General features: G+C 33.7%; 1 protein-coding gene across 4 annotated transcripts; it reads right to left on the bottom strand.

The window, feature by feature from the left end:
• Positions 1-16176: 16176 nt before the first annotated feature.
• Positions 16177-50803, bottom strand: LOC142337888 (uncharacterized). 4 transcript variants are annotated; one of them, XM_075387504.1, is made up of 6 exons: positions 50671-50803; positions 28564-28780; positions 22248-22411; positions 19338-19631; positions 18155-18264; positions 16177-16419 (listed from the first exon to the last, which is right to left on the bottom strand). In XM_075387504.1, exons 2-6 carry the CDS (start codon positions 28740-28742, stop codon positions 16309-16311), a joined length of 858 nt encoding a protein of 285 aa, XP_075243619.1. In that variant the 5' UTR covers positions 28743-28780; positions 50671-50803; the 3' UTR covers positions 16177-16308. The 4 variants fall into 4 exon arrangements, with proteins under 4 accessions (XP_075243619.1, XP_075243621.1, XP_075243620.1 ...); XM_075387506.1 differs by lacking the exon at positions 50671-50803 and adding an exon at positions 50378-50600; XM_075387505.1 differs by lacking the exon at positions 50671-50803 and adding an exon at positions 50408-50599.
• Between the last annotated feature and the right edge of the window lie 656 nt (positions 50804-51459).

Consider the following 51459-nt stretch of genomic DNA (forward strand, 5'->3'; position numbering starts at 1 on the left):
CTTTGTTGTTTTTTTTTGTTTTTGCTCACTTATTTACATAGTCTTTGAAAACTTAATACCCCTTGTCATTTCGAAAACATCTTACAATGTAGCAGCCCTTGTTCATCTTTGGTTTTTTTCTTGGGTAATCTGGATCATTTGGCTAATGAGTTTAATTGGACGTTTTGGTTTTCCAATACAAGTTCATTCTATTATTGTAAAAAATTTAATTAGATAAAAATTTATTGGAATTTTATTAGGGAAAAGTCACCAAAAATGAAGCAAGGTGGAGAATTTTTACTTTTAAACAGAGAAAATCCTGATTCGAAGTAAAGACAAAAATCTTTCCCCGGCGGGCGTTCTGATGCGTCGCACCCCATGTTTCCAGCAACAAAAACAGAGACGTTTTGACAGATACTATCTGAGTGGCATCAATTCTTGCTTTTCTTTGGTTTCTGGAGCGATAATGGAAAACAGCTGAATCAATGCAGCTCGAAATTCAGTTTGATATCGGCGCTGTGCAGACCTAGAACTACTGTTTTATAAATCATTTATTCTCAGCTAAAACTCCATCTGGGTAACAAAAAAACTTTTGGACAAAACTTTATTTCAGTCATCTGTAAAAAACAAAAAGAATCTTCAAAACCATCTCCTTAGAAGCAGAAAGTGTCGCTGTTTAGGTTGAAAAGATTAATCTCGAGGAAATTTGTCTATAAACAGAACTTGACCGCATTATCTCCCTCTTAACTGTCATTCCAAATTTCGTGCCCGAGAGGATTGAAAATCCTAAATCCAATAATTTTTGACTCCTATTATGATTGGTTTAGTTTCACAAATAAGTGTGTTAAAAGTTTTTAACTAAATGATAGCAACAAGGAAACGATTCCATGACTCAAGTTAGTGCTAATGACAGATATCACTTATTAAGAAGTTTCCGATGTTCAGCGATGACAAAACATAATTTTAAACACGCATTAACCAATTTTTGCGAGACGGAATGTAAATTTTCATCTAAATATTCAAAATCTTTACTAATATTGTCAGTGTTAATATTTTACACGCTTAAGCTTACATAGATCTCTAGTGTTTTGTTTTGTGTTTTGCCCACTTATTTACATAGCCTTTGCAAACTTAATACCCTTGTCCTTTCGAAAACTTAGCAGCCCTTGTTCATCTTCAGTCTTCTCCTTGGGTTATCTGGGTCAGTTGGCTCATGAGTTTAGTTGGAGGTTTTTGTCACTGAAAACAAGTTCACTTTAATATCCAATGAACTTACTTAGATTAAAAAAATAGGTGAAGCAGTGAGATTTAATGGTGACGACAAATTTTAATCTTAAATTTTATATATCGCATAAGAAACTATCAGACACAATTTAGCTTTTATCTGTTTCGAAGATTTTAGTGGCTAACGCATTTGAACAAAATGTACTAAGGAGCTTCAAAAGGGTTGCCTTTTTTGTTTTGAGAAATTCTGTTTGATTCACAGGTAATTAGCTGGATCAGATCTAATTTTTACCGAATCCACTCGAATTATTGAAAGCTTGGTGTCAAGTTTTTTTTTGAAGTATTCTCGATCAGTTTTTGTTCGATGAAAATGAAAACTAATGACGTTGAAATCTTATTTGCCAAGAATATGCCAAATTCAACTTTCACAAAACGCTGAACCGATTTTTTAAATCCTCAAAAATTTAAGTTCTTATATCTCTAATAAAGATCCATTCTGTTGATTTTTTGCTTGAACACCACAAATGAAAGAGCTAATTTTTTTGACAAGAAAAAACTTGAAGAAATGGGTTCTCAAAAGATTACTCTTTGACATCTATTTAGTTGGAATGTTTTACTTTCGTTAGAATTACTTTTGTTCAAAGCTTGTTTGTCCTGGCTTCTAATTGCTGGAGAGGAGAAAATAAAAATTTCAGCGGCCAAAAATTTAATATGGACATAACATACAGATAAATTTATATTTATATATATATATATATATATATATATATATATATATATATGTTTACAATTTTTCGCTCATGCAAAGTTTAAAAAGAAAAACTTTTGATTGAATAACAATCCTTCAATAACCACGTTATCATTTATTCAGATTTGATTTTTTGTGTATGAGCTCAAAAAATCCATTGCCAATGCAAAACCACTATACTTTGGTGAACAATCAGTTTTCTAAGCTTTGTTTGCTTAGAACAATTCAACAATAATCACTCTAATCGAGCGATTTTGATCAAAATCTTATCTCGAACAAGTAGTTGTTTCTAACAAAGGAAAGCATAATAATAAGATAAATTATCTCAGTTCTTTCTTGCATCAAAGGGAGTGCAATAGTCTGAAAATGGACACATTACTGTATTCATCAGTCAATGCCACAAACTTCGTATTCATTTTAATTTTAAAAATTTGTAATAAGTTTTATACCAATTAATTAGAGTTATCACCTTTGGATAGTTTTTTTAATTAGCGAAAAAAATTTAGCAACTAAAGACTGTTGACATTTTGAGGACCAATCCTTCTTTTCTATTACCATTAAAATAAAATTAGTATTGAGTTTCGCATTGAGTTTTTAAGTAAATCATTTTTTTAAGACTCACAAATTGAACTAAAATTCAGCAAAACTTTACCTATTGGATTTCAACCAAGTTAAAATTTAATCCATTAGATTTGTAATTTATTATCCTTGTCATTCCGAAAATATTTTTGGACACAAATCGATAAAAGTGATTAACTCTCCCAAAAATTTTAGCTGTTAATTTGATTGAATGAAACCAATATTTGACGTGCCTCTCATTTTAGTTTGGCTTTTTGTGGCACGGCTAACTAAGACCAAAAATAGAAATCTCGAGAGAATCTATGAAGTAGCAAGCTCGTGATAATTCCTGTCATTTAAATTCTTTAATTTGATATTGGTTTGATGATTTTTGAATTATCTCATTTTATTTTGTGACTCAATGATAAAAAACTTCTTCAATCCCCATTCATTATTTTAAAACGACACAACAGAAATCAGGGTACCCGATACTATGAACACATGGAGCCAACTCTGTTTCTTTCCACTTTTCCTCTTTTCAAAGAGGAAACATTCAAAATCCTTGTGACTTTCTTCACTCAGTTACGTTTATGTTTGATAATCATTGAGATTCGTATAAACTCTTAGAACTTTGTGTTCAATTTATTTCCTTCAGTCATCTGTAAAAACCAGCAATTGTTTGAAGCCGTCTTCTCGCGTAGCAACAAATGTCAATTTTAGGTTGAAAAACTTGATCTTCAGGAAATCTGTTGTAAACAGAATTGGAACTCACTATCTACCTCTCAACTGCTAAATCAAGAAGAAAAAAGACAAAATCGCCTTGAGCTCAAAAAGACGAAAACTCAAACAAACAATTACTTGTGCAAACTTGTGATTTTTTTTTTCACTCACTTACGCTTAAGTTTGATAGCTAATAAAGATCATATTAACTCCTGGAAATGGAACTGAAAGAACCATGATAACAGTATGCATGTTAAAAATTTAGCAGCTTCAAAATCATTATTACGCAAAAAAAATTCAGTGCAAAGATTCCTATTTGCTTTTGACTTATAATTTAAAATTATACAAAAAAACTAAACTGCCAATAAGTTCCTAAATTTTGTGGAATCTTAGTGAAATTTTTGTGGAAGCCAAAAAATGAAGCAAGTGTCACCAAAAATGAAGCAAGTTGGAGAATTTTTACTTTTAAAGTGAGCAAATCTTGATTCAATTTAAAGACAAAAATCTTTCCCCGGCAGACGTTCTCATGCAACGCACCTCATGGTTTCGGCAACAAATAGAGTGTCGTTTTGACAGATAATATCTGAGTGAAATCAATTCTTTCTTTTCTTTGGATTCTAGAGTGATAATGGAAGACAGCTGAATCAACGCAGCTGGAAAATCAACTTGATATCCGCGCTGTGCAGACCTAGAAGTCCTGTTTTATATCTATTTTAAGCTCAGCTAAAACTTCATCTTGTTAAAAAAATGGACATTTCTATTTCTGTCATCTGTAAAAACAAACAGAATTTTCAAACCATCTCTTTGTCGCTGCTTAGGGTGAAAGTTTAATCCTGAGGAAAATTGTTATAAACAGAACTTGACCTAATTATCTCCCTCTTAACTGCCATCCCAAACTTTTGCGCCCAAAAAGATTAAATATCCTAAAATTACTATTTTGCGACTCGTATTATGATTGGTTTAGTTTTACAAAAGAGGGGTTGGAATGTTTTTGTTGGAACTGAACGATAGCAAAAATGAAACGATGCCATGATTCAGTTTAGTGCTAATGACATATAACACTTACTAAGAACGTTCCAATGTTCAGGGATGACAAATCATACTTTTAAAAACTAAGCACCGGATTTTTGAGAGACGTATTAATTTTTATTTAAACCTTGATTGTCCTGGCTTCTATTTGCTGCAGAGGAATAAATGATAATTTCAGTGTCCATATATTAAATAAGGACATTATATACAAATCATTTTATATATATATATATATATATATATATATATATATATATCCACACACACACACACACACACATATATATATATATATATATATATATATATATATATATATATATATATACTTATATATATATATATATATATATATATATATATATATTAATATATATATATATATATATATATATATATATATATGATTAAAAATTTTCCAAATTTTTGCTCATTCACAGTTAAAAAGACAAAATTTTGATTGAAAAACAATCCTTCAGAAACAACGTTATGATTCTTTCAGATTTCATTTTTTGTGTATCAGTTCTAAATTTTTCAGTAGACATTCATTTTTTCTAAGCATTGTTAGGTTTAGAACAATCCAACAATAGTCACTCTATTCGAGCACTTTTGATCAATATGTTATCTCGAACAAGTAGTTGTTTCAAATAAAGGAATACATATTGAAAAAAATAAACTGTCCTCAATTCTTCTTTGCGTGAAAGTGGTTGCAATAGTCTCAAAAGGGACTAATTACTGTTTTCACCAGCTAACGCCACAAACTTCGGGTTCATTTTAATTTTAAAAATTTGTACCGTGTATAATATCAAATAGTTTAAGTTATCACCTGTGAAATTTTAGCAGATTTAGTGAAGACCTAGAGAAGATTTAGCGAACAAAAATTTAGCAATTAAAGACTGTTGTCATTTTGAGGAGTGGGTCTTTCTTTTCTAATATCAATAAAAATAAAATTAATAAATGATTCAGTTTGCTGGATTACCAAAAACTTTGAAACTAGTAATCCATCTGTTCACTGTTCATTTCAAAAAAATGTCAAGTTTGGTGCATCAATTTTTCCCTGAAATTGCCACACTTACATCAATCTCAAGCTCTACGGGTACAGAACATGCTCCAAATCCAAACTTTTTTAGCTGTCGGTTCTGCATTTACGCGCTGTTTAGCATTGAGTTAAAGCAAATCATTTAAAAAAAAAAAACTCACGAGTTGCACAAAGAATTAGCAGAAGTTTTCCTATCGTATATGAATCAAGTTAACATTTAATTGATTATAATCGTAAATTAAAATTCCTGTCTTTTCAAAAATAATTTTAGACACTAATTGATATAAGTGGTTAACTCACCCAAAACCCCAAAACCATTTAAGCTGTTATTTGATTGAGTGAAATCAATCTTTGACGTGCCTCTCAGTTTTGTCTGTCTTTTTGTGGCAGGGCTAATTAAGAACAAAAATAGAAATCTCGAGAGAATCTATGAAGTAGCAAGCTCGTGATAATTCCTGTCATTTAAATTCTTTAATTTGATATTGGTTTGATGATTTTTGAATTATCTCATTTTATTTTGTGACTCAATGATAAAAAAACTTCTTCAATCCCCATTCATTATTTTTAAACGACACAACAAAAATCAGGGTACCCGATACTAGGAACACATGGAGCCAACTCTGTTTCTTTCCACTTTTCCTCTTTTCAAAGAAGAAACATTCAAAATCGTTGTGACTTTCTTCACTCAGTTTACGTTTTATGTTTGATAATCCTTGAGATTCATATAAACTCTTAGATTTTTTAGGTTCAATTTAATTCTTTCAGTCATCTGTAAAAACCAACAAGTGTTTGAAGCCGTCTTTTTGGGTAGTAACAAATGTTAATTTTTAGGTCGAAAAAAATTGATCTTAAGGCAATCTGTTGTAAACAGAATTGGAACTCACTATCTACCTCTCAACTGCTAAATCAAAAAGACAAAAAAGACAAAAAGACAAAATCCCTTTGAGCTCAAAAAAGACAAAAACACAAACAAACAATTACTTGTGCAAACTCATGATTTTTTTTCACTCAGTTACGCTTAAGTCTGATAACTAATAAAGATCATTATAACTCCTGGAAACGGAACTGGAAGAACCATGATAACAGTATGCATGTTAAAAAAGATTTGCAGCTTCAAAATCATTACTACGCAAAAAAAAAACTAGCGCAAAGATTCTTATTTGTCATTAACATATAATTAAAAAATATTTAAAAAAAATTAACCTGTCAATAAGTTCATAAATTTACTGGAAATTAATTAAGGGATGTGTCACCAAAAATAAAGCAAGTTGGAGAAATTTTTAATTTTAAAGTAAGCATATCATGATTCAAAGAAAAGACAAAAATCTTGCCCCTGCAGACGTTCTCATGCAACCCACCCCGGATTTTCGTCAACAACAACAGAGACGTTTTGACAGATACTATCTGAGTGACATCAATTCTTACGCTTATTTTTGGATTCTTGAAGTAATAATGGAAGCCAGCAGAATCAACGCAGCTAGAAAATCAACTTGATATCCGCGCTGTGCAGACCTAGAATTCCTGTTTTATATCTAATTTAAGCTCAGCTAAAACTTCATCTTGTTAAAAAAAATGGACATTTCTATTTCTGTCATCTGTAAAAACAAAAAGAATTTTCAAAGCCATCTCTTTGAAAGCATAAAAGTGTCGCTGTTAAGGGTGAAAAATTTAAGATTGAGGAAATCTCTTATAAACAGAACTTGACCTCATTATCTCTCTTTTAACTGCCGTCCCAAAATTTTTGTGCCCAAAAAGATTAAAAAATCCTAAAAACCTCTACTTTGTGACTCCTATTGTGATTGGTTTAATTTTACAAAAGAGGAGTTGGAAGTTTTAGTTGGAACTAAATGATAGCAGATAGCAACAATGAAACGATGCCATGACTCAGGTTAGTGCTAATGACATACAACACTTATTAGGAACGTTCCGATGTTCAAGGATGACAAAACATACTTTTGTGAAAACGCAACACCGGATTTTTTGAGAGACGGAATGTAAATTTTTAATCTAATCAATTTTTCAAAGATTTTACTAACAATGTCAGTCTTTTAATATTTTGCACGCTTAAGTTTACTTTGATCTTTAAATTTTTTTTGATTCACTTAATTACATACCCTTTGAAAACTTAATACCCTTGTCATTTGGAAAATAATTTGAAGAGTATTCGAGAACCCTAATTTTTTCGGCTGTTAATTTCATTGAGTCAGAACAATTCCTGATCTGCATTTAATTGTTGTTAGTTTTTTGTGACAGAGCTAATTAGGAAGACATATCAAGAGAGAATCTTAAAAAGTATCGAGTTTTCGATGTTTCCGATGTTTCAATGCACATATAATTTCAGTGTGAACGAAAAACCACCAAGCTATGGTTCTTCTGGCATTTTTCCGAACAAGGTGACGTTCAATCATTTCCGTAATTATCACTGTAATTTTAGTTCAAAATCAAATCTCGAGCAAGTTATTTCGAGCAAATAATTTCACATTGAAAAGAGGAAGCTTTTCTCAATTTTTCAGCGCATAGAAGTGAGTTCAACGGTCACAAAGTGGAACTTTAATTTATTAATCAACCCACGCCACGAAATTCACGTTTATTTTCATTTTAAAAGTTTATACAACGGGTAGTAAATCAGTAAATAACAATAGAAAGGACCAAATTATTACAGTTAAACATTTTTTTTTGGCTGTACTTTTTTTACGAAACAGAATTCATAACTATCAAGTAATCAAAGTTATCCCAATTAAAAAATTTTTAAGTTATTACGTTTTTGTCTGACTGTGTCAACTACATTAACAATGGCACTGCTCAATCCACTTTTATGGTTCTCAGAACAATTATGGAAAATAAAGAAACTGAAAATGTTGACAGAAGGACCACTGATTTTTCTTTTCTATTTGAGGAAAAAATTAATAAAGTTAATTCTAACTTGATTATCAGAAACTTGGAAACTAGTAATCTATCTGTTCACTTTTTTTGGTCACAAAAATTGGAGTTTGGAGAAAAAAATATCATCTAAACTTGACACAATAAGACCAAACTCGAGCTCTCCGGGTTCAGAACACGCTCTGAGACACTTTAAATCCATCGGTTCTCCATTTTGGGGATCTTTGGCATTGTTTTGAGGCAAACCATTTTGTTTTTATACTCAATTATATAATTGTGCGCAATCATAAATTGTTTTTTAAATATACACCAAAAATCACGGAAACCTCACTTTTGGTGTATGAAGCAAGTAAAAATTAGTCAAAATTTGTTACCCTCGTCATTTTGAAAAACATTTTTGACACTAATTGAGATAAGTCGATATCTCACCCGAGTTTTATAAGCTGTTAGTTTGATTGAGTGCAAAAATTGTCCGACATGCCTCTCGTTTTTGTTTGTCTTTTTATGACAGCTGCAATAAAGGAAAAATATATAAGAAGGAGAATCCTAAAAAAAGCAAGTTTTCGATATTTCCTGTCAAATAGTTTCTTTCAGTTGCTGTTGAATTGTTGGTAATTAAAGCAAATCATTTTCATTTTCTACTGAACGATAGCAATTTTTGCAATAATTCATTATTTTAAAAAGACCAAAATCAGGAAAACCTATGTTACGAACACTTGGAGCCAACATTGTTTCATTCCTCTTTTCTGTGAAAAAAAAATGCAGTTGATTTTTTTCACTCAATTACGTTTGAATTTTATGACCACTAAGGGTCAAATTCATTCTTGAAAATGAAACTAAAAAACTATGGAAACTTATTAAAGAAGTGTCACCAAAAAAAAGGGCAAATTTTTTGGAAAAGTTGGAGATTCTCCCCGTACCCAACTCCAAGTGCGTTTCAGTACTGGGCCAGTATAAATACAATTTCTCATCATTACTGAACCATAGACTGACTGATTCATGTCACTTTTTTGACTTGTCAGACTTGCATTCAGTCTGATTTTACAATGGTCAGACTTGGGGGAAAAAATTTAAAAAAAAATAAGTTCCGTACGTAGACTGAACCCACAATCTTTCTCTCCCTAGCCCTTTGCCCTCCTTTTTCCGCCACCACGACTGGTGAAATTTAATCCTTTGCGCCGTTAATATACGCTTGAAAGAAGCGCATTTCAAGCGATAAAGTGAGCAATATATAATACATGGGAGACTTGCGTTTACAATTGCCCAGTACTGATTTACACTTGGAGTTCGGTACGGGTTTATATTTAAAGTGAGCAAATCTTGATTCAAAGTAAAGTCAAAAATCTTTCCGTGGCAAACATTTTCAGGCAACGCATCCCATGTTTCCGGCACCAACAACAACAGAGACGTTTTTACAGTTACTAACTGAGTGACAGACATCAGTTCTCACTTTTTGTGGCACTTCCTTAAGAAGTTTTCTAGTTTCAATTCCAGGAATTCCAGAGTGATAATGAAAACCAGCTGAATCAACGCAGCTACAGCTCAGCTAGAAATTCAACTTAACATTCGCGCAGTGCATCTAGAACCGGTGTTTTACCATTTGAGCTCAGCTAATATTTCCTTTTGATGACAAAAAATTGAACAAATTATCAGGCATCAGCAGAAACCAACAGCTTTTTTAAAGCTGTCTTTTGGCGTAACTGAAAGTTGTTCACTTTTAGTTTGGTGAAAACTGATGCTGAGGCAGTCTGGTATAAGCAGAAATAGAACTCATTATCTCCCTCTCAGCTTTCAAATTGTCATAATTCTTTGGTTCTAAGTTTTGATTAGAGATAGTGACTTCTACGCTGGCTCGATGGCAGCATACAGTTACAATTAGTCCCATTTGGTCGAGTCCATAATTGGGCTAACAAGAGGCCCAAAAGGCAAACAGTGCTAAGTCCACTAACTTGTTAATCATATTATAATAAGTTTAGTTTTACAAAAGGGAGAGTTCGAAAGTTTTTAATTTAAAAAAAAAACAACAATGAAACGATCTCTTAGTTTAATGATAAAGCATAGAAAATTTCTTAAGAACGTTCCAATTTTTAAGGATGACAAAAACATAAATTAAACACCGCATCTAGATAGTTTTTCAAAAGTGTCACTAACAAAGTCTTACTATCGATTTTTTGCCTGCTTCAGTTTTAATTGATGCTAAATTTGTTTTACTTTGCACGTATTTTTATATAATTTGATACCTTGTTTTTTCAAAAATTTATTCGACACTTATTTAGAAAAGTATATATCTCACTTGAATTTCTTTCACCTGATAATTTGATTACGTGAAATCAATGTCTGACGTGTCATTTATTTTTATTTGTGTTTTTGTTACAGAGATAATTAGGAAGGAAATTCATGAAAATTTTAAAATGTAGCGTTTTTGATATTTCCAAAGCTGATCATAAAATGTCTTTCATTTGATATTAAAATGCTGGTATTTCAAGAAAAACTTACTGATCAACAAATTATTCATAACAAAACTCTGAAAGAAACGTCTGGAGATTCTCAAGAATAAAAGATTCTCAAGATTCTCAATCCCCGAACCAATACAGCTTTAAATTTAGTCCAATTTGTGGCGTCCCTTATCTCATTTTCAGACCAATCTAATGCTCTATCATTAAAAAAGGAGAAGAAAATTACTGTTGTCTTGTATCACTGCTAAATTGTGCGGCGGCAGCCGTTGGCCTCGCTTCTAATGAGAAGAGTATCTTATACTCTATAGAGACTTCTAAAAAGAGGCAATATACTGCACGATCACTGCCTGAGAAAGATTAAATTTAAATTTCAGGTTGTGTTTTAGGTAGAGAGGATTCATGGGTCAATTGCACTAAGGCTAGTCAAAATATTGTTGTACTGAATTATATTAATTATATCAGACTATGTGTTAAGTTAATAAAGAATCTTTTATGCGAGATGAGAACAAATTTCGCAAACCAAGTTAGAACGAAGTTAAAAATGCACGAGTTTAATTTTATTTAAAGAGAATGCTCTCTGGGACAACCATTTATACTAATGGTCCCGACTATACAACCTAAATGATGGGGTTAAACTGCGGAACCACATATATAATTTGTGAGCTTAACTTCTGGTTCTAGTCTCGGCAGTTACCTAGCACCTAGTGTCACCAAAAGTGAGGCAAGTTTGAGATTCTTTATATTTAAAGTGAGCAAATCTTGGTGCTCATTGTCATCACAGCAATACAAACTTTTCAAAATTGTTAAATGCAAAATTAAATTGTGCTAAACATCATCTCAAATAAACCAAGAACGAAGGGGTAGAGTTAATAGAATCAGCTAATTGACAAAGATTAAAATAGCAAAAAAATAAATGAGTCTAAGTTACTTTGTAAATTCGATAGAAATTAAGAGATGTCAGACAGTGAGATTGGACATTCCTCTAATCTAATTTTCATGCAAAAATACTTTTTTTACATAGAAAGTTCTTTAATAAGAAATTGTCAGAAAATAATATTAGTTTCCTGTCCTCCGAACCCTGTTAGTCTTAATGCTGGATAGCTATACCCGGGTCGAGAAAAAAATGAAAAAATATGTAAGATAAGCGGTGAAAAGTTAGTTTTTTCACCGCAAATTTTGTACATAATTTTGTGGTGAAATTCGGTGAATGCGGTGAAATTATCTAAGTTCACCGCTAGACTAAGTGGTGATCTTACAAAAATTCACCACAATTCACCGCTAAAATATGTAATTTCACCGCCCTTACAAGGGTCCGAAGCTCTCACCTTCTGCATGTCATCCACTTCTTCTTCCTCTGCGCCATCTCTCACTAAGTTTTATTATTTTTTGTTTGAATATAAATCGAAATCACTCTACTTTCTGCAAAACATGCCGGGTGAATTTTTGTAAGATTTGCATTTTTAGCGGCGAAATTACATATTTTAGCGCAGTAATGTGGTGAATTTTTGTAAGTTCACCGCTTACTCTAGTGGAGAAATTACATAAATTCACTGCTTAGAAAAAAGTGTCAAAAAGATGTAAGATTAGGGGGTAGTTTTAGAGGGAAGGCAAATCATACAATTCCTCCCACACTCACCATTAATTTCATTGCATTCTTTGCTGATCTCAAACATCTTTAACAATTTTTTCTAAGCGGTGAATTTATGTAAGTTCACCACTAAGTTGAGCGGTGAATTTATGTAATTTCACCGCATTCACCGCTTATCTTACATAATTTGGACACTTTCTTCGAAGCGGTGAAATTATGTAGTTTCACCAATAAATTCAGCGGTGAAATTATGTAATTTCAGCGCTACCAGGCGATAAAACTTTTTTTCACCGCATTCACCGCCTGATTTATGTAATTTCACAGCATTCACCGCTTTTCTTACAAAAATTTCCGCATTGACCGCTTATCTCACATAATTTTGCGTTGAATGGCGGTGACACCTCGACCCGGGTAATGGTATAAACAGTTGTAACGATCCGACTTCGTGCTTGCATTCTCAGAACAGATACTACTCAGTAATTGAAGTCTTCACGTCTTAAAGCACAAAGTATTAATTCTCAATAGCACAAAACTCTTTCTGTTAACGAGTGTAGCGGATTATATATATATATATATATATATATATATATATATGTATATATATACATATATATATATATATATATATATATATATATATATATATATATATATATATATATATATATATATATATAAGCTTCTAAGCTTGCATACTGTAGGACAGCTTAAATCGCTTCAGTTGGACTCAACGAACATTTAGTTACAATTGATATTCATACATTACCCAAAAAATTTTTTTTCTATTAGAACATTTCTACGAAAAATTTGATTGGCTGTCGATTGCAGCCGCTATGGACTAATTTTTGTTCTATTTTCTTTTAAATTTTCGGAAAAAGGTTCAAGAATCAGAGCTATTCTTTTCATATATCGAAATGAAGAAGACCGAATAGTAAGAATACTTGGAGCCAACATTGTTCCTTTCTTAATTTTTTGGAAAGAAACAATGATTTGTGCTCTTTTCGACCAATTGATACAAAAAAGGAAGAACAACTGAGTTTCAATTTACTGAACTGCAAAAACAAGTGTTAAAATTTGCAGCATTAACTTCCCTTAAAAAGTTTTGAGCTAAATAATTTTGCAGATACCTAAAAGTTATAAGAAAAGTAACTTTTCAGTAAGTTCAGAAACTTAATTTACTTGCACGCTATAGTCATTTCCATAGCTGGCAATTGACCCCAATGACTTTGCTGACCGCGAGCTTGATTTCTTCAGGCAAGTTGTCATTGTCTAGGGGTTTTTGATTTGATACTGGCGACTAGGACATAGATAAATGGTTTATTTGCTTTTGCTTTTTTCAATTTATGATGTAAATAAATGGTATATGGAAAAAATTTAAGCAGTGAAAAATACTTCTCAAGTGTCTCAACTTCAACAGTGTTGCAAAAGTCTGCTGTTTCCGCGAAATAATCTGTCTTCATGACTGTAATTTTTTTATCAATATGATTGACATAAATAATAATATGTTTTTCCTTTGGTACAACGTTTTTCTCTTGGTATTCAGGCAAGCACAATGATGAGAACACGTAAAATGCTTAACGGGGTTAAATATATCTTCAAATTTGGGTCACAAAATTGTTTCCATTTCTGTTACTTCGTTCTGTGAGAGTGCTTGCTGTGCTTTTTTCCAGTTTTAACCTTCATCATAAAACTTTCCTGAAGGTTATCGAAGTTTAATTGCACTGAAAATCTGAGATACAAACAAACCAGTAAGTATAAGTGCCATTGTTAACAGACGAACCTTGTAAAAATGTTCTAACCCACCAACGAAATTTTTTGGACTAGCAGACAGTGAGTGGGAGCAAACAACCTAAATAAATAAGATTGTGTCAGAATGGTTGTTCCAACATATTGACTGTTCTCTTATGATGAATCCAGTTCTCTTCTGAAAAAAATCTTCAAATTTTCAGACAACGACTTCCGACTTCAAAATTCCAGCAAATTAAATAGTTTCCATTCAACGTTTTCACAAAAAGACAAAACATAAAGCCGATCATGTGATCAACAAAAGTTTTTGCGATCAAACGAGTTAAAGTGTATGAGCAACCAAGGCTTTTCTGAAAATGTTCGTCAATAAATTCTGACGCATTGTAAGTAATCGGAAGATTTAACAAAAATTAAAGATCTGTACAGCGAGGAATTGTCCACAGCAATAAGGCTTTCATAGGTTCTTAATTTTCAGAGCAGTTTCCAAGTTATTTTCTGGGTTCAAAAAATTCAGAAACCGTTTACTATTTTCTGGATAGTCTTCCATTTGATAATAAATTTCATGAATGTTTTCAAGTCTACCTTTGCAATAGTTGTCATGCCGATTCTCAAATGAAAATTTGAATTAAGGAAAAAAGTTTCTTTATAAATTTGAAAAACATCAAGTTATTAAAATGGCTTTTTCAAAAAATATTTTAATCTTTAATTTATTAGAGACATTGTCATAGAAAATATCAAGTCAAAAGTGACTTTTGAGTGTTCTTTTATAGCGCAAAATCCATTTAAAACCATTTTCAGATCAAACTTTTTCCTCCGCGCATTCTTATAGTTCAAAATCCATTCCAGGTCATTTAAGAATTCGAAAAAATGAAAAATGTTTAAACAAAGTTTTGTAAATTTCCAGTGTTTGAGGCTTCTGGTGTCCAAGAGACCATTTTTACATTTTTTTCTACCAATGAGCCATAATCAGAATCTAGGAGCTAAGTTATCTTTAATTTCTGCAGTAAACTTTACAGCCGGAAGCGGCAATTTGACTGTAGGGAAGGGGTTTGAACATTACCACCCTACAAGATGTTTAGTCGACCAAAATCCCGATTTCTTTCGAAATGGAAACTTGTCCACGTTTCAGCAGTCGGTGTGGCGCCTAGAGTCTAAAGCAGACTAATGAAACTCGAACAAGTCTTCATTTCAAGAGAAATCAGGATTTTGGTCGACTTGAGGTTTTTTAGGGAGGTCCGCAAATACCTATTCTACTGATATTTTAAACCGTAGTCCAATGAAAATAAATTTATATCTAATTTATGCTTGGATTTAAGCTATAAGAATTCAAATAGTATTAGCTCCTTCTTTCTTTGAGTGTTCAAAAACAAAAAGCAAGAATTACTTCTAATCTTTTTATTTTTTGCCTCCAGTATATGATCGTCTGCGATCACACAATGGGTCGCACAGAACTTTGCCGATACGAAATAATTTCTTATTTATTTTTGTTTTTCTTGATGAGGTTTAATAGATGTGATAGCTCTCTCATGTTGATCTCTTAGAAAACTTTTCCAAAGGATCAATAATGTGTTGAAAAAGTTGTTTTTCCGGAAAGAAAGGTGAACACTTTTGTACATTCCAAAATATAAGTTAAAATTAAATACCATAAATCAGTACGCTCAAACCTAGGAATCTTAAATGTTGAAAAAAGTCTAAAGACCATGGAAATGCCCCATTTTTACAGCCAGTTACCTGCGTCAACTAGGGTACTAACAAAACATTTTCGCAAAAGTGTGTGGCAAGCAAATCTGTTTTGAATTGACTATTTCAAATAAATAATAAAAGAATGTCTGACCAGAATCCCAAATGCCAAATCTTTTGGTGTTCATGTATTTTGGAGAGCTTTTAACAATCTGGGAGTGTGATACAGGACATGAAGTCAAATCATCAAGTCGAGCTTTGATTCTAAACATGCATACCACGATAAGACGAACCGTTGGGTGGCCAGGTGTGGGGATACCATATGAAAAGACTAATAAAGTCGAGGTAAGGGGAGGGCAATTTCCCTACCTTAATTATATGGTCAAGACGACCACCAACGTCGACCCAAAGTCGTTTCATACCCGATATCGATCGACCACGGTCCTCTAATAAGTCGAACCTTTCAACTAGAGAAGCTAAGAGTTATTTAATGTGAAATATTTTAAAAATTCATTTTGAAAACGGCAGGGCAATAACAGACTTAAATTTGCGACAATGAATCATTGAAGACGCTAATGATCTTTGATTAACAGCACAAGTAGATATCAGAGTTTGACAATAAGCTGAAGTGGTCTTGGATTGTTTACTTTTGTTTGTTTGTTTAATGTCCTTTCTTCATTTTGATAGTGTCTCGTTTCTCCTCCGCCTTTATGTAGTGAGGAAATTGGTGGGATATTTCATTGGCACTTTCCAGTGATTTCTTCACGTGACCCTGAAAAATGGATGAAGTGCATTTTCATTGAAAGCGAGATCCGGTTAGAATCTGTTTATAAGAAGAAATTTGATCGTTAACAATTTCACAAGAAGTATTGACATAGTTTAAGATCTGACAAGTGTCTTATAAGAACTCCTACTTTTATATGATCTTATAAGCATTTTTTAGATATTTCATCAAATATTAGTTTATTGAAAAATCCCGCAAAATCAGTCCAGAATCCATCAAGTTATGTGCGTCAATAGCACACAAAAGTTATTGATTATGAGGGAATTAAAACCAACAATTTCGCTTTATTTTGAACTGCTCAGAAGTTGAGAATCGCTTTTCTAGTCTCCATGTAAGTTTTTTTATGATACGGTTCAAAATATGAAAGCTGCTTGAAAATAAAGGACCAAATTTACATTTTACTAAAATTGTAACAAACCAACTGTGGTATTAGCTAACCTAATATACTGCTAGAGAATTTGAGCTTCGAGGCCTCGAACCTACTATCCCCAGAACCGCGTTCAGGCATGCTACCGTTGCACCACAGCTCTGCTTAAGTGGCAACTTTATTGCCGTGATATACCACAAGCTGGGTTATTACAAAACTTACTAAAAGATAACCCGAAACCCTTGTCGAATATTATCATCTATTAATTTTTACACCCTATATAATTGTAATGTCTACAATACCATCGCTTAATAGACTATATGCAGACCATTATCAGCGCGAAAAAGTAAATCAGTTTTTTTATGCAGCCTAATACAGAAAACAAATTTTGTTTAATGACAAAAACAGACAGCCAGAGACAAAACAATCGTAAATTGAAAAAAGTCACAGAAAAAACAGTACCAGACAAAATAGTCCGAAAAAACCGACAAAACTGTTGTCTGGTACTTTTTTGTCCGGACACGTACAATGCCCAATGCCAAAATACCCAAGTGTCATTATACCCAATGCACTTATACCCAATTTACTCCTTTGATCTTTTCGTTCAATTATACGATTACAAATTAGCATTCAGTATTACAAGTATGTTTTATCATAATATCAAGCTGATAATTTAACGTCAAGTTTGGTCGTGATAGTTTCATATCCAGTTCCACAGGCCAACGAGGCATAACCATGGACGTGGGTACTGGCCAAATCTACAAACTAACCCAGGTCGAGGTTTTTGGGTAATTTTTGGAAGAAATGCCGTGAATTTTTGTAAGAAATGCGGTGATTGCGGTGAATGCGGTGAAAGAAAATAGTTCACCGCATTTCACCGCATTTCTAACAAAAAATCGCCTCGAAATTCACCGCATTTCTTACAAAAATTCCCCGCATTAGCTTTCCAACGTTTATTGAATCTGATTTAAATTCACAAGAAAAATGATAGAATTAAGTGAGTTGGCGCAGTGGAATAAATTAAGGGCATGCAGGAGGTAAGCGGTTCCATTCCGTGTAAGGAAGTTTCTTTTTGTAAGAAAACGCAAACGCTGTGAAAATAAATACTTCACCGCGATTCACCGCATTCATTGAGAAAAGATGTGAGAAATACGCGTTGAAAAAAATTTTTCACCGCATTTCTTACAAAAATTCACCGCCAAACCTCGACCCGGGAAGTATTATGCTAAACAACAGTTCTGGTAGTATTAACCTTAGGTTTCAATATTAGGTATAATTTGGGTATTTTGTCACATAGGGTATAATGGGATTGGGTATTTTGTCTTGACACTGAGATGAAGGAAGGAATTATCTGACCTTATCTGCGCCCTGGTTGTGCTCTGAGTCACTCTTTCCCACTTGTTGGTCCTGAAACCATTTGCTCAGCTCCGCGTCATCAACCCACTTGGGAACACATCCATTCACAACTGAAACACAAAGTGTATAAATTAGTTCTGCGGAAACATGCAATTTCAGCTCGTCATATAAACAATAAAAAAAACTCGGAAGTCCAATAAAACTGCTTCCATAATCGGTTCTTAATTACGTTTCTCGCCAACACGTACGTTTGCAATTTCGAGCGCATTAACGCTCTTCACAAGGTGAAAATATTAGCGTAATTTACACGAGTAAAAATGAATATATCGAATATAAAACCTCACCAATACTCTTTTCTCATTGGTTTCTCACCTCTTTTCTCATTGGTTGAAAATATTAAACTCCTCTTCAAATTATCAACTGTATAATTCACTAAGCTGAATGTAGCTACCATCAAATCATCTGAATGAATGTTACGCAATGAATTATTATCATCAATGTTTTTATAGATGAGTACATCAAGATGGATCTAATTAGCAGGAAATATTGTTCTAAAAATTTTCTTTGGCTGTACCAGTATAATAATTTTAGCGGCCAACAGTGATGCATACCAATGTTGGCCGCTAAAATGATTATACTGGTACAGCCAAAGAAAATTTTTAGAACAATAATTCCTGCTAATTAGATCAATCTTAATGTACTGATATATAAAACATTGATGATAATAAATTATTGCGTAAAAATCATTCGCATCATTGATGGTAGCTATAGCTGCGTTACATTTGAACCAAATCATAAATTCGTAAGTATTGTTAACAGCTTCAAGCTATAATGTTATAAAAAACCCGTTCCTAAAGTTCAGTGACAATCAGTACTGATTCAGAGCAATTTCAGAGAAACTTCAAGTTTTAGTACTGATTCGAAGGATTTCAGAACCAACTGTGAAGTAATTTCTGAATTTCTCTGAATCAGAGCGCAAATTCAGGGAACGTATTCTGCATTCCCCTGAATCAGAAGGTAATTCAGAATGAATCACTGAATTAGCTCTGAATCAGACAAATTCAGAGCGAATGTGACCTGAATTAGACTCTGTCTCAGTACTAAATTCGGCTGAGAGTCATAAAAGAACAGTTATGAGATGGGACAAAAGGAATTGAAAAGTGCAATTGATTCAAAAACTCACTCGTGAATGGCTTCACTTTTCCTTCCTCGTCCGGGTACGGCAGAGGACAAGGATTGGGAGGGGTGGGGTAGGGGTTCATTGCACTTGCCCCCTCCCCACCGTCATCCGCGGAACCCTGGCCCTCTCCCATAGCGGCCGCCAATTGTTCATCGATTTCATTCATGACGTCACTGTTGCTGCTCGAATCTGATTGGTCGAATTGGGAGTCGTCATTTGGTGGGGATATCTTATCAGTGTGGCCAGGAATAACTGATACGGGGTAGTTGTTGTAAGCACCCATTGCTCCGTTGCCGCCTGTGGAAAATAGACATCAAAGAATTAAACGCGAATTGATTATGTGTAGAGTAGACATCCCGAGTGGATCACCATAAAAGGAAATTAGCAATCATATACGCCATATATGGATCTTATGGAAACTTAGTACTTATACAAGGATCAATTTGAAAAAAAATAATTAAATTTGGGGGGGGGGGGGCAATGTATATAACAATTTTCAGAATAGATATCTGTGCACGTTATCGTTATCTCTTCAACTCGTAATCATTTGTTGCGCTGATCCGATAAGTGCTGATAATATAGTTTTGTAAGATCTTACACTTTGAAAAATTGGTATGCACATGTTGAGGATATAAGCAGGTGCAACTACTGTGAAAATGGACCAGTACTGGATTCGAACCAGCATCTCTTACTAGCAAGCCAAGGGTGCTACCAATTTACACAAACTGGTCTTAAGCTCTCGAACTTGGGCATCTCTTATAACCCGTTCTCACGTTCTTTCTTTTTCCTCAAGGCTTCATTTCTCTAGCCAAGTAAACGTTGAACAAGTAGAGCTTCTTGTCAAGCTATGTCAAGCTTATTTTATGCAAAACTTACATTTGATTGTTCTCTCTCAACTTTTTAACACTTATATCAGTTGAAGAGGGTTTTTTTCATATACAGGAATTGCTTTTCGGCGTATAGAGTAATCAATGATTTGAAACAACTCATTAACAAGAGTGGAATCATCAATAACGATTGTCAAAAGACAGTTGTATATGGGTTTTATTTAATTCCTTATAGTCCAATTCCAATCAAAAGCTTACAAGGTCTTGCGAGATTCTTGCTTATGACGGTTCTCATGTAAGATCTTGCTTAAGACTGTTATTTCGGAATACCTTGCTAGAAGATGGTCACATAATAGGACTCTTGCAAGTCTTACAAGAAAACAGTCCCTTAGCAAGGCCATATCAAGATAGCCATCTTATGGAGAAAAAAGTCATCTCTGAAACCATTAAGAAAAAATCTGATACGAAATAACCGTCTTTCTCAAGAAAAAAAATCATCGTCAGCGAAATTTAAACAGGTCCTTTCATGGTTGACACAGACAGTTGTAGAAGAGACGCTAAAAATAATTATGATAGGTCTGAAAAGGCTTATTAAGTTTGTTTTGCTACAGAGGTCTTGAAGGAAGCAAAAAGAATAGCCAATACCAACTGACTAATATAGAGCAGTTCTAACGAATTCAATCGTAGTATAATTTGAAAATTTTTAATACATTTTCGGCTAATTCAAAACTCTTGCAGAGGTTTTTCTGTCCACGATTATTTTGTTTCAGTCTTCTCGAAAAACCTACCAGGAGGGCATACCAAACAGGTTGCATTATCCCATAGCAATCATTTTTCTTTTCATAAAGTTTTCTACGTTTGTGTATAATAATGATCAATAGCAAAAAAATAGATGAATCAATTTTTATTTTTTCGGGAAACAAAATTGACGTATTTTGTCCTTTAATATATTGTTTCAGTCTTCGCACGTAGTTAGTATTTGGACACAAACGTATTCAATATCACTGCAAGAGTTAAATTGCAGATTTCTCATGGGTTTTGTCAACGAAGGATAAAATGAAAGATCTTGACGGTATTATAGCAAGAAAACTCCAATTCTAGAAAAACTCCTGCAAAATGACAGTCTTTTACCATTGAGTCATCCGGATCAATTGCTAATAATGTAGTCAGATGATACCGTCTTACAAAAATTCATTTTCTTTTGAACACTACCTATGGAAAATGAATTTTTAAAGGTATTTTTTGTTCAAAACTTTCATAAAGATTTCGAATTCATAAAGCACTCAATTCCATTTAAATGCCTTTCTTTATTCGCAGTCATCTTTGAAGAAATTTGTGAAAAAAGGACTGAGCCTATATTTTTGCTGATTAGTAGAACTGAGCAGCAATATTGAATGTTACTTTATCCTTGTCATCGTGTAAACAGATGTGAAAATTTGTTAAAAATAACTCTGTAAATTGAACACCTTTTGAAAATGATAAAATGATAAAAAATGATAAAATTTAAATTATGCAGATAAAATGAATACCGAAAAACGTTCATATAAGACAGTTTTTGATTTATAATATTTGATTTATTTGTTTTCGTTTTGATTTAAAAATTTCTCCAGGCGTGTCTGATGCCGTTTTAGGCTTTTCAAGAACGTGCTGACTTCAAGATTTACTAAGCTGTGAAGAGAGCACCTAAGTTAACTCATAAAAGTAGAGGCAAAAACTTAAACAATACATTGACAGCTTAACAAATTGAGAACTTTCTTTGAAAGTCTTCTTCAAATGCTTTTTTAAAGGCTGGTCTTCTCTTTAAACACAAACGCTTCAAAGTCTGGATCATGATTTTTTTTTGGTCTGCCTGAGTCTTTCCATAACTTGAACGAGCATTTTGGATCATATCGCATTTTGGTCTGGAGGGGTCTTTTCATAAGAATTTTTGAACGAGCACATGAACGCACCGAAACTTTGAACGAGTGAAAGTCTAAATCATCGGTGATTTCGTCTGCCTGGGTATTTTCATAAGCAAAAATGGTCTGGTTCGGCATTTTGATAAATCATTTTGAACGAGAAATTCAATCTGGGTATCATTTCTCACCTGTGACTTTCATTTGTTCGCCATTGAGTGATTTGAGGAAGTTGCTGTCTGCGTATTCTGATCGAGAGTCGAGGTCATAAATTCCAGGTGCTAATTGGCCAAACTTCTCTCTCAAATCGCCCTCGTGTCTCGGGTTCTCACCCTTATTGTACGAACTGTAGTATCTGGAAAAAAAAGTAAACAATAAAGCGCGATTCTGTGCAGTGTATGGTAAGTTTTCACGCGTGAGTCATCAATCAATGTATCAATTCTTTCGGTAGTTCACTTATACCATTTTTTTTTCAATTTTGAGGCAAATGTAAATAAAATTTGCGCAATTTTTTTTAAAATCAGTTTGCCGCAAAAAGCGTAATTTATTTTTTATCAAAAAAACTCAAAACTGAAAAATATAGGAAAGTAGAAAAAAATGTTTTTCAGTTGCAAAAAGAGTGCCCTAAAAACGCTCAATTTCGTTTGAATGAAGAGTGAAAGCCTAACTCTTCTACTTTTGTGGCGAAGATCAAAAAGCTGGAGTTAATACAAAAGGCAATAATTATATAAACGTTGCGAACTATTTCGTCATCGATGTCAAAGAGAGGGAGAGAGGACGCGTCGTACATGTGACGTACTTTCTATTTGGATTAGATATAGTCAAAACTATGATTAAGATTTTTTTCTGAAAACATGTTTGCTGAATCATAGATCAACGTAGACCGTACATTTATTATTGTTCCGACCCCTCTTGAGGGGGGGGGGGGAGGAACTATATACTCAAATGGTTTTTTTTGTTCAGTGAAATTTGGCCGATCGATATATTCATCGTAGAGAGTTGAGACTGGTATCATTAGGAAGCTTGTCCAGCGTAGAATACGGAATTAAAAAGATTTATTTGATTTTCGTTTTTTACACGGAGTTATCGAGGTTTAAACTTTTGAGAAAATAGAGTGAATTCCGTTCATTATTCGGAATTTTGACAGAAAAATTTCGCCTATTTTGCTAAAATTTTTTAGAATTTTTTTAAGAAAGTCTTGTTGATTTTATTTTAAGGACAAAAAACTTTTTTGACTATTTCTATTTAATTTCTTTGTCAAAAAATCTGTCTACAAATTTCAAAATCCAGACTTTTTCATCAAAAACAGCACGAAATAAGTTTCTTCAGTCCAATCTGATTAATATTGCAGGAAGTGCACACCCAAACACCACTACCACAATCTTTGTAGACTCCAGAGGAGGCAATTTCTACTTCAACTTCAGTTGAGAGTGCTCTGTAATATAAACTTTGCCGCTTATTGCTAACTTTAATCGTTGATTATCAAAAACGCAGCATTTATTTTTGATTTTTTAACTAACAAAATATCTATGTCTATGACATTCGAAAAGTTAGGTCTTCTGAATGGACAAATAGCATTAGCAGGGCTAGTTTTAGACCATTCTTGATTTGTTACAATTCAAAAATAACTTGGATTGTAATCAGTCGGTTTTTTTATAAAACAAATTTGATCTTTTTTTTGTTAATTAAATAACAGAACGTTTGAAATCAAAGCTTACCAGTGATAGGTCTAATTGGCTTCCTAATTAGCGCCAAATAAATGCATTTAATTTGTTGTTTGAAAGCTTATGGTCGTTTTGACTTTTAAAAATATTTGACTTTTAAATAAAAAAAGGCTTATTGAATTTGCCTCCATTTTTTCTTACTTTGTCAACTTGTAGCTTAGTGTCAGCAATGAAAGAATGCTTATTCTTTCTACTCAATTCAAATTCAATCTTTATTGAGGTTTTACGCCTCAAGTTTTAGTTTTCTGGCTTTGATACTACTAGATTTTACATTTTTTAATTGTTAGTTTTTGATGTCTTCTATTTTTGTCGCACTATCACCGTTAATGACAGTTCATATATCAACTTATTGGCGTTCAAAATAAGGCACCATTGATAATATTCAAATCCTTAAATATTTAGATTTCGGTTTTAACGTCTTCGACACTACTTTCTCGAAGAATTTATTTGAAATTTTTAATTTTGTTTTCAACTGTCATTTTTACTTTGTCTTTTTAGTTGTATGAAATATCCTGTACAAGTACCCCGTCTCATTGGCTTTCATGGAAGAATAGATGAGCCAATATTCTGATATTAGTAGATAGCTGATGGCTTTTATGACTTTAAAAACAATTGTTTTCCAAAATTAAAAAAAAAACACATTAATTTCGCAATTTGGTTCCTTTTTCTGTCTGTTTGTTACATAGTCTCGTTAATTACAGGCCAAATATGACATTATTGTTGTCGAAAGAAGGTGCCAAAAAAGATTGCTATCAAAAAATCTAATGTTTAAAAGAATTCGTTTTGACTTTACTGGCTTTCGACACAGGTTTTTCACAAAAAAAAATAATTTAATTTTTGATTTTTGTCATATTTGACGTTCCTTTTATAGACGTAAGACATATTCTGCATAGTTGCACGTCTCAACCTATTTAATTATTTTATTTTGTAATTAATGGCTTTCATGTCTTTGGAAATAATTTTTTTTTTCGAAAAAAAAACAAGTGTTACTTAATTTTGCCTTTTTCCCCTTTTTTGTCCATTTGTTAACTAGTTTCATTATTGAGAGGTCACGTAATACACTATCAGTGTTCGAAAAAGGTGCAATCGAACATAGTTTGGAGGCAAAATTATGGCTTTACGTCTTCGAAAGCGTTTTCTGGCAAGTTTTAATTGATTTTTTGTTTTTTGTCTATTTGTTGTCCTTTTTGTAACAGCATAAACAATGTAAGGCCGGCAGTTGTTAATCTCCTTCTATAGAAGCATTGGTAATTGTAAACCCATGGGATATTTTAGTTGATTTCTAATGGTTTAACTTTGAATTTAATTGTTTTTAATAATTTTAAGCAAATTTTTCAAATTTACTGTTTTTGTTCTTTTTTGTCTAACTGTTACCAAGCCTTATTATGGACTGGTCCTATATATTTTCTGGCAAACTACAAGTTACTTTGTTTATTTTTAGTTTTATCTGATTATTTTATGACTTTGTTATTAAGTTTTGTTTTTTAAAACAGACATAAAGTTTTTGATGTAATTAATGTTTGTTGTTGTTGTTGTTGTTGTTGTTGTTAAATTTTGCTGTTCGTCTTGAATCGCTTTCTTAAAATCTTAAAAATGATATAGCTCAATAATCTAATGCATCACTTTCCACTCCATTGAGTTATTTGCTTTGGAGGCTATCTTTTTGTTCATACAACAATTTTTTTTGAAAAATACTTGAATTTTTGGGTTTTTCTATCCGTTCTTCATTTGCTGGAGAATTATGTCAAAATTGTGGATGACCAGGGTCGGAACCTTATGTGCAATCGCACATTACCGAGCCTCCTTGTTTCTGTGCACTCTCTAAATAACTCTGACAATTCTAAAGAAAAGAAAAATTAAATTATTTTTACATCGAATTATTGGAAGACTTACAAAAACTCAGATCTTCAAAACCATGAGCTAATAAGTACAAAAATCAAAACTACCAAAAAAAAGAATTGAGAAAATATTTATAACTAGGTTCCCCAAAATAACAATGGTATTTTCCATAAAAAATACTTCTGTCAACGATCCAAAATATGACAGGGCAAACAAAAAACCCGACACAAAACAAAAAATTTTCTAGCTATTTTTTCCGCACATAAAAAAAACAGAATAACACATTTAAAAAATCACACTGTGAAATACTCAACTTGCCTTTTAGAAAATGGAGCTAAGCTGTATTTGAGATAATTTTTTCGGTTTCATTGATATCATTTGAACAAAACGATTGCAACCAAACAAAAAAACCATTCTACAAAAATTGCTAAGATTCACCAACCTGACACAAGTTGTTTAGTAAATGCAGTAAATTAAATAAATTTCTCTGCTCCTTTATCTACAACTCAGTGCAAAATACTATGCCCTGTTGCAAATCATCTTAGGCTCGATTCAATTTTTTACTATGAATAGGAGAGCATTTTTCTGCTATTTCATGTTTATTCGAAAGTTTTATTTAATACATATTTTCAGTGCCCCTTTTATTCATACATAATTCTCTCATTCAAAAAAACTATTGGAACACTTTACAGACATCATATACTGATTTAGTTTGTTCAACTTTGGACCAAAGTTTGCCTCTTTGGGAAAAAAGTTAACTTTTCAAAATCTTGCAAAATAAATATATTTTATCGCGCAAGACCAAATAATTTCCCTACAAGATTTTCCAAGATAAATATATTTTCTCGACAAACGTTGGCAATATTTTGCGCTATTGCCTCTACTACAATTTTAATAAAAATTGACGCCCTTACAGCTGACTCTGGACTCAATTGCTTTTCGTTCAGTTCAGACTATTCATGAAAATTTACAACGTTCCGCAACAAGGTAAACAAAAAAATTTTGATAAAGCTATAACTTAGAAATTATGTAGTCGGCGGGAACTTATTTCAGATTAAAATTGTCATGAAATTTTTCAAGGATTTTATACTGGTAGTTAGAAGTAGCATCAATGGAAACTATCAGCTCTTTTGAAAAAATTTGGCCACCCATACGTCTAATAAAAAACTGCTAACAAACTTTGCATAACTTTAAACTAAAGTACGTTTTAAAAGTGTTTTACAATTGAATTCAATTACAAAGCTGTTGTTTATTCAAAACTTTTTCTTCTTCTTAATTTTGTATGTCAGCGTTGTGTTTACTCAATCACTGTCAGTTACAATAGTTTGCAAAATCTTGTAAAAATTTGTAAGATAATTTTTCTGCTTGCAAGGGTTTGCCAGATTAACGTTTTCCTGCAAACAATAAAATTAAACTCTGCAAACATGCAAATTAAAAGTACGTAGTCTGGGGAAATTTTTTAGATTGAAATAGTCAAGGAGTTTATACTGGTAGTTAGAAGTAGCATCAATGAAAACCATCAACTCTTTAAAATATTGGCCTACGATACGTCATATAAAAAACTGCTACCAAATTTTGCATAACTTTAAGTTAAAGTAAATTTAAATAAAGTTTTACAAATAAATTCAATTACAAAGCTGTTGTTAATTGCATTCAAAACTTTTTGTTGTTTCCTAATGTGTATGCCAGCACTGTTTTTACTCCATCACTGTCAGTTACAAAAATTTGTCTTGCAAGATCTTGCAAAATTTTGTAAGATCATCTTTCTGCTTGCAAGGTTTTGCAAAATTTTGTAAGATCATCTTTCTGCTTGCAAGGCTTTGCCAGATTAACGTATTCTTGCAAACATGCAAATTAAAACTCTGGAATGAGCGGAGTGCATAATTCATAATGCATAATGCATCTATTCACTACAATGCAGAATGTATCTATTGACATGCTTAATAAAACAGATATTTTCAACGAAAATAGACATTTTTATAGGTAGGTCAAAGGCGCCAAAAAAGCGTGATCCGCTTTTTGTCAAAAAACTAAAATAAAACAGCACAAAAATTGAAGTATGAAAAAAGAAGTCCAAAATAAATTTTTTTGGGCAAGATGTCCATAATTAAAATGCTGACGAATAAACTGGAGTAAAAAAGGAGCAAATTTTATGAGTCATAAATCGGGCTTCAAATTATGATTAACGGGACAAATTTAAGTTATGAAGTGTAAATAAAAGACAAAAAGAGCTATCAAAATTACTGTCCAAATTTCGACGGGCTGTTAAGTTAATATAATTTTGGTTTAACAATTTAGGTCATCTGTTTTTATACAACCTCGGCAACTTATTATCAATCGTTTTCTACATTTTTTCATAGCATAGCATATTAAATTAAATGAACCAACTGCAGTTAAGCTTAACTTGAACAAACTTGCGGAAACCTTGTAAGATCTTACAACAGAACTTTCTTTTCTCTACTGGGACTCCTAATGTAAAAACTATATACTGATGCCAAGATAAAAAATATAGAGAACAAAGCGCAAATTAGTTTTAAAAAATCACAAAAAAAATGCGACAGTACATCAAAAAAGTAAATCACATAAATAACAAAAGCTTTACTGAAGTATCCTCGCACCAACTGAAAAATGGCACGCATTCTGTCAACTGTCTTCATTAAAAATTTTTCTGAATGACTATATCCAAATAACTCCTTTTTCAGTTAAATTTGTTTCTCGTTCATTTATCTTTTTCCTTACGTAGAACATAAAATCCTTGATTGTTAACGCCTTATTAATTGTTGGTTTTTGAAGAAATTGGTCTGGGCACTTCAAAATATCTAAAAATTGGAAATTTTATAATTTCTAAAAACTTAGCTGAGATACGTTTGCCATTTTTTGTGGAAATCTTCTACATCAACTAACTAAATTTTCCCACAATCATTTCACGTTGCCTGAAACCAACCTGGCTAAGTCTTCATGTGAGGGTTGTTGGTGTGAGAACTGGAAGTGTCGTTTGGAGGGACCCAGAAATGAGCTGAAGTCTTCGGGGTAGGGAGACTGGAAATCTGTGAGGAAGGGAGGCAGTGCTTGGGAAACGAAAGGCTGTTGAAGCAAAATTGGGCACAGGACTAGAAAAAACATTGCGCCCGATTCTGCGGTTAGAGGTGGATTTTTAGCTTCTAAAACACAAACCAATATTTAAACACAAACGTGAACAATTCATTTCGGTAATGTTGTTAATTAAAAATAAAAGACACTGAACTTTCTCAAATGTTAGTAAAAAAACAGCTGGAGAGGAGAATCTTAGATTTATAAAAAAAATAGAACTTGAATTGCAATGTCTCATGTTAGGTTATCAAACCTTTTTTAAGCTTAAAAAAGTTAGAGGCGGAAAAAAAGTTAGAGGCGGAGCATGAACCGTAAATTAATGAACCAAACAGAAAATATTAAGATAATTAACAAACACAAAAAAAATCCAATCAATTATAGCTCAGAGTGATGAAGGTAATTGGATGCTAGATATTTCAAGAAGACTGGGAGTCGTTTCAAGAGAGATTTCCTTAAATAATTGAATGATGGTTTGAAATGTACGCGTCACGGAAGAGTACTTGGTTTATTAGATACAAGAATGTTAGATCTATTTTTAGAAACTCCAATTTAGAGAAAAATTTATAAAAATTACTTTGAAAAATTCATAGTGAAAACTGACTCTATGGTCTAATAGCAATCTCTCTGATTCTCTGCTTTTATAAGGTTTGATCAAGTGTGTAAGTAGTTTATTTATTCTGTAAAGACACCAGTAAACAATTTATTAATATTATATTATTAATTCCTAACATGTAAAACTTGGGTGTCGTGTGAAAAAACATACGTCAAAAAATAGTATTTTAAACCAATATAATTGGTTGAGAATTGGCTACCACGCTAAAAACATGCAAGCATTTATCCGACAATCAACACAAAAAAAAACGTTTTGTGAGAACCTTTAATGCATTTTGACATGCATCGTTTCGCGAGGCATGCAAATGTATCCCAGTGATTATCGTACCAGGACAGTTCTCTTACTCATGCATAAAAAAGTATCTTCCCGAGGGAGTTTCTCAAGAGTTTCGTATTACCTTGAAACAGACTTCAATAATCGGTCATTTCCTACGTTTCATAAAGCACACAGTATTTTGCTTGAGTTTTGGAGTTTTAATGACAAACTCTGCTAACCGAAATTTGCTATTTTTTATTGCACCCCCCCCCCCCAAGCAGTGTGGGTGCAGAGTCTTACCGCGGCCAAGCTCAGCAACGAGACATATTTTTTTCCACTTGCTCTGTACTTTTACGTGGTGCTGCATAGCGTATTGATGGCACAAAAGCAAACGATAACGAACTTGTTTGAAGCCTAAAACAAATTAGGAAAGAACAACTAAAGAAAGAAGCTTAGTTTAAAAAAACTTTGTGCAATTTAAATGCAATTCTTCACGTAAGGGTAGCATTTTCTTAGTTTCACCAAAGATTACATTCTGGTGAGAAATTACGCATTGATGAAGGACAATTTATATCCTGCGAGAGTCAAAAACTCTGAAAATTTTCTGCTAACTATCCTGTATGCGTCAAAGCAAATTCATTTATTTGCAAAATCAAACTTAAGCGTTTTCGCGGATTTTCATTTTCATTAAGATCTTAAAATCTGCAAAAGTACTGTTATATGACATTTGAACACTGCAATAATACCAAATGATCCGATAAGACCCACAAAAACAGTTACAAAGCTCAAAGTTTAGTTGGTATTTCTTGCATGTTTTATCATACTTAGACGGATAATTGCATCTCAAGTTCGCTGATCCAATATCAAGTCGTAATGACCCATGAACTTTTTCCCGGCTCGCCAAAATATTTGCAAAGGAGATCGTCCTTTACATTAAATGTGTGAAATATACTTTTTTGCATCGTAAACTGTTTCATATAGGCATGATAATGGCAAATAAATCCATTTAAGTATGTTTTAAAAAGACAATACCTTGGGTAGATTTTTAACATTGTGTTATAATGGCTAGTTTGGCAGCTGCCAGTTTGCTCCGACAAAACCAAACAGAGGTCTTCAACTCCCATTGTTGTGATTAAATCGAAACGAGCTTTTTTAAAGAAACGCAATCATTACACTCATTCTCATGTTTATTAGGGCTGCTCTTAATAATGATAGAAAAATTATATGTTTTTAAAAGAGCCATGAACTAATTCAAAATAATTTAAAAATTTGAAAATTGTCCCCAAACTGGATATGATTGAAACAAAGGTAATTCATGACACAACTGAAATTGTTTAAAATGTCAAATTGAACAATGCACGATAAAACACTCTTGCAAAATGGAGTACCCAAGCCGAAAGGACACCTTAGATTTTATACTGCAAACGGACCAACTTCTCAGTTCACGCCGAAACCATGTCACCGAAGTGTCAAATCAATTTGGCACCGACTTCACTAATTGAACGCCAATTTCAAGTGTAGAGGAACAGTAGACAAACAAAACTAAACTAGAATAATAGAAGAAACTAGAATCAATGAACAATTATTGTAGTTTTGCTAATTGGATAATTGCCGTCGCAATTACCGATACTACAGAGAGTATAATTATTTAACCGTCGACTTTGTGAACACTTTAGACTTAGTCTAAACTGACGGAATATTAAGAGAGAGCTATGCTGCGTAAATTGCGTTGAGTGAATGAATACATTATTCATAACCAAATACTGCTGTGTATTATTTAATACACTATTCCACAAGCTATACCGGCTGATTCACTGCCGCTATTAATACGCGTACTAAGTGAAGGATACTGAAGCTATCCAGGCCGTTCTTCAGCAGCAAGCCTGAAACGAATATATGACTAAAGACGAGTAATAGTCGGCTCCACGAATGACCTAGGAATTGATTCGGAGCTAGTCATAAGTCTTGTGATTTTTTAGTCGTGTTGAATCATGTATAAACACGCACGAGCCTAGAGCTTGCTGCTGAAGGAAATCAGTTCACCAACTCAACCAGCGCAACTTAAGCCGCTTGAATTTCACCAAAAAATTTTCTCTCTCTCTTCCTCTCTCTGCTCTAAGAGCGAAATATCTACTCCTCAACCAAGAGGGAAATATCAGCAGCGATTGTAAGTCTGCCAAATTTATAGCAAAAATAGAGTTAGAGTAATGTTCACATCCAGCAGTAAGATGGATTCAATTTATTGATTAAGATCAGATATCCCGCCATATTTTCAAGTAAGATTTACCCCCTAATTGTGCTCTATCCTTTCTGTCTATTCACTAATTAATCTTTGTATCTAATCAATTTTATTTTCTAGCAAATAACACATAGATTTGGAAATTAGCAAAGAACATTGTGAGCATATACTGAGACTTATTCTAGCACGTAATTAAGGTCGCTACAATAGAATAGGTTTAGCTCTAGTGTGGTAATTAAGATCAAGCGAATAAAATACCTACCACACCAGAGTTAAAAACTGGTGCGACGAGGAATAAAGAACGTCGGTTGCTCACACATTTAGGGACCTGGTGGACTTTTTGTGGCTAGTTTTCCAAACCAAAAACCCAGAGGTCACACAGGTTCTATGGTAGGGCCACATACCGCGCTATCCCAGTACCTGTGTGAGATGTTCTAAGATTCTGAACGTCTCAATTACGACCGACTAAAAGAGACGGGTTCTCCCCACAAAAGAACAGTCCACTGATTTAGTAACTTTGAGCACCGGTTCTTTGCTTCTCAGACCCAAATTTTGACACTGTAGGTTGGTTTTTTAAGCGCACACGTGAGTACATAATTGTGTATCATAAAAAGACGTCTTTTGTATCCCCCCCGCACAAAATTAGACAAGACCGGTCACATTAATATTACTTTTAGACTAAATAATTGTGTTCAACTTAATCAAATCTTTCATACTGTTAGCATAACGAACGGTACTATCCCCCCTAGTCCTATATACGAAATCATACACCCATATTCATTAACCTAGCTCTCATTTATTGTCCATAACTTAACCTTAGCGTGTCTTATACATCTTAACTTTTGATTTATCATCTAATTGTTGAACTTATCATTCTCCAAACCCATAATACTGCAAAAACAAATTGACCCACATGCAAATAAGCTTAGTTTAACGTTGTTCTACTTCATTATACATGCATAGTGTATCTATTAGTGTCTCTAAAATTTATTAACTCACTCTGATAGCCACAAATAACATTGTATTGTCAACCAAACGCTCCAACAATCACCATAACGCCTCGATTTAACCCCTAAATTTTCAAAAATTTATGTTTTCGAGTTAAACAAAGTTGGTTTTATCAGGTTTTTAGCCCAAATTTTCCTATTTTTTGCCAAAATTAACAGGAATTAGTGAGAATTCATCCAAAAATCAGCCAATTATACACGATTTTTCACGAGAATTGTCCGGAATAAAGTGAAAACTTTTAAATTTCATCAGATTTTTGAAGAATTTAGCCCTGTTTGGTGTAGAAATTGTGTGTTTTTGCCTAAATTCGACACAGTTTTGAGTAAATAATTGAATTTTGGTGCCAAATTTAACTAAAATTCACCTAAAAAAGCCCAGATTATTCTCCAAAATTGTAAATTTAAGCCCACAAAGTCCTAAAATTCCCAAATTTAGGCGAAAGTCTTTCAATTTTTATCTAAAAATTGCCCAAAATTAGGCCCAAAGAGCCCAAAATTTCCTAAATTTACCCATTTTTGACCAAAACATTTGAATTTTTACCCAAAATTCATGCAAATTTATCGGTTTTAATCCAAAAATTAACTAGAAATTGACTATATTTCGTAAGTTTTAAACACAATTTTTGCTTTTAAACACAAAATTGAAATAATTACAACCGGAAACTATTAGATTTGACCCAAATTATTGACATATTAGCCCAAATTTGTCAAAAAATTGTCAAATTCAGCCAAAATTTTCCCAATTTTGCCCTGTTTCATTAAGAAAACACCCGTTTTTGGTAAAAGATTGTCAAAATTTGCCAAAATTTTTCAAAATTTCGCCTATATTGATCCGGTAATTCATCAAAATTGACACAAATTTATCACTTTTTGCCCAAAATTGACCCAAAATTCACCCAGGTAATCCAAAAATTGCCCGGAACTTGTAAAAAATTACCCAAATTGAAACACAAAAAGAGAAAAATATCTCATTTTGAATACAAATTAGCGGAACAAATCCCAAAATTGGTCTCAAAATTCCAAATAATTTCATGAAATTTGCCGATAATCCTGAAGTATGAGTAAATATTCGAACACAGAGACAAGAAATAGCTTTTGAAGACTATTAACGCCAGTTTTAAGTTAATATACTAATAGAAATATAGCGTTTTGTCCAAAATTAACCGCCAAAACGGCAAACTTAACGGAAATAACACGATCTTTTCGTGCAACCTTTCTAAGTAAACGTTCCCTTTACTGGTATTTTGTGAGATTTAAGTTTCTCCTTCGTTTTTCTGAGCCATATATTCGATTGTACTTGTTGGGTTACGTATAATTCTGCATACAAATTCACTTCAACAAATTTAAATTTCCAGTTTTTGCAAAAAGTTTATGGAATACTTAATAGGAGACAAACAAATAAGTATTAAGGATAACTCAGCAGACTGTCGAGTGCTCAAATACGTCACTGACGTTGAGCAATCATACGTGACAATAGTCTACCGTATCAAAAGAACAAAAACTGTCGGACAAGTAACCATATTTAAAACTGAAAATACCTCCTTAGATTATTTGTTCAACAAACTTAATAAACGTGGCTCAATCATCGATTTACAATGTATGTACGCTCAACCACAAGCTTCCAATAAATGAGTGAAAACAGCCAAAATCTGAAACTAGTTCCCTTGCCAGATAATAAGCTCTATAAGTTTGAAAACATTTGCATGTTCTCACCCACATTGCCCAACTTTATTAAAGAAATAATCCAAAAAGAAAGAGTTTATTGTGTTCTAATAAGGAAGTCTGATAGCGATAATCAAATCATTTCCTATCGAGTCAGAGTATATAGACCAATACTAACAACAGCCTTCTCTGAAAGCAATCAAAAACCAAAATTTAGTCACGAAGGAAAATATTTCTGGATAGAATATCGGCTAACAGAAGATGGTTGCTATCAACGAATGAACAAATGCCTATAATTATTTAATATCAAATATTTTTGTATAAAATAAAGTGAAAAACAAAACAAAAACTTTTTTTTCTTTTTATTGTCTTATAACCTAGCTTATGGATATTAGTACAAAGCACCTAAATGTAACCATTTTGTACGACGATAAAGTTGCAAAAGTTAAAAAGTACACATTAAATAACGATAAACAATCTCTGATTATTTATTACAAGTTTGTTAACGATCCGCGCCTACACTGTTTTATAACATATGCAAGTTCTAATCCTGATTTTTACAAAACTTTGAAAGCTTTGCACACGCCCAATAGTTATATTGAACTCTAGTTCACTAAAACTTAACTTAATTTTGTAACTAATACTGTCTAAAATTACATCTTTTTTAGAGCAAAAGTTGAATTCAATGAATATTGACGCTAACTTCTTGAATATTATTATCAAACTTGGTCATAATACAGGCAAAGTTACTAGTTATAAATTAGATAAGAAAAAGCAATATATGTACATTTTCATTAATTTTGATAACATTCCAGGACTAGCTTGTTACATAACACATGCGGAAAACAACCCAAAGTTTAACCAAATTTTAGACGCACTTCGTACCCCAAATAGTGTTTTTGAGATAGGACCATTTGTTTAAGCAAATTGTCTGAAAATTTTCTAAATTCTATAAAAAATTGTTTGACCTTTTCATAGCTTCAAATTCTTTTGATTAGACGTTTCTATTGCTTCTTTCGTTTATAGTATCTCTTTCATATAAAAACTTAGTAATAATTCAACAAAAACCCTAAAACAAAAATGGCTAACATCGTAGCATACCCAGACATATCTCTGGAAAAATTTACAGGCTTAGACCCAAGTGAGGACGTAGCAGATTTTCTAAGTCTAATAGAGAGAAAAATAGAGTTTTCTTTAGGAATTAGACCAGGACAAGGATATGCACAAAATGCATATGACGCACGTAGAAAAGCATTATTTGGCTCAGTCTTAAGAGGACCAGCAGCCCAATGGTTCGATTCTTTGCCCGCAGCGGAACCATGGGATGATGTTAGGACAGGTTTCCTAAATAGATTCACAGACGAGAAAGACAAGTATAGAAAACGAATTGAGGTAGAAAATATTCGTAGACAACCAGATGAGTTAATCAAAAGTTACGTACACAGACTAACAAAAGCAGTGGAAAAAGGATGGCCAGACCCATTCACAGATGCTCAAAGGCAAACTAAGTGTATGGAATTTTTTGTAAGAGGACTAACTCCTCCAGCACTTAAACAAAAAGCGCATCAATATTTGATAGAAACACCTAACGCAACATGGGAACAACTTAGAAATCAAGTTAGCACTAAAGACTTAAGTTTTGCAGTAAGTAGTGATTTCACAGGCACAGCATCTAGCAGCATAGACAACAAAATGGAGATAGATGGTTTAAAAGACCAGCTCCAGGAATTAGCAAGTTTAATGAAAAACAACAGAATTAGCGCAGCCTACAACCCAAACGAGCCTAGAAATAAACAAAATCACACACGATTTTGTAAATTTTGCAGAAAGTCAGGTCACACAATAGCATATTGCTATGCAAATAGAGACTTTAAAGAACAAAACAGACAGCAACCACAGCAAAGAGATAAGTTCAGAGATAACTATCAAAGCTATAGAGGACGTCGTCCAAAAGAAGATAGTTATGATAGAAATCAGAACAGCTACAGACAGGACACTAGACCACGTAACAGTTACTACAACCAAGATAACCGCAGACAATACTCTCCTCATCCTAGATCTGAGAACAATAACTTCAGAAATCGCTCACAAAGCTTTGAGAATCGAGATCGTCGCTATAACAGCAGATCCAAAGATCGTAGACCCCACGACTATAGGAACTATTCCAGGGAACGACAATATGATCGAAACGATTCCCGAACAAGGTATCGTGAGTCAAGCAGTCCAAGACAGGATTATAGAAGAAGTAACAGTTCTAATCAGAATTCTAGAGATAACAGTAGAGACCGTAACTCAAACAGAGTTCAATTCAGAGAAAATAAAGTTAATGGATTCTTTGTGGACAATCAACAAGATGAAATTAATTTAAACTAGACGAGTCTCCGTAGAAAAAAAAAAGACAAACATTTTTATTAACTTGTACATTCACGCCGTCGGAGACAGTAATAAACATAACGGTTTCGAATCGCAGTTTCTAGTTGACACAGGAGCAACGTGTTCCTTAATAAACTTTGATTTTCTACAAGAACTTAAGTCACTGATTGATGTTAAACTAATTGAGTCAAAACAGAAAACAATTGCAGTCAACGGTGAACGATTAAAATTGTTAGGCTACATTTATGTCCCCATTTCATTTGACATTGAAGGCAAATATTACACAGATCTCAAAACATGGGTTTCAGAGAAAAACGGTTGCGAATTAAACATCCTAGGAATGGACTTTTTGAATTTTGCAACAAAATCAATCGAGTTCACAACTCCAAAGATGAACTTAAAAATTTATCCAAACGTCTCAATCACGCTCTCAAAATATCAAACAAAAAGTTATCCTTTTGTAAGTAAATTTGAAAAAGTTGTACTTAACAGACCTTTCGAACTAGCACCGAAATCTAGCAGAGTACTAACAATTACACCATCAAACCAATTTTTCAAACAAGGAACATCATTTATAATTGACAATCGACTCCAGGACAAAGGTATTTACACATACAACGTCTATTGTGTAAGAAAAGAAAAAGAGTTGCCAATAATGCTAAATAACCCTGGTGATCGTAAAGTAACAATAGATAAAGGTTCAGTAGGATACACTTTGGAAGAAATTTGTAAAAAAACACAAAAGTACACACTGATTGATAACGTCGCGTTCTTAGATGTCTTAACAGAAACTGAAACAGATTTCAATCACATTTTTCATGTGACTGAAAAAGTTGAAAACCCAATTCAGAATTTAGAAAATCCGAAATTAGACAAAACAGATATTAGACAAAAGTTGAAAAAAGCTCAGAAAAAGGTTCAAGAAAAAGAATTTGCAGACCACAATGAATTAGAAACAGATTTTAGTCAAAATCTAAAAGACTTAAAACCAAAAGCAACAATAGAAGGTGAAATTCGACCACAACAAATACCACCAGAAAAACTGGAAATGTTTAGTAAATCAGACCGTGAGTTTCTCAAAAAATTTGATTTCAGTCAATCTGACATTAATGATGCACAATTACTAGATCTCATGAAACTTCTTGCCAGAGACAAGGACGTCTACTCTCAGCACAAGTACGACATTGGCAAAATAAAGCAAAAATTTCACGTAAAACTTCTACCAAATTCAACCTTGACTAAGCAAAGACCATCACGAGTGCCATTGCACCATCAGGAAAAATTTGAAATTTTGCTAGATCAGCTCTGTAAAGCAGGAATAATTCGAGAAATGGGAGACGACACCGAAATGGGATCGTCATTTATTAATCCCGTTATCATCCTTCCAAAGGGAAACATAGTGAAACTAGTAATAGACGCTAGGTATCTAAACTCAATAACAGACCTAAGTAAGTATTCATGGCCTCTAGAGCCAATAGGTTCTTTATTGACTAGACTAAACGGAAACTACTTCACTACAAGTGGTTTATGTTCTGCATATAATCAAGTCCCTCTAACGGAGGAAACACAACAATTGACGAGTTTCGTAATAGGTTCAAAACAATACACGTTTCAACGTGGTTTTTACGGACTTTGCGGACTACCAAACTTTTTCAGTAGGATAATGACAATCCACTTTGCACCTTTAATAAAATCTAGACAAGCCGTAACTTATATTGATGACACAATCATGCAAGCTCAGACAGCTGAAGAGATGTACTCAATAATAAAAAAGTACCACCTCTTGCTACGCAAAGCAGGACTGAAAGCTCAGCCTGAGAAAACGAAATTCTTTTTGCGCAAAGTACAATTCTTAGGACATGTAGTAGGAAAAGACGGAATTCAACCAGTAAAAAAAAGGGTTGAAGATCTGAAAGCCTTAAAGACACCTGAGAATAAGCGAGATGTAATGCGAGTCCTAGGTTGTTTAGGATTTTACAGCATGTACATAAAAAATCTGCATGTAGACAGTAAGCCATTTTACGATCTCATAAAAACTGAAACCACATTTCAATGGACAGATGAACACGAAAAGGTGTTCAGAGAAATTAAGGATCGTATAAGTGAAGATACAGTCTTAGCAATTCCTGACACCAGATACCCCTTCCATGTTCATGTAGATGCATCATCAATTGGTGTTGGTTCAATTTTAGTCCAAGAATTTCCTACCGGAAAACGGATAGTTTCGTTTAATTCTCGAATTTACACAAAAGATGAGCAAAAAATGAGTACAACAGCCAGAGAACTTTGCGGTGTAATTTCTGCTCTACAGACATATGAGCATTACATAATAGGTTCCCCACATCCAGTGTATATTTACACAGACCACAAGCCCCTACTGTATCTTTGGGGACGCAGAGGAAAATTATCTCATCGATTTTTCCGCTATCAACTTGTCATTTCACAATTCCAAAACTTGAAAATAATCTGGACAGAAGGGAAAAACTTAGCCTTTCCAGACATTCTTAGTAGAAACGTCTCGATAAAAGAGTTAGACAAGTATCAACTGAAGCACAAAAAAATCCCGAAAGACATTAAATTTTATGACGAGTCAGGCAACGAAGAAAAATACTTCGTGTTGCATGACAATGAAAAAGGACAGAAAAACGATTGCTACCCCATTCTAAAGCAAACTTTTCAAGGTGTTCAAAAATTGAATTTTGAAAATGAACAATTTTTTCAAACAAACTATAAACCCAGTGATCGAATTTGTTCAACTTCGGACGTATCAGAATCCTTCTTGAAAGGAAATGCAATAAATCACTATAGTGGAAAATTCCCACTAAAAGAGCCAATCCTAAGCGAACAAGACGACAGTGAAAACTACTACTCTGACTTGTCTTTAGAATTTGATGATAATTTAGAAAAAGAAAAAGAGCAATTTGAAAAAATTTCTACAACAGAAGACAACCCTTTGCTAAATGCTGTTGAATTGTCAGATTTAGAAATAGAGTCTTGAGCAAGAGATTGAAGCAAGCAAAGCAAACTTTGATAGAATAGCAAGTGTTCGACTAGCAAAACCAATTTGTGAAAATAACGAAATTTCAGATGGAAAAGAGCTCATTGAGAAATTATCTAGTTTTGCTAAAGATATTGACTTGAACATAACAGCAATAAGCCAGGAACAATTCAAAGACCCAGTTATACAGACTGTAAGACAACTTTTTGAATCAGGAAACATAGATGAAAAAAATGTAAAATTCCGACAATCAAAAGCCATGAAAACGTACTTGAATAATTTCGAAAATCTTTGCCTAATTGGAAACATTTTATGTATTAAACAACCAACTGAAGATCCAAATATTCAAAACATCAAAATATGCGCACCATTATCCCTCTTCTTAAAAATTTTTGAATTAGCTCACCAAGATTCGCTTTCTGGACACTCTGGAAAAGATAAAACATTGTCAAGCATAAAACGCTTTTTCTATTGACCAGGTTTATATAAATGGGTTTCTCACTTAATAGCGAATTGTTTAGACTGTCAAAAAAATAAACAAAAACGCAAAGACTTAAACGAAGCACCACTTGAAAAATGGACAGAAACTGTACCTTTCCCCTTCCACACGGTACATATAGATCACAAAGGTCCAATAAATCCACCATCGAACGGAAATAAACATTGCTTAGTAGTAATTGATTCCTTTTCTCGTTACATCCAAGTTTACCCAGTTCCATCAACATCAGCAAGTGAAACAATATCAGCACTTGAGAAATTTTTTCTTACTTTTGGTATACCACAAAAACTTGTGTATGATAAAGGATCAGCCTTTATGAACGAGGAGTTCACAAGTTGGACTCATGAACTTGGAATTACGCATGCTCCTAGAACAGCATACTCTCCATGGACCAACGGAAAAGTTGAGATCCAAAACAAACATCTTGGCACACATTTCCGAATCTTTTTTGAACAAGCTAATCGTAATTGGAGTGACTTAGCACCAAAGTTCGCGTTTGCTCATAACACAACAGCAAACACTAGTACAGGATTAACACCCTACGAAATCGTTTTTGGCCAAAAGCCCCAAATTCCCCTTTCTCTGAAATTAGGATTATTAAGGTCTTCCGATTTAACTTGTAATTCAGAATTTTGCAAAGATTTACCACTCCACAAGCATTCAGAACAAAGTAGCAACAACGATCAAATAGATAAACTACTAAAACCAAAACTAAGTAGTTCATTGCTTGCTCGTGAAAATCAATTCAAACAAATTTACAAAACTGCATACAACAGAAGCCTAGAAGTTAACTTCAAAGCACATCAAAACAGAAACAAACATAAACTAGGTAAGCTTTTAGACGTAGGACAACTAGTGTTAATGGAAAACCACTCATTCGAGGACGGAAAATCCAAAAAGTTACATGAACTAAGATCAGGACCGTATGAAGTAACAAAAAAATTGACAAATGTAAATTACGAAATAGAACTTGTTTCAAACAAAACTGTCAAAAAAGTTGCCCATAGAAACCATCTAATTGAGTACTTCCCAATCGAAAACGTAATTTCAGAATTAGTTGTTGACTATGGTTTAAGGAATGAAAACTTCCAACCATTCTACAAAAATTTAATGAATAAACATGTTGAAAAACTTAATAAGCCAGTGGATAAATTTTCCTTTCAACAACCCTACACTGAAACTGAATTTTTCCCAGTAGACAATTTTACAAGTAATTCGGATAACATACAAAATGAAAATAATCATGAAAAAACATTTGAAGATAACAATACCACAATAACAAAACCTGATTCAGGATTTCAAGAAGGTTTTTCAACTACGTTTGTAGATAACACACAAACACCTGATAACCGTAGTCGTAGTAGAAATAGAAGTTCTACCCCATATCCCGAAACACGTATTCGTTTTGCAGATCCACCTGACATTAGAGTCAGCCCTGTTAGAACCCAAACCCGTGTACAATCACCCGAAGCAAACCCAACTCCCTCGGATGATCAACGTTCATCTCGAATCGATCGTCGAATTTCGGGACGATTGAAAAAACTTACTACTCGCTATCAAGCGGGATTTACTTAAATCTTACCTTATATATTCACTTTAAAGGTTCAAATCATCGGAAAATTAACTTCCGAGACCTTTTCTCTTACTTCTTCCAGCCTTATTCTTAGCTTTCTGACACTAAAAAAACCAAAAACTCAGTCAATCATTAATAAATTAAAGTTATTATGAAAAACAATAACTTCCTTTATAAATATTTAACTGTTTTGTTTGTCTTTACTGTTGTATCTTTTTGTAGACCCTCAGTTAGAAATGAGTTGGGTGACATCTCCCCTACGTTAAAAGTTGTTCATTATGACTGTTCAAAAATGAAAGAAAGCAAAATGTATGCTTTAAATCAAGTAGCTCAATGCAACATTAAACCGGAAAATATTAAAGTTGCACCTGCAACGGTGACACTGTATCAAAGATCATACAGAACAAAAGTAGAGGCAGTGATGTGTCGAGTAAAATCGCAAGCTTTAAGATGGCACTGTGGATTTTTATCGCACTCTTCTTTAGCATATGACCAAATTTCTCTTACAACTGACGTCATAGTAACGCCAGAAGAATGCAGACGTGCAAACAAAACAGGAAAAATTGCAATAACAGAGTACGATAGAACTTATAAGTTAGACATTTCAAATGAAGTTTTAAAACACCAATACACACACGGTGGTCTAAATGAGGACGACCACTTAGAAGATAACACAGATTGCTCTGCGTCAGGAGAAGTAAAACTTTATTCCTTTGAAACACAAATGCAAAGAGTTGAACTCGAAGTTGATCAGGAAACAAAATCAGTTTTTACCCCATTAGGATTAAAACTTCCATGCGAACTAAAGGAAGGAGGTTGTGAAACAACATCACTAGACCCCTTCGCTTACTCATGGGATGTGCCAGAAAATTGCATTGTTACAAAACTTTTCACTCAAGTCGCAAAAATGATAAAGTTCACAAACGAACCAGATCCACCACAATACTACAACATAAGTACGCACGACATGCAAAATGATGTTTATCGTTTGCAAAACAACATGAAAATAGACCACACGCGAGACATAAAACTGAGGATAAATAATGAAAGAACTTATATTTGTGGAAAGCCTACTCCTTTGTTTATTACAAACTTTGATGATTTATTTGTTTCCTTCACAGGCGGATTTGATATGAATACGGGAAAAACCGTAATTTCGAAAAATAGTGTTAATTATTACAAAATGCAAGTCGGCACCGACAACAAAATAAGGGTGAACGGTTTTTACGAGACACCTAAAAACGAGCTAGTTGGTAGCCAACATTTTGGAAATCATAAAAAAATTCTTGAAAACGTTGGAAAAGACACTATCGATTATGATGCTCATATGCGTATGAAAATTAATTTCATGATGTATAAGGTCTATCGTGATTTGGAACAGTCTGACTTCCTTATTTTACAAAATATGTGCGAGCTCAGACGCACTCAAATCCAAATGATCAATGCATTGTCTTACGAAAACAATAGATTGGCCGGATACATGTTAACCGGAAATCGTTCAATGTTTTTAGAAATTGAAGGTGTTATAGGTTTTCTATATCCGTGTCCAAAAAAAATTTCACCGCTTAAAGTACTTGATCGCTGTTACGACCGTATTCCGATCTTTTATGACGGAAAAACTATGTTTGTTAATCCTATTACGCGCCAAACATTTCCATTTGCAAATGAAATAGACTGTACAGATACTTTCAAAAATTTGTTTCAACTTGATTTAGATAATAATAATTCTTGGTATCAGTTGATGCCGGCGCCAGTTCCTTTTAAACCGCCCGCTGTTTTTGCTCCACAACAAATTGGTTATATTCAAAAAATCCCTGATTATGATTCTCGTCGTGCAGGTATCTACACTGTAAACCAGTTGAAAGATTTTTGGAGAACAATTTTGCATAAATCAGCTTCTAATTCAGTTTTGAAAAAGATTTCTCGAACAGTGCTTCAAAATGCACACGTAGACAGTAGTCAACGCGATATCTATCGCGCCGCAGGTCTCAATAATCGACTATACTTAGATTCAATGTTGTCACCATCATTTTTCCTTGATCACTTTAAGAGTACTTTTGGAGAAATTGGCTATTACATAGAAAGAGCCGGAATTTTATTTGCATGTTTCATGTTGATCAAGTTCTTGATCGATGTCGTAATTTTTATTTTAAGAGCTTTCGAGATACAAAAACTGTCGAAAAACACTATTGGTTTTTGGAAAACACTACTAGGAGCCTCGTACAATTTGTTTCTACTTTCCATTGTCACATCAATTTATCAAACTCCTAAAGATGATGAAAACTCTGATAACAATACAAACAATGAACCAAACAGAAGTCGATACCTCAAGCATACACCAGATAATAACATCTATCACGACAACAGTCAAATTGAATTGTCACCACTGATTGCCCCTGAAGTGGCATCACCTCTTATGCCAGAAATACCACATCTTTAGCCTAAAGTTCCTACTGAGCAAGAAGTAAATGCAATTGCTCCCCCATAATTCAGTCATCCAATTTGTCTTTTTATACTTAATTTATCACACTTAATCAACTCTTATTAGTCTAACTTAACTGTTTCAGCATTATGATTTGAGATGCAAAACTTTAATGATCTTTTTGTATCCGAGTACCATAAAGGTTTATTTATTAAGTTTCACGAATTTTATGGACATATATATTACTCTTTTACACCTGCTTATGAAAATTTAGTGCATTTAAAAGTTAGCGCACCAAAATTTTCTGACTTAGTAGACATATTAATTTATTCAGACCACGAAAAATTTTATACTCTTAAGGAATTTTTACTTGATTGTGAATATGGTCTACTCGATTTAGGAAGCAACATCCACTTTGTTCTATAAAATGAGGCACCCCGATCCTCAGTAGTCCCTTCGGGAACTGATTAATTTATTGTCTATTTAATACGTTTTAACAAATTTTGCCTTATTTCTTAAACGTTTCAGAGATTCAAACGTATTCACAAGTACATTGCAAACACTTCGGAATCTATCAGCACGAAATTATCGTTTTGGAATGTACTTTTACTATCAAGGCAGTTTAGTAAGACCTTATCAGATTAATCGATCTTTTACTATCCATTTTCCCTATCAAGTAACCCCCACTCTAGAAGTTTTGTTTGATTTTGTAGACTCTTGGGACGAAGGTTCGATAACAATACCAGCTTTTTCCCCCTATTGGAACTTTTTTTTGATGCTTTCAGAGCAAAATTTAGATCAAATCCCCATTGATATCTCCAACTGGTAATGAATAACATACAGAATAGATCCCTTACCCTTAAATTAAATAACATAAAATATATTATCCTTGGATTATCCACCACCCATAACTCCTTCATAATTTACATTCGACAACCCCACAGTATTTTAAATCACTATATAAATTTAAAAATTAGTCACCCCCAGATACTCGAAATAGCCCTATTCTTATCTTTTTATTCAAACGCTGAATTAACAATTAAGTACCCTCTTTGCTTATTTTAAATCATGTTTTTCCTTTTAAACCAAGAATTAGTTGAAATTTGTAGTTTCGTGAAAACCTTCGAAACTGAACCTTCCCTTCAAGCATTTATTTTAGTAAACCTGAAGAACGTCACAACCCAGAAAAAATCAACCCTCTCAGTCTACCCCACTTCATTTTACTGGAACTATTTCCTTTACCTACTCGAAAACGAATCCAAATGTGCTAGGAATATCTCAACAGAAACCAATAAATTAATATAATTATGATCTTTCACCTAAACCAGCATTTAGTCAGAATAACTGACATTAAACGTTCCTTTATAGAGACTGACAACTATACCTCCCCTTCCTTAATAATTTATTATGTTAATATTGATACCCAACAAAGTTTAACGAAAATCCTAACCCCTCTTTCACCCCATTGGAATTTCTTTTTGAAAATCGAAAAATCGCTCTTATTGAAATTAGATCAATTAAATCCCCCAAACAACTTCAATAACGAAACTATTTATCCATCTCGAGATTTTTAAAATGGGAAATTGTTTATCCTTTCGAATAGTTTTTCCCCTCCAGAACTCATCACGACCCCCATTGTCGAATATCGTGATGAATGTCCCATTTGTTTAAGAATTACTTCATGCTGGAAAAAATTGCACCCTTCCGACGGAGACCAACCCCCTCACCTAGTTTGCACTGATTGCAGAACTAACTTACTAAAACACTCCTCCCAACCAAACTGCCCCCTTTGCCTCCGCCACATTTATACGATATCCCTTAGTTTTTATTATCGATGTTTTTGCTGCAACCAAATAAAGAAATGTGTCACCTCCTCCACTCACCCGCACATAAAATGTCACCAGAACCTTGGACATTTTGTGTGTAATCCCTGTGCCCAAGAGATACAAATTTGCCCCATTTGTTTGAAGAAGATCAACCCCCACGACGTTTGGTCGGAAAATTCCTAAACAATGCACCCCATTCATTTCCCAATTCTTATTCTTCTCTCCTTCGTCATCACCCTCTCTGTTGGCCTCCTCATAGAAGTCCTCCTCCTCCTCCTCATCTAACGACCCTTCATCACTAGCAGGTATATACTGCAACACAAAGAAAAACCCCGCTGCGCGGGTCGTCGCACGGAGGGAAGCCACGAGGTCCGAAACCCGATTTAGTCAGTTAAATCTGACACAATCTGATTCAAAGCTTTAAACAAATAATTTTTTGGTTAATAGGATAATCCGATTTTCAAAACGGAGATTGTTTTCCACATTTCAATTCCTTCAATTTTTTCTTTTCCTTCTTTCCACCCCGGTGGGAGCTTCGCAAAAATTGATTCTGCACGTAATGTGTGATTGTATTCCTGTACTCTAAGAGTATGATTTTGTTGGTACGTTAGAAAGTACGATTGTTTTCTTTTCAGCACAGCTAAATTTCGTTTTAACCTTTCTTTGTAAATGTATTTTTATTTATGTTTGACAAGATGTCGAAAAGATCCTACCAAATCACAACCCCCACACTGCCAGTGGAGCAGTATGACCCCATCACAAACTGGATGAGTGATCTTCCACCTCTAGCAAAGAAGCCTAGATCAATCCATCCGCGTCAACGTGGTCATTTCAACAAACAACAACAACAACATAAACAACAACATCAACACCAACATCAACAACAATACCGACAACAGCATGAGCCCCATCAACATCAACAAACCACAGTTGGACATAAAAGCAACTCTCATCAAGCACCTCTTCAGCCTATTCACAGTTCCATAGACGACGGACTGCCCAAGGGAAGAGATTTTCCTTTGAAGGAAGAGAGGCTGGAGCACCAACGGATGAGAGAGATGCATCCGTTAGACAATAATCCGAAATTCGTTAAGTCGTTGGATTATTCCCTCACAATGGACTGTAACCAATGGTGTCTGTCAGAGGAAACAGTGATTAAAAATAAAGTTACCGGCCAGACGATCACTGTTCCCACCGACACCCTACCGGTGATCCCTGACTTTTCGTTGGTACCAGCAATGAACCTGTGGAGACTTCGCTCCAGAAATGCCAACGAAAGGTCTTATGAAGTAGCTCACAAGACGCTAGGCTGTAGGATTCACGTCCCTTTTTCAAACCTTACAGCCTTCCCAGAAAACACCGCAAATATGGCCGAAACAATTTCCACTACAGATTTAGTGGTTGAGAACTCCACATTCCGGAGACAACTGTGGGAGTCGGAGAATGCACTGGCAGACCTTCAGAGCCAACTGAGCACTCTCCAAATTTCCGCAAAAACAACCAACAACGAGAAAGAATTAATGAGAAAAAAGTTGGTTGTTTGCTCGAAAACCTTGGAAATTAGAGATACCCAGCTGAAGACTCTAATCAAGAAGTCAAATGAGCTCATTGAAGCCAATCAAAGCCTTGCAAAAGAATTGAAAGCGCTAAAATTTATAAAGAACAATTAACATTGATTTCTGATTTTGTAAACTTCCTTTCACATTAATATTTGAAGACTCATTTTCGTCTTTGCTGTACTTGTAACCAACCAACTCTTTCACTATTACTTTGTTTATGTGTCTCATGAAATTTTCCATTTAAAGGCTACTAATTTTGTCGCACAGTATCATTGCTGTCCATTGATCTTAATAGTCTTAACTTTTGTAAACTTCTCCAACGAGCATATATTCTAGTATTTCTACTCTTAATCACCAACCGGTTCTTAAATCTTATTAGTCTCATAACTGGTGTATTTGCTATCCAGTCTCTATTTGTAAACTAATATGTAAACTGCAAATTTGTTTAAAATTTTATACCTAGTAACCCTCATCAGTATCTCAAAGTTGTAAACTTTTAACGTGTTTTTATTTTAATATGTTGCTTTCTACTTTGCAACTTCTTGTAAAAACTATTATTGTTCCTTAATACTCTTAATGTAAACTGTGTACGATAGAGCACAATTTTTCTCTTCTTTAAACCGGGGTGAGCTGTAGTATTGCTAATTGGATAATTGCCGTCGCAATTGCCGATACTACAGAGAGTATAATTATTTAACCGTCGACTTTGTGAACACTTTGGACTTAGTCTAAACTGACGGAATATTAAGAGAGAGCTATGCTGCTTAAATTGCGTTGAGTGAATGAATACATTATTCATAACCAAATACTGCTGTGTATTATTTAATACACTATTCCACAAGCTATACCGGCTGATTCACTGCCGCAATTAATATGCGTACTAAGTGAAGGATACTGAAGCTATCCAGGCCGTTCTTCAGCAGCAAGCCTGAAACGAATATATGACTAAAGACGAGTAATAGTCGGCTCCACGAATGACCTAGGAATTGATTCGGAGCTAGTCATAAGTCTTGTGATTTTTTAGTCGTGTTGAATCATGTATAAACACGCACGAGCCTAGAGCTTGCTGCTGAAGGAAATCAGTTCACCAACTCAACCAGCGCAACTTAAGCCGCTTGAATTTCACCAAAAAATTTTCTCTCTCTCTCTCTTCCTCTCTCTGCTCTAAGAGCGAAATATCTACTCCTCAACCAAGAGGGAAATATCAGCAGCGATTGTAAGTCTGCCAAATTTATAGCAAAAATAGAGTTAGAGTAATGTTCACATCCAGCAGTAAGATGGATTCAATTTATTGATTAAGATCAGATATCCCGCCATATTTTCAAGTAAGATTTACCCCCTAATTGTGCTCTATCCTTTCTGTCTATTCACTAATTAATCTTTGTATCTAATCAATTTTATTTTCTAGCAAATAACACATAGATTTGGAAATTAGCAAAGAACATTGTGAGCATATACTGAGACTTATTCTAGCACGTAATTAAGGTCGCTACAATAGAATAGGTTTAGCTCTAGTGTGGTAATTAAGATCAAGCGAATAAAATACCTACCACACCAGAGTTAAAATTATTACTGTCAAATATTTTTTCAAATTCATCTCTGCTACTTTTCCTGGTTGAATAGCAATTTTTGCATTCTGATTTTTCTTCTGTGCTGATTCTTTCAGTATGAAAACTTGTTGTTTGAAGCCCAATTACGGTTAGAATTTTTCATGCAGCGCAATCCAAGTTCAGAGAATCTAATCTTAACCTGAATTTTTCCACGCACATTGTAAATGTTGACATGATCAGAATATTGGGCAAAACAAAAAATAGAATAAAAGTTATTATGATTCAACGCTGAAAAAAATTAATTGTAGTTCGGGTAAATTCTCTGGAATTGAAAAGTATCTTTTTGTCAATTTTTGTTAAAGCAATTCATGGAGAACCAAACCATTTGTTTTCAGTAATTAGGTTCGGCTGTGACATAGTTTTTCAACCCAAAAGTACTATTCATACGTGTTCGCAAAAAATGCATTATCAGAAGTTAAAGATTTTCGGCTGGCTAAAAGAGTATGAACTGAAATAAATCTTCGTACAATCAAAACGCATTTTTCTGAAAAAAATGACTTCTCCAGAAAAAAAACAAACAGAATAAAAACTGACAAAATTTTCGGATAACTGATGAAAAACAAGTATGCCTAGCTAATGTTTCGACGTGTAGCATGACGTTGAACGGCACGAAACTTTTTACTACTATTAGACCGGTTCTTTTCTCAGATTGAAATATTCAGTGGTTTGTAATCAGACAAAGTCTTGTTTTATGTTGAATATATGAGATCAATTAACCTTCATCGCTGATAAAACATAGGGCAGTAGGTCGGTGGACATAAGTTTAGAAACCTAACAAGACTTGCACTCAATCAACGAATCTTCAAAAAAACGTAAGCTAAATGTCATTGCCCGATTGCCAGGTTTGTTCAAAAAAATCAATATTCAGAACGAACGAATTTTCGAAATACTCACTTAAGACTATAAGAAACCCTACGGCATCATATCGCTTAGTTTTTTTGATCTTCCACCATGATCAGCCCGGGTAAAGATGACAAAAATGTGAACCCTCTTTTTATCCGCAGCAAAAGTAACTGGAAGCAGAAAACTCACCATGACATACAGCGTCAAAATGGTTCAAACCTGATATTGTGAAGTTCAATTTGACCTCAATGTAAACCCCAACTACCCTTAGAAGAACTGCTGTAAAAATTAGCTTCGATTTTCAAGAGTAATTTCAAGTCCGCAAAACGGAAACTAGGAAAAGGTAATAGATCTGTTAGCCGCGCAATTTTTAACAAAAAACTACATCACGGCTTATTTGTTTTCCATGCTATACTACTATATTTCAACAACACAAAATAAATACACAAAACAACAGAACGACAGTGTAAAACGCAACTTACCTGCAAGCTAGCTGCTTCTGATGGAAAAATAAAACTGCGCCGCATTGTGGTGAAAAAAAAATAAGAATATAACAGGGGAAGTTTTATACTTAACGTGAACAAACGCAGATTTCACCTTTTTTGGAGGGAATACGAATGGGAAAAGAGAATGGGGGTAAAGCGTGTGTTTTCAATACCCTTTCCAAATTTCAAGGCATATTAGGTTACAGTCTGAATAGGGTGCTCGGATAACCTACTGATCAATTAGCAGAAAAAGTTTAAGATCTGAACTGAAAAAGCTCATCTTAACAAAAAGTCATCATAACAAAAAAGCTGATCTCAAAAAAGCTTCGATTTCTCGCCATAGTTTCATTCATTTAATGTTTTTTTTTCAGGACTCCTAACTAACTGATACAGAAGCAAAAAACGTAAAGGCCTTCGTTGTTATTGTCTAAATAAAACAGAAGATACTGATAATTTTCTAACGTTTACAAAGGACAATTTCTAGACTAGGGTAATTAAAATTAACTCGTCATATATCGAACATAAACAGCGATGAACATTTTTCCTGATAAAATTTCTGTGGTTTATAAAAAACATTTCTGCGCGATGGCAAAATTGACTTCAAACCTTAACTTTTTATTATTATGAGCTCAACATTGTTCTATCAGTTCACTAATTACTGAACGCATCTCAAACTAACATATTTATAATAAAAACGATTAATTCTGCCACGATTTTTTGTAGGATTAGCAACCATTCGCTATAATGAGCTGCAACAATGGAAGACAAAAGGTAGATTTTCCATAT

The sequence above is a fragment of the Convolutriloba macropyga genome, chromosome 4 (assembly GCF_964194025.1).
Source record: "Convolutriloba macropyga chromosome 4, txConMacr16.3, whole genome shotgun sequence".
In the NCBI taxonomy this organism is placed as follows: domain Eukaryota; kingdom Metazoa; phylum Xenacoelomorpha; order Acoela; family Convolutidae; genus Convolutriloba; species Convolutriloba macropyga.

What these genes read in the sequence shown, in the direction of transcription:
- LOC142337888 (XM_075387503.1), bottom strand. Translation starts at nt 29,944, where the DNA reads ATGCAGCACCACGTAAAAGTACAGAGCAAGTGGAAAAAAATATGTCTC. An exon ending in CGAACAAATGAAAGTCACAG is followed by an intron (nt 19,632 to 22,247) that starts GTGAGAAATGAT and finishes TATTTTCCACAG; the next exon opens with GCGGCAACGGAGCAATGGGT. An exon ending in ACAACCAGGGCGCAGATAAG is followed by an intron (nt 16,420 to 18,154) that starts GTCAGATAATTC and finishes TCCATTTTTCAG; the next exon opens with GGTCACGTGAAGAAATCACT.